This window comes from Loxodonta africana, chromosome 13 (assembly GCF_030014295.1).
Source record: "Loxodonta africana isolate mLoxAfr1 chromosome 13, mLoxAfr1.hap2, whole genome shotgun sequence".
Classification (NCBI taxonomy): domain Eukaryota; kingdom Metazoa; phylum Chordata; class Mammalia; order Proboscidea; family Elephantidae; genus Loxodonta; species Loxodonta africana.
This window is the reverse complement of record NC_087354.1, coordinates 95,352,271-95,424,359: the sequence shown is the minus strand read 5'-3', so window position 1 is coordinate 95,424,359 and position 72,089 is coordinate 95,352,271. Positions and strand designations below refer to the sequence as shown.

General features: G+C 35.9%; 2 protein-coding genes and 4 pseudogenes across 2 annotated transcripts; all 6 read right to left on the bottom strand.

The window, feature by feature from the left end:
- Positions 1 to 4,821: 4,821 nt before the first annotated feature.
- Positions 4,822 to 6,520, bottom strand: LOC135233045 (olfactory receptor 5D14-like). Its single transcript, XM_064296161.1, has one exon. The coding sequence runs from the start codon at positions 5,758 to 5,760 to the stop codon at positions 4,822 to 4,824; it is 939 nt and encodes a 312-aa protein (XP_064152231.1). The 5' UTR covers positions 5,761 to 6,520.
- A 6,380-nt stretch (positions 6,521 to 12,900) lies between these two features.
- Positions 12,901 to 16,070, bottom strand: LOC135227293 (olfactory receptor 5D13-like). Its single transcript, XM_064267650.1, has one exon. The coding sequence runs from the start codon at positions 14,178 to 14,180 to the stop codon at positions 13,224 to 13,226; it is 957 nt and encodes a 318-aa protein (XP_064123720.1). The 5' UTR covers positions 14,181 to 16,070; the 3' UTR covers positions 12,901 to 13,223.
- An 11,901-nt stretch (positions 16,071 to 27,971) lies between these two features.
- On the bottom strand, positions 27,972 to 29,663 carry LOC100676959 (olfactory receptor 1165-like; annotated as a pseudogene).
- A 6,861-nt stretch (positions 29,664 to 36,524) lies between these two features.
- On the bottom strand, positions 36,525 to 40,164 carry LOC100676678 (olfactory receptor 5D13-like; annotated as a pseudogene).
- An 8,270-nt stretch (positions 40,165 to 48,434) lies between these two features.
- LOC100676395 (olfactory receptor 1165-like) lies at positions 48,435 to 53,843 on the bottom strand (annotated as a pseudogene).
- Positions 53,844 to 64,498: 10,655 nt separating this feature from the next.
- Positions 64,499 to 65,709, bottom strand: LOC135233044 (olfactory receptor 5D13-like; annotated as a pseudogene).
- Positions 65,710 to 72,089: the final 6,380 nt, after the last annotated feature.

Sequence of the window (72,089 nt, the reverse complement as noted above, 5' to 3'; positions counted from 1 at the left end):
TCTTAGTAATGGTGTTACAATCCTACCCTTATCCTCTTCAACATAATCTAATCTTGCCTCATTAACCACAGGCAGAGATTAGGATTTACAACACACAGGAAAATTGCTAACACAAAATGGAGGACAACCACACAATACTGCGAATCATGGCCTAACTAAGTTGACATATATTTTGGGGGACAAAACTCAACCCACGACAATGTTGATGATGATAGTTTTTTTGTTGCTTATCATAATAACTTTTGTAATGACATTGAAAGTAGTGAATTAGACATGGGAAATTTATTGGCGATTCAATTGTTTCACTTAATCACTAGCTTCTAAATTACTCCGACAAAACAGGAAATAATTGTATTAAAAATCTATAATTTATAGAAAGAACTATTTAAAAAAATCATATTTACTGTTTTTGAGAAAGAGTATAGCCAATAACCTAAAGAAGCAAGCATGGCAGGATAGGATAATGATGGTACAATTATTTTTAAAAAGTCACATCATTGTTATTTATTAGGTCTCTGGGTGGCACAAGCAGTTTGCACTCTACTACTAAACATAAGGTTGGTGGTTCGAACCCACACGGAGGGGCTGCTGAAGAAAAGCTTAGCGGTCTGCTTCTATAAAGATTACAGCCAATAAATCCCTCTGGAGATGTTCTACTCTGTAACACAGCTTTCCCATGAGCCTGAAATGACTGGAAAGTAAGAGGTTTTGGGTTTTGTTGTTATTTATTAACCCAGATAATCTTGGAAAACTTTAAATATTTCTGAGCCTTGACTTCCTCATCAGTAAAAATGAGATGACTGATAATATAAAATTTAAATTAGTAGAATGGAAGTAATTTTTTTTATAGTGAGTGCAGAAAATATAGGACACAGTCTGACATATAATAGATATTCATCTTCATGATATTTTAGAATTATGGGCAAAGTATGTGATATCCTAAACCATAATTCTAAAAAATCATGAAGATGAATATCTATTATATATCAGACTGTGTCCTATAGCTTTTACACTCATTATAAAAAAAAATGTGTTAAGTATGTAATATCCTAAACCACTCCGTTTGCCATACTGTGGGGGCTTGTGCGTTGCTGTGATGCTGGAAGCTATGCTACCAGTATTCAGATACCAGCAGGGTTACCCGTGACAGACAGGTTTCAGCTGAGCTTCCGGACTAAGACAGACTAGGAAAAAGGAACTGGCAGTCTACTTCTGAAAAGAATTAGCCAGTGAAAGCCTTATGAATAGCAGTGGAACATTGTCTGATATAGTGCTGGAAGATGAGCCCTCCAGGTTTGCAAGTCACTGGAAAGGTGACTGGAGAAGAGCTACCTCCTCAAAGTAGAATCGATCTTAATGACCTGGATGGAATAAAGCTTTCAGGACCTTCATTTTCTGATGTGACATGACTCCAAATGAGAAGAAACAGCTGCAAACATCCATTAATAATCAGAACCTGAAATGTAGGAAGTATGAATCTAGGAAAATTGGAAATGGTCAAAAAAGAAAAGGAATGCATAAACATCAATATCCTAGGCATTAATGAGCTAAAATGGACTGGTATTGGCCATTTTGAATTGGACAATCATATAGGCTACTATGCCAGGAATGACAACATGAAGAAGAATGGTGTTGCATTCATTGTCAAAAAGAAATTTTCAAGATCTATCTTGAAGTATAACACTGTCAGTGATAGGATAATATCCATATGCCTACAAGGAAGACCAGTTAATATGATTATTATTCAAGTTTTACGCACCAACCACTAAGGCCAAAGATGAAGAAACTGAAGGTTTTTATCAGTTTCTGCAGTCTGAAATTGAGCATGCAATCAGGATGCATTGATATTTACTGGTGATTGGAATATGAAACAAAGAAGAAGGATCAGTAGTTGGAAAAATGGCCTTGGTGATAGAAACAATGCCGGAGGTCAAATGATAGAATTTTGCAACACCAACGACTTCTTCATTGCAAATACCTTTTATTACCAACATAAACAGGGACTATACACGCAGACCTCTTAAGATGGAACACACAGGAATCAAATCGACTATATCTGTGGAAAGAGACTATGGAAAGGGCTCAATATCATCAGTCAGAACAAGGCCAGGGGCCGACCGTGGAACAGAACATCAATGACTCATGTGCAAGTTTAAGCTGAAATAGTAGAGAATCAGAGCAAGTCCACAAGAGCCAAAATATGACCTTGAGTATATTCCACCTGAGTTCAGAGACCATCTAAAAAATAGAGTAAACGTGTTGAACACTAATGACCAAAAATCAGACGAGTTGTGGAAGGACATCATACATGAAAGAAGCAAGAGGTCATTGAAAAGACACAAAAGAAAGAAAAGACCAAGATGGATGTCAGAGGAGACTCTGAAACTTGCTCTCGAATGTCAAGCAGCTAAAGCAAAAGGAAAATGATGAATTAAAAGAATTGCATGGAAGATTTCAAAGGAAGGCTCAAGAAGACAAAGTATTATAACAACACGTGCATAGAACTAGAGATAGAAAACCAAAATGAGAGAACATGCTTGGCATTTCTCAAGCTGAAAGAACTGAAGAAAAAATTGAAGCCTGGAGTTGCAATAGTGAAGGATTCTATGGGGAGAATATTAGACAACACAGGAAGCATCAAAAAAAGATGGAAGGAATATAGAGTCACTATAACAAAGAGAATTGGTCAATGAAGTTCAACGAAAAAAAAAAAATTACAAGAGGTAGCATAAAATCAGGAACTGATGGTGCTGAAGGAAGAAGCCCAAGCTGCTCTGAAGGCATTGGTGACAAACAAGGCTCCAAAAATTGATGGAATATCAACTGAGATGTTTCAACAAATGGATGCAGCACTGGAAGTGCTCACTCGTCTATGCCAAGAAATATGGAAGACAATTTCCTGGCCAACTGACTGGAGGAGATCCATATTTATGCCTATTCCCAAGAAAGGTGACCCAACTGAATGCAGAAATTATAGAACAATACCATGAATATCACATGCAAGCAAAATTTTCCTGACAATCATTCAAAACTGGCTGCAGCAGTATATTGACAGGGAACCGCCAAAAATTCAGGACGGATTCAGAAGAGGACATGGAACCAGGGATATCATTGCTAATGTCAGAAGAATTTTGGCTGAAAGCAGAGAATACCAGAAGGATGTTTACCTGTGTTTTATTGATTATGCAAAGGCATTCGACTGTGTGGATCATGACAAATTATGGACAACATTGCAAATAATGGGAATTCCAGAACACTTAATTGTGCCCATGAGGAACCTGAACATAGATCAAGAGGCAGTTGTTCCGAAAGAACAAGGGGATACTGTGTGGTTTAAAGTCAGAAAAGGTGTGTGTCAGGGTTGTATCCTATCACCATACCTACTTAATCTGTATGCTGAGCAAATAATCTGAAAAAATTGGACTATAGGAAGAAGAACAAGGCATCAGGATTGGAGGAAGACTCATTAACGACCTGCCTTATGCAGATGACACAACCTTGTTTCCTGAAAGTGAAGAGGACTTGAAGCACTTACTGAGGAAGATCAAAGACCACAGCCTTCAGTATGGATTGCACCTCAACATAAAGAAAACAAAAATCCTCACAACTAAACCAAAAAACAACATCATGATAAATAGAGAAAAGATTGAAGTTGTCAAGGATTTCATTTTACTTGGATCCGCAATCAACACCCATGGAAGCAGCAGTCAAGAAATCAAAAGTTATATTGCACTGGGCGAATCTGCTGCAAAGGACCTCTTAAAAATGTTGAAAAGCAAAGACCTCCCCTCAAAGATTAAGGTGTGTCTGACCCAAGCCATGGTATTTTCATCATATGCATGTGAAAGCTGGATAATGAATAAGGAAGATGGGAGAAAAATTAAAGCCTTGGAATTGTGTTGTTGGGGGAGAATATTGAATATACCATGGACTGCCAAAAGAATGAACAAATCTGTCTTGAAAGTAGTAAAATCAGAATGCTCCTTAGAAGCAAGGATGGAGAGACTGGGTCTTACACACTTTGGACATGTTGCCAGGAGGGATCAGTCCCTGGAGAAGGACATCATGCTTGGTAAAGTACAGGGTCAGTGGAAAAGAGGAACACCGTCAACGAGGTGGATTGACACAGTGGGTGCAAGAGTGGGCTCAAGCATAACAAAGACTGTAAGGATGGTGCAGGACTGGGCAGTGCTTTGTTCTGTTGTGCACAGCTTTGCTATGAGTTGGAACCCACTCGACGGCACCTAACAACAACATCTTAAACCACCTTGGATTTTGAAAATCAGACTCAATATTGACAGCCATGGGCATTGGGCACATCTTGAGAATTCAATGTAAGAAACACTGATATTGAAAGCGGCAGAACACTTTTAATTTATGTCAGACATGCATGGCAAGATGATTTGATGGATGACTTTTTGTGTTGTTTAAATTTAACTTCACACTCAAGTTGCTTAAATATTTTTACGGAATTAGAAACCTACATTGTTGGTCAATATAAATTAATCTGGAAAACCTGTAAAGGAATCACAAGTGAAGGAAGAGCATACGGAATTGGAAAACATAGCACAGTCATTAAATAACTGTTAAAATCTACTAATAATGATGCTATGTGGAACCATTGTTTTAAGCATCAAGGAGCTTTGGGATCCAGAGAAATTCTACAGAAACTCATGGGTGTGTTAAAACATGCAGTAAAATTGTTAATTTTATAAAAAGTAGCTCGCCGAGTAGCCTACTTCTTGAAACACTTTGTTCAGAGATTGGAACTAGTCATACCCACTTACTGTATCATACCAAAGTTCATGTTTTGTGATTGGGTCAGTGAAAGAGGACTTTTGTGTTCATTAATTTCCAGAAGGCAACTTTCACATCTTTGTTCCTCAGGCTATAGATGAGGGGGTTCAGCATGGGGTTAACCACTGTGTAGAATACAGAGGCCACTTTGACTCTCTGCCAAGAGTTTTTGGAGTTAGGCACACAGTAGAGGGAAAGGATGGTCCCGTGGAAGATGGTGATGGCAGTCAGGTGGGAGACACAGGTGGAGAAGGCTTTGCGACGTCCACTGGCAGATTGGATTTTTAGTACAGTCACAAAAATAAAAGCATACGAAGTGAGAATGATTAGTAGTGTACTCACCTCATTGAAGGTGGCAAACCCAAAAAGCAGACGTTGGGGAATGCGTATATCAGAGCTAGAGACAGCTATGAGAGTAGTATACTCACAGAAAAAGTGGTAGATTACATTGTGACCAGAAAAGTCTAGAAGGAGAGCATAGCAAAGGAGTACCAAGGAGCCAAACATCCCCCACAGATATGAGCCAGCCACCAGCAGGGCACAGAGTCTTTGTGACATGGCCACTGTATAGAGCAGAGGATTGCAGATGGCCACAAAGTGGTCATAGGCCATCACTGCCAGCAGAAAGGACTCAGTCACCACTGCACTGCAGGACAAGAAGAACTGGAGCATGCACCTAAAGTAGAAGATGCTTTTGTCTGCCATGACCAAGTTTTCAAGCAGCTTTGGAGTAACGATAGAGGAGTAACAAAAATCAACAAAAGAAAGGTGACTAAGGAAAAAGTACATGGGGGTTTGAAATTTGGGGTTAATCTTGATGATCACTATCATCCCAAGATTCCCTACCACGGTGACACTGTACATGATCAGAAACACAAGGAAAAGAGGAATCTGAAGCTCTGGGTAATCTGTGAATCCCAAGAGGGCAAAGGTTGTCCCCACACTCAGGTTTCTTTCAGCCATTGTCACACTTCCTTTCAATGGAAAGAGATGGGAAGAGAGAGTTGTTCCTGCCAAAAGAGAAGATGTGTGGAGTGAATGACAAATGTGTTATGATTTGTTCTGTAGAGAAAAGATAACATGAAGAAACAGTTATTGGAACCAGTTCTCTCCATGTAGAAAATGCCTCACCGAAATAACTGCAATGTGTATACCAAACCAAGCTGATGTCTAAAATGTCAAAGCATTTCTATTGTCTTTTGGGATATTGGAATATGGGTTTCCTATAAGTACTTATGATATTGAGTGTATAGGAGTTATATTTACACACAAGTTAACTTTATCCTTGGATGCGCACATTAGATAGTAGCATCAAACACACATAACTGGTACTGAGCAAACTTTTTCACATACCTACAGCACATAAGCTAGTGAGATTCTGTGAAAAAAATGTAAAATTTTTGCCTCGAGAAACAAAATATGCTGCTGCGTTTTTTTGCCTATATACTCAAATTAAATAATATATTTGAAGGAATATACTTCTAAGTTTAAAATAAGATACCAGACAACCTAAGAAGAAAGCAGAGTGATCTCATTCCAAAACCAAAACCCACTGCCGTCGGGATCTCATTAGCACTTTTTAATCTATGAAGGCTACTACTTCTGTTGAATTGCTTAGTTGCCCAGTGGTTGAGGCTAAAGAGGGCAATGACTTCCTTTTGACCTGAGAGGTATACCCACTCTATCAGGGTTTATGGCTTAATTTATCAGTTAAAGCTTAGCTTCTATCATAGCCCAGGCATTATACATACATGAGGAGCCTTGGTGGAGTAGTGGTTAGGAGTTTGGCTGCTAACCAAAAAGATCAGCAGTACAAACCCAGCAGCTACTCCTTAGAAACCTATGGGACAGTTGTGCTCTGTCCTATTGGGTCAATATTAGTCCAAACCAACTTGATGCGAACGGGTTTAGTTTTGGTTTGGGTGGAGTAGTGGTTAAAGCTGAAAGGCTGGCAGTTCAAACCCCCAGCTTCTGGAGGGAGAAAGGTGTTGTAGTCAGCTTCCATAAGGATTTACAACCTTGGAAACCGTATGGGGAGTTCTGCTCTCTACCATAGGGTCGCTAAGAGTTGCAATCGACTTGATGACAACAGATACATATATGTGTAAGTATGCATATGCATTCATAATACACACATGCATACATGCACATATGCACACATGTGTACACGTGTCTATGTATATATTTTAGAGGTTCCGAGATTTGTCAAATTAGAGTTACAACAGGACTAACCAGAAAGTTATGTTTGCATATGAATTGCAGCTTGCTTAGTCAATTCTTTCTTATAAAAAGTTTATATACCAATTTAAGGTGCATATAAAGAGGATATTGGAAAATATCCATTTTCAAGTAAAAAATTTATTCTATTCTTTGTGAAATGCCTGTCAATGGATAATAAAGCCAAATATGCCCATGATTATTAAGTTCTTTCCTTAATATGATTGGGCATAGACTTAACAGTTCTAGTGACTTAACATTGGAAACAAAATCAAAGAACGTCCTATTATCACATCAGGGAAATAATATTTTCACTATTTCATTAAAAAAAAAAAAAACCTGAGGCAACTCACCTGCTGCAGAGAAACAGGCCACCACTGTAAGCTGAGTATTTCGGGAGCACCGCAGCGATTACATCTACCTCTACAGCCCTTGGGACTCCAACTCTTCAGAATCACTAGCAACTATGCCTCAAGCCAATTTAACTAAGACAAGAGCCAGGTTCTTTGTACCATCGTCAAAGACTGGCATTTCCTTGTAATCACATAGAAAAGTTGTAGCACAAAGTCGACTACCAGCCTTTATTTGCACATTACTAAATGTCCTATGGAATTAAGACTCGACGGCACTGGGTTTTGGTTGTTTTTTAAGGTAAAGCAGGATTTTTCACATCAAAGGTTCTTACCACATCTGTAATAAAATTGCCTAGGATTCTAGTCTTCTAGGCCCCGAAAACTTCTGAGATCAGAATTCCTAGGGATGGGACTCAACAGTATCCACATTTAAGAAGGAACTTGGGTGACACATAGGAACATTAAAGTGTAAAAACCACTGCTAAGTGCTAAAATCATGTTGGTAAGATGGTAAGATCCAGTATTTTTTTTTTTTTTCCCCTGCCTTCTGTATACTTAACAGGATGCTAGAAACGAGAATAGAATAGTAGATTGAACTCATTCATCCATTAATTCAACACATTTTTTAGCATCTATCATGCTGATCATTTTATGTTTGCTTCTACCTGTCCGTTTTCTGCTCTTCTGTCTCTTTCTATGTGCTCCTTGGTATGATACATGGAGGATTGATATCAGTGTAAGATCCCTTGTCGTTTAGCCGCAGATCATATTCTCTAAAATGTTGTTACTAAGAGGCTATTGGCATGAGGAAGGAGACTGTTTGACATATCAGGCTGAGATTTGTGAGATTCTTAACTATGACTTTTTTTTCACTTTTGTTCCCTTGGTTACCCATCAGGACCTTCACATAGAAATCAACACTTTTTCTTCACACTCGGTGGTATCATGTTTACCATCACTTCCTGTACAATAACAAACATATATGAGGCCTTAGGAAGAAAGAAATAAAGAACTTGGTTGGAGTTTAGAGATAGTGCCTCCAGGCTCTTAGTGGTAATTCTCCTACATGCATACTCCTCCATAAACCAAACCAAACCCTTGGTGTCAAGTTGATTCTGACTCAGCAGCCCCATAGGACAGAGTAAAACTGCCCCATAGGGTCTCCAAGGAGCGGTTGGTGGATGCAAACTGCTGACCTTTAGGTTAGCAGCTGTAGCTCTTAAGCACTGTGTCACCAGGGCTCCAAAATCCTAGTCAGCTATAATTTTTCAGAATTTTCTGTAACTTTAACATGCACATTGTTTAAAGAGGATTGAAGAATTTTGCTGCTGTTGTTGTTTCTGTTTGTTTTTTAATCATGTACCATGCTAATATGTGTGTCAAACAATTTGAGTTTTATGATTCAATGTTTACTTGCTAAATATTAGATTCTTAGGGCTACCACAAGAAATTACCACAAACTTGGTGGCTTAAAAGAACAGAAATTTATTTGCTTACAGTTCTGGGGGCCAAATGTTTGAAATGAAGGTAATGGCAGGGACATGCTCCCTCTAAAGACCCTAGAAGGAAATCCTTCCTTGACTCTTCCAGCTTCCCATGGGTCCTTGTATTCCTGGGCTTGTAGTAGCGTAACCCCAAGTCCTGCCTTCATCTCTACATGGCTTTCTTCCCTGTGTGACTCTGTGTCCTTGTTTGGTTCTCATAATGAGACTCTTACTGGATTTATAGCCTGTCCTAAGAGATTATGTAGGAGTCCTGCTGGTTCAGTGGTTAAGAATTTGGCTGCTGACCTAAAGGTGGCAGTTCAAACCCACCAGCTGCTCCACAGGAAAAAGATGTGGCAGTCAGCTTCCATAAAGATTAAAAAAAACAGCCTTGGAATTCCTATGGGGTAGCTCTACTCTGTCCTATAAGGTCTCTTTGAGTGGAAATTAATTCTGAGGCAATGGGTTTTAGTGTTAAGAAAATATGAATTTATGTTAATCCTTAACTACGTCTGCAAAGAATCTATCTCCAAAAAGGTTGTATTCTGAAGTTCTAGGTGGGTATGAGTATTTTGGGGGGAGACGCTATTCAGTCCACTATGCTTGATTCACTTCACGTATGATTCAAAGCTATTTTACTAAAGATTGAAATGACTAAAAATCAAATTATCGGATAACTGGTATGCTGCAATAGATTTAAAAATCAGATGGGTAAATTGACTAAATAATTTGAATTACCATCTCTTCTAGAAACACTGAATAATTTTTAACATCATAAAGCAAACTCTTTCCAGAAAAATAAATACGTCTTCGAGATTGTGTTAGGTGGCTCATGAACTTTCTGACAGTCTCCTTCACATCTTTGTTTGTAGATCAGGGGGTTCGGCATGGGGATGACCACTGTATAAAACACAGATTCTACTTTGAGTATGAGCCATGAGGTTTTGGAGTGGGGTACACAATAGAGGAACAGGACAGTCTCATGGAAAATGGCGATGGCGGTCAAGTGGGAGGCATAGGTGGAGAAGATTTTTTGGTGCCCCCATTGGAAGGCATCTTTACGACAGTTACAGAAATGAAAGGTGTAGCGAGGATAATCACCAGGTTGCTGACCTCATTGAATATGGCAAAGAGAAAACAAAGCACCTGGATGATATAGGGATCAGAGCAGGAGACAGAAACAATAACTGAGTGCTCACAAAGTTATTTATGATGGTAGAGCCACAAAAGGATAATGTCAGGAGAAAATAAGTGAGTGTCAGGGAAGCAACTGTATCCCATGCATAGGGCCCACCGACTAATGATGCCCAGAGTTTTTGGGACATGACGACGGTGTAAAGCAGGGGGTTACAAACTGCCACAAAACGGTCATAGGCCATCACTGCCAACATGAATGTTTCTGCAACTGCAAATACACAAGCCAAGAAGACCTGCATGATGCACCCCGTGAAGGAGATGGTTCTGTCTCCCACAACCAAGTTTTCTAATAGTTTAGGTGTAACTATAGTGGAGTAGCAGAAATCAACAAAAGACAAGTGACTGAGGAAAAAGTACATGGGGGTGTGGCATTTGGGGTTGATCCTGATGATCACAATCATGCCCAGGTTCCCCACTACAGTGACCATATAGGCAAACTGAGTTTTGAAAAAAAGACTTTTGAACCTCCCCTCAAAAAACCATCCATTTGACTCTAACTCATGGCAGCTCCATGTCTTACAGAGTAAAACTACTCCATATGGTTTTGTTGACTGTGATGTTTATGGAAGCAGTTTGCCAGGCCTTTCTTCCATGAGCTGCTAGGTAGGTTTAAACTGCCATCCCTTAGTTTAGCAGTCAATGACAAGTCCAGATCTTTCCTTATATGCCTCTTCATTTTGATCCTTTTTTGCTGTAATGAAATTGGAATTGATTCCTGTGTGTCATTTTAGCAAATTCTCGAACCTCAGGGAGCTGTGGGAGTTAACAGGTTAGATGTGAGGGGCCTGCAGACCCCCTAACTTGCAGCTGATATCTGAGGTCTTGAGGAGACATGGACTCTGGAGGACTGTGCTCTTTATTTTTGAGACCTGACCTAACTCTGAGTGGTTAGGGTCAGAAGAAAAAGTGGGTCATAAGAAACTAGTATCACCACAAAAATGAACTGATCTGATTTTTTTTTTCTCTCTTCTTTTCAGGCATCTTTTTTACTCCAGTGGACCTTGTAATACTTTTATGAGAAATTGCAGTTCTAAATTCTGTCTGTTTAAAAGCAAGAATTGTTTTTCTTGTCCTGATCCAAACATTGAGTTATATAGGTGTTCTGTCCTATATCAGAAGTAATTGCAATTGAAAAGCCATCCCTTTTTAGACAAACCACAACTCCACCTTTGATCTCAACAAGACACTTACATCAGAGGGGAATTATACCTCATCAGTACCGTTCCCAAAACTTCTTAACTTAGATGAATTTGAATTATGAGGAGATTAAGGTCAGCAAAGGCACAACCCAGGTGCAGATTTACCTATTATAGACATATAGTTTATTTATGTGTGTGAAAACCCTGGTGCAATAGTGATTAAGTACTACGGCTACTTACCAAGAGGTCAGTAGTTTGAATCCACCAGGTGCTCCTTGGAAACGCTATGGGGCAGTTCTACTCTGTCCCACAGGGTCGCTATGAGTTGGAATTGACTCGACGGCAGTGGGTTTGGTTTTGGAGGCATTGTTGTTGTGTGCCGTCCAGTCACTTTATTTCGTTTTCCCTGGATTAAAATGACTAGAGGTTGTCCTATCCTTCCTGCCTTCTCCTGTTTATGCTTGATAACTCATCATGAAAGAAAAAGTACCTCTTGTTGAAATATCACTTAAGAAAAGAGCAAAAAATATTCATAAAAGGAAAACACACACACACCCCCACAAACACACACCACTGTATTTTTTTTCCTCCACTATATAGTTGCATACGTTAACAAGAACCATTTTCTCCTAAGTTAAAATATTTGATTTCATTTCTCTTGGGTAAATAAGCACCTAGGGAATAAACTGCTCAATTTTATATAAAGTTCCTGTGTAAGTTCATAAGATACCGCTAAACTGTTTTTCAAATACATTTTACCTGCTACATTTCCATCTGAAGTACATGAATATTCCACCTCATCCCTGTTCACAGGATTATTTAACATTTCAATCTTTTTAAATTTAGCCATCCTATTGGGCAAGTAGGGGTGTCTCATTTTAGATTTAATGTGCATTGCACTGATGACTAATGATGCCGAGTAGCTTTTCAAGTGCTCGTTGGCTGGTTGGATAACTTCTGTATATGTTCTACATATACATCAATTGTCAGGCGTATATATTGCAAGTATTTTCTCACAGTTTGTGGCTGACCTTTCCCTTTTCTTAATGGTGTCTTTGAAGAGCAGTCATTTTTCATGTTGATAAAATTCATTTTATCAATTTTTAATTCATTCTTTTTGTTCTATGTAAAAAAAGTCCTTACGCCAAGTGTTCAAAATTTTTCCTATGTTTCTGCCATTTTTTAATTTCTGTTAAGTTTTAGCTTTTATCTTTGTGTCTATGATCTATAACTTTTAATTCAAATTAATATTTGTGTATGGTGTGAGGTAAGGCTTAAGGTTAATTTTTCAATAGGAGTATCTCATTGTTCCCAAATTATTTTGTTGAAAAAGTATCCTTTCTCCGTTGAAATTTAAATGAGAAAAAAATGTATGAGTATATTTGGACACTATTCTATTCCATTGATCTATAGGTATCTCCTTACTCCATTAGCCTATTCTTTTAATTATTCAAATACTTTCTTTAGAAAAAAAATGATAAAATGAATATTAGGCTGGTAAAACAATACTTTAATTAAATAGGGTTTCCTAGTGAGCAGTCCATATTTTTTATTTAATAAAGATGAATTCTGCTATTCAGTGTAATAACTATCAAAAGGTTGCCTTGTGTACAAGACACCATAAGCTGAAGCACTTGTTAAAGCCACCTCTAGAGGACAGAATTTCTGTTTAGAATTCTAGGGGAATATCCTGGATTTGTGCATATTTGGTAAACTAGGAATTTGATTTACTTCGGGAACACACATAAAAAATTACACCATATATGGTAAAGTATTTTAAAATAATTCACGTATATTGCAACAAGTTGAGAATTTTATTTTTTTAATTTTTGGTTTACACGTGCTTTAGAGCTATTTCACTAAACATTGATGTATGGAAACATCAGTCATCATAAAATCGTACATATGCTACTACTGTAGATGTATTAACTCACAGGCTACTGGGTAAAATAATCTGAATAATAAATTATACTATGCGAGTTGAACAATCTTTAGCATAATGAATCAAATTATTTTTGGAATATAAAATACTGAACCTAACAATATCGTGGTGATTGAAAAAGGAGTTTTGTTTTAACTAATTTTCTGAATGTGTCCGTCACATCCTTGTTCCTAAGGCTGCAGATTAAGGGATTCAATGTGGGAATCATCACAGCATAAAACACAGAAGCCACTTTAACTATGAGCCAGGAAGTTTTGGGGTTAGGGATACAGTAGAGGAAAAGGATGGTCCCATGGAAGATGGTGACAGCAGTCAGGTGGGAGGCACAGGTAGAGAAGGTTTTATGGAGTCCACTTGTAGAAGGCATCTTCATGACAGTGATAAAAATGAATACATAGGAAGTAAAGATGATCATCAGGCTGCTCACCTCATTGAATATGGCAACAATAAAACACAGCATCTGATTGATGTAGGGGTCTGAGTAGGAGATGGAAAAAATTACAGAGTGGTCACAGATAAAATTGTTTATAATGCTAGACTCACGATAAGTTATTGTGAGAAGAAAGTATTTGAGTGTCAGAGAGCACACTACACCCCATGTGTAGGACCCAGCAACCAGCAGAACACAAAGCTTCTGAGACATAGTAGTGGTATACAGCAAGGGGTTACAAACTGCCACAAAACGGTCATAAGCCATCGCCATTAACATGAATGTTTCTGTCACTCCAAATATGCAAGCAAGACAAAACTGCATGATGCAACTAGAGAAAGAGATAGTTCTGTCTTCCACAATCAAGTTCTCCAGCAGTTTGGGTGTAACTACGGTGGAATAACAGAAATCCACAAAAGACAAGTGACTGAGGAAAAAGTACATAATCGTGTGGAGTTTTGGATTGATCCTGATAATTATTATCATGCCTAGATTCCCCACCACGGTGACTGTGTAGGTGGACAAGAAAGTCAGGAAGAGTGGAACCTGGAGGTCTGGGTATTCTGAAAAACCCAACAGTATAAACGTGGGCATGATACTTTGATTTCCTTCAGATAACATGATTCCTGTTGGAGAAAAAACACAAGTTGACTAGGAAGAAGCAGAGAGAGGAAAGACGTTTCATGTGGTTCTGTGGGGAGTGATATGAAACAGTGAGTCTCAAAGTGTGGCCCCCAAATCAGCAACATCAGAATCATTTGGGAACTTATTAGGAATGCAAATTCTTCAGCCCTACTGCCAACCTCCTAAATAAAAACTCTGAGATGGGACTTATAATTTGGGGTGAAATCAGGCCTCCAGGTGATTTTGTTGCATGCTTAAGTGTGAAAAACACTGGTGTGAAAAATATATAAATGAAAAAAACCTGTTGCCATTAAGTTGATTCAGATTCATAGTGACAATATAAGACAGAGTAGAACTGCCCCTTAGGGTTTAGCAGCCGATCTCTCAACCACGACACCAACGAAATCCAAAACCAAACCCTTTGCCACTGAATAGATTCCAACTCATAGCGACCCTACAGGACAGAGTAGAACTGCCACATAGAATTTCCAAGGAGAGTTTCTAAGGTCGACCATTAGACCACCAAAGTTTCCACTACAACAACAGGGCTCTCTCTCTCTATATATAACTTTGGAAGCACTGGTGGTGTAGTGGTTAAGTGCTACAGCTGCTAACCAAGAGGTAGGCAGTTCGAATCCACCATGCGCTCCTTGGAAGCTCTATGGGGAAGTTCTACTCTGTCCTATAGGGTCACTATGAGTTGGAATTGACTCGACGGCAGTGGGTTTTTAATATATTACTCTTTATTATATGCTACTACATATATTACATATACATAGAACTATTTAAAAGCTAGTATTTGTTAGTATTATTAATACGAAACTAACATATACATACAGGGCATATAAGAAAATTAAAGAAATCAGAATCAAGGGTGGTATAACAAAAGCACAAAGAACCTTTATAAATTTTAGAATTATTTACTTTTAAATTTTCCACCTTGTCTAGGCATAGCATGGAATTAAATACTTATAGAATTTTTGAGTTGAAATATGCCTTAAAATGTATCTAGCCCAACTTTTCACTTAATAGTTCAGATTTCTACACATAATCTCATCCCTGAGATGCTCATGTAGTCTCTGTCATCAAAACCTCCATCAGTGGTACACTGACTCCTGAATATTTTATGGGGTTTCTATTGATTGTTGTGCTTAACTTTTATTATTAATTAAATTTAATTAATTAAAATTTTATGAGTAGTAAAAATTAATTAAAGTAATTTCTTTCTTATGCATATGCATATGTGTGTATACACACACATATATACATATATAGTTTCAAGAAAGCATATTTATCTTATATTCACCAACAATAATTCCATCAAAAAAAAACATTCTACACTGCAAATTATATATTTTCTTAACCAATAAGAAGCAAGCCCTCTTTTATGATGAGATAAACTTGGCAATGAGAACAGTAACATCACAAAATGACTGTCCCCAGGATATAGACATGAGGCTGCAGCAAAAACGCATCAGTGAGCTGTCTCAACTTTATAGCTTTGCCTGGACTCAGCCCCAGGAGTGCCTACTTTACATGCACTACAAGTAGCCCCGACACAGGGTATTTGTCGTGAGCATATTCTTCCCAATAACAAAAGGGACTGGGTAGATACATTTTAAACATCCATTATTGTTCATGCTGTTTTAATAATTACGCTCTCCCTCAACATTTGAACATATACCCTATTTTAACTAGGCAAAACCCTGGCAAGTTAGGGAGATGGCTACCATCTCTGCTACTACTTAAAACACTTATTAGGTCCATAACAAAAAGATACACAGAGAATACTTTGACATTGTGCCCTAGCAATGTCAAATAAACTTGTTGAAAACCCATGGATTAGAATTAGGATTTTATTCAAATTGAAACTAGGATGAGGGGAGTTCAAAATCAGCAAACATCTCCAAAGTCTTCTGCCACTTTTCTCTATTAATTCTCAGTAGTGTCACCACTGCCAGTTTCTGCAACACACAGTATAATTCTCAGGATCATTTCATGCCCTATTGTGAAAATTCAATCAGGTCCAACCATAAAAAGGGATCTATTACATTTTTTAATCCGTGTGAGCTGGAGTTCCATGTTTTCTACCTTAACAGAAAAATACCAGAAGAGAACTGAACTGACCTGAAACCAGGAGCTTTTGATTAATTATGTTAATGAGGATTTCCTTTTAAGATTAATGAATTTCAGGCGTTTTTCTTCTTAGTAATCGAACATTCTTTAAAAAACTAACAGACCTGAGGTTTGTAATACAAGTGACAGTACATTTAAATGAGTGTGCCAGGAAAACGGCATTTTATTTCCCAGATATAAGAAATATCAGAGATTAAAAAGAACAAAAAAAAACTGAACCCAAATCCACAGTTCAAAACTTCCCAGTCTCTGGGATTTATATCTGCTGCCATGACCGTGGGTCACTATGAGTTGGAATTGACTCGATGGCACGGGGGGTTTGGGTTGCCATGACCATGGAGATATAGACCCTAGAGAATCATAACTAAAACATTACTCAGTGAGCCACAAACCAAGCAATTAGTTGAAATTCTCTCTTGTGTCATTGTGGTGGATGTATTTTCTTTAAAATAATTAAGGATAATTACTGAATCTATTCCATTAGTCTTCTTTTAGAAATTAAATTATTAAAAGAATTCATATTTCCTTAAGAAAACATGAACTACAGAGTTTGAAAAAAGAACATATAAAAAATAAATAGCTGCTATTAACTGTATTGCATTTGAAATTCTACATTTAAGTTTATAGTGGAGAAATGTGGCAAAACAACCTTAACCAAATGATGAAGGTTACCATCATGAGTGATGCCATGAGCATATCATTCACTCCCTGATATGATGTGATGATAAAGGCACTTAACCTCTGTGAAAGTCTTCCTCAAAACTCAAAATCCCAACTTAATCACAGAAAGCCATCAGACAAACTTAGATTTGGGGACATTCTATAAGATATCTAGCCAGTGCTCTTTAGGATTTTCAAAGTCAAGAAAAATGAGAAAAAAGTTAGAAACTGTCACAGACTAGATGACACTGGAGAGACTATAGCTAAATGCCATGTGATACACTGAACTGGATCATGAAACAGAGAGAGGACATTGATGGAAAAACTTGTGAGATTTAAACAGTCTGGAGTTTAGTAATACTAACACACCAACAATCAATACCCATGGAAGCAGCACTCAAGAAATGAAATGACGTTGCATTGGGAAAATCTGTGGCAAACTATCTCTTTAAAGTTTAAAAAGCAAACACATCACTTTGATGACTAAGGTACAATTGAATCAAGCCATTCTATTTTCAATCTATTCATATGCATATATTCCATGTGTCTGTCGTTTGTCATACTGTGGGGGTTGCCTGTTGCTCTGTTGCTGGAAGCTATGCCACCGGTATTCGAATACCAGCAGGGTCACTCATGGCTGACAGGTTTCAGCTGAGCTTCCAGACTAAGACAGACTAGGAACAAGGACAAAGCGGTCTACTTCTGAAAAGATTTAGCCAGTGAAAACCTTATGAATAGCAGTGAAACATTTTCTGATATAGTGCCTGTAGATGAGCCCCCCAGGTTGGAAGGTACTCAAAATACGACTGGGAAACAACTGCTTGCTCAAAGTAGAGTCAACCATAATGATGTAGATGGAGTCAAACCTTTGGGACCTTCATTTACTGATGTGGCCTGACTCAAAATGAGAAAAACAGGTGCAAACATCCATTAATAATTGGAGTATGGGATGCATGAAGTATGAATCTAGGAAAATTGGAAATTGTCAAAAATGAAATGGAAAACATAAACATCAATATCATAAGCATGAGTGAGCTGAAATGGACAAATATGGGACATTTTGAAGCAAACAATCATATGGTCTACTATGCCAGGAAGGACAACTTGAAGAGGAATGGCTTTGCATTCATCATCAAAAAGAACATTTCAAGATCTATCCTGAAGTGTTGTCAGTGATAGGATAATACCCATAAACCTACAATGAAGGCCAGTTTATACAACTGTTATTCAAATTTATGCACCAACCACTAAGGCCAAAGATGAGGAAATTGAAAAATTTTGCTAGCTTCTGCAGTCTGAAATTGATCTCATATGGAATCAGGATGCATTGATAATTTACTGGTAATTGGAATGAAAAGTTGGAAACAAAGAAGGATCGGTGGTTGGAAAATATGACCTTGGTGAGAGAAATGATCCTGGAGATCGCATGGTAGAATTTTGCAAGACAAATGACTTTTTTGTTGCAAATACCTTTTTTCACCAACATAAACAGCTACTGTACACATGGACCTTGCTAGATGGTGTACGCAGGAATCAAGTTGACTACATCTATGGAAAGAGATGAAGGAAAAGCTCAATATGAGTGTGAGCTTTATTTATGTGTAGATTGAGCATTGTTTTAGGTGATGCCTCCTGGATGTGTGAATTTTCTAAACTTTTGACAGGTATGCATTTATTTCCTTGAGATAAGCCTCTTCACCATGTTTCCCATTTACTATGTTCTTGTGAGAATGTACTTATCACAAGAATAAGCTATTGACAAACTTCAGTCATAGTGGTCATGTTCTCCTTTATGCCATTCATTGTTTCCAAGTACTACTGGCTCCTTTCTTTTCTACATTATGAACAGTAAATAATGACTTTCCAAGAAATAATAATGCGTTGCAGTGGTACTTTTCAAGAGATTGGAATGCCTATAAGTTATTCTTACCCTACATTCAATCCTAAGGCCCAATCATTGCTTCCACATGTAACAGATGGAGTAGATTTTAGTATTCCAGGACAGTTGTTTCTGCTGCTTATCTGTTAGTAATGCTTTTGCTATGGGGAAGAATACATAGTAGTGGTAATTTTCCTGAAATTCAAATTCCTACAGCATTATTTATTTTGCCTCTAAGTACTACTTTTGTATTAATGAAGAATGCATTGTAGTGGTAGTTTTCCTGAGATAAAAAAAGAAAAAAAAAAAACCCTTGGTTTTATGTATTTGGGCTGTAAGTACTGCCTTTGCAGTAAGAAATGCATTGTACCATGTTTTGAAAATTTTCATGAAAAATAATAAAAAGGCTGAGAAGGAGACTAGAATAAAATGTATATGCAGTCACTGCCAGGTATCTTCATGTTTTACCTCTTGTTTTCCAAATTTTCAAGAAATAAAATTTAAAAAATGATTTTATCATTGACTCATATCAGCAAGATTTATGTCATCCAGAAGCCACTGGGACATATGTGATTCAAGATAATGGACATCAAAATCTGTAACTCATAAAAAACATTCTGAATTGGTCCTTTAACCAACATCCCCTTGTTAGTGAAAACACATAATATCAACAAAAAATTTAAAGGAGAAAATAATTAGACCTTAAATAGGTTAAACATGGATAATTCCCTTTACCCTTACACCTTAGTTCCCTCATTTATTAAACAAAGCATGTAGTTGTTATCTTATGTCTTGAAAATTAAATATTTGTACATATATATGCATACACACATACATATGCATACAAAATGCTTATATTTTCTCCCACTTATTAACGATCAATAATTATAAGATATGACTATACTGACGTAGATTACATTTTTAAAGTCAATTACATTGAAAAGAAGAGTAAGAGGAAAATATACCTTAGTTCAAGGCAATAGAACAGCTTTTAACAGAAATCACTCAACAAAGCTTGCCATGGTGACTATTAACAGTGTGTTTCCATCCTGGAGTTTCTTATTTTTAAAATAATGAAGAGAAAATAGCAGCAGTAAATTTCCTCAGAGAAAAGAGACTCTGCGAAGTCATTCCCAATTCTGTATGACTATTTTTAAAGTGTTAACTTTTCTGAGAATACCTGTAGTCAAAAATTTATGAAATGCTTGACTTGGACAGATCAATGTTCAAATTGTCTAGTCTGTGCCCCTTCAATGTCCCCCTATGACAATCTTTAAAGATTCCAAAAGTTCAACTAACAGCCTCCTGAGGAAGTATGGTTGGGATTTTCTTAATTTTTTTTTTTTCCTGTGTGTGTATTAGTCTGGTATTAGTCTATCTACCTATCTATTTCTATCTACCATCTATCTATATCTACATCTGTATCTATGATAAAAATAAATATCATCTGCTTATTTTATCTACTTTTCTATATTTAAGAAGGAAAAACAATATTATACTTATCAGAAATTATGAACTGTAAAATATGCAATATTAAGAAAACGGAAATAAAGAATACAACAACAAAAAGCTACCTTTCCTCAGAGGATAAATACAAAATAAAATGACATAAACATAATCTCAAAGTAGTGAACATTGGAAATCAGCCTGGAGTCACAATAGAAATGACCCTGCCACCTTGAGCATATTGGAAAAACTGGCACAGTTTTAGCCTTGCCTTTTCTGTATACTCTTAATATTTATGTTTACACTGGCCTGTCGGAGCATGAATGTAGCACTGAGAACAAAACATACTCTTCCCTGTAAAATTACAACTTGTAAGCAAATATTAGAAGCAGATAGAGTTTAGTTACCTGACACCTCTAAGTCTTTTTGCTGTGTTGCTGGTAAGCTACAACCCCAGTGTTTATACATTTAGGTTTTTTGACAAAGGTTTTCATTTTATGTTTATTCCTATTACATTCAAAGTCCTATTTGAATCGTCTCATCTGTTCAAGTTTATATCTCACTTCTTTTGGCACAAATTCTTCTTTTAATTGGTTCTGTGGAATTGGACTGTTGACTGAACATGTAAATCCTTGTGTTTGCTCAGGTCAGTGGAACAGAATTGAGCACCCAGATATAAATTTATCCACCTACAGTCTGCCGATCTTTGACAAATGACCAAAGTCCATTAAATTGGGAAAATAGTCTTTTTATCAAATGGTGCAGGCAAAACTGGATGTCCATCTGTAAAAAAAATAAAACAGGACACATACCTCACATCATACACAAAAACTAACTCAAAATGGATCAAAGACCTAAATATAAGACCTAAAACAATAAAGATCATGGAAGAAAAAACAGAGACAAAGCTAGGGACCCTTATACACGGCATAAATACAATACAAACCATAACCAACATTGTACAATGCACCAGAAGATAAACTAGATAACTGGGAGCTCCTAAAAATTAAACAATTATGCTCTCTAAAATACTTTACCAAAACAGTAAAAAGAGAACCTACAAACTGGGGGGGAAAAAAAAGTATAAAATACTTCAACACCTCAACACCAAAAAGGCAAATAGTCCAATTAAAAAAATGGACAAAGGATATAAACAGACACTTCACCAAAGAAAAAACTTCAGGCAGCTAACAGACACATAAGGATATGCTCGTAATTATTAGCCATTAGAGAAATGCAAATCAAAACTACCCCTAGCATTACTGGCACTAATCAAAGATAAAAAAAAATGTTGGAGAGCTCTCAAAGAGATTGGAACTCTTATGCATTGTTGGTGGGAATATAAAATGGTACAACCACTATGGAAGAAAAAAAAACACACACACACACACACAATACGGCACCTCCTTGAAAAGAGAGAAACAGAAATACCATACCATCCAGCAATCCCATTCTTAGGAATATAACCTAGAGAAGTAAGAGCCATCACACAAATAGACACATGCAAATAGACCCATGTTATTGCAGCGTTATTCACGATATCAAAAAGATGGAAATGACCTAAATGTCCACGACAGATGAATGGATATACAAATTATGGTATGTACACACAAACGAAATACTATGAAATGATAAATGAAACATCTCACATTATGGATGAATCTGGAGGCATTATGTGGAGTGAAATGAGTCAATCATGAAAGGACAAATATTCTACGAGACCATGTTATAAAAACTTAAAACAGGTTTACACACAGGACAAAAAAAAATCTTTGATGGTTATGAATGGGGAAGGGGTGGGGATGGGAAATCACTAACTAAATAGTAGGCCGGTTAACTTTGGGGAAGAGAAAGGCAGCACAGTATACAAGGGAAGTCTGCACAACTTGACCTAAGCAAAGTCATAGAAACTTCCTAGACACATCTAAACACCAAGCTACTGGGGCTGAGGGCTGGGGACCATGATCACAGGGGACATCTAACTCAATTGGCATAACATAGTTCATAAAATGTTCTACATCCTACTTTGGTGAAGTAGCATCTGAGATCTTAAAAGCTGGCCACTTGTCATCTAAGATATATCTATTGGCCTAAACAGTATGAAGAAAGCCAAAGACACAAGGACAATATTAGATGAAAGGACTAATGAACCAAGCATGAACCACAGCCTCCACCAGTCTAGCCCTGAAAAACTAGATGATGCCTGGCTACCACAACTTACTGCTCTCACAGGGATCACAATAGAGGGTCTCTGAGAGCAGGAGAAAAATGCAGAACACAACTCAAACCCATCCACCCACCCCCCCCCCCACACACAAAGACCAGACTTACTGGTCTGACAGAGTGGGGGAACCTCCAAGACTGTAGCCTGCAGACACCCTGCTAACTCAGAACTGAAACCACTCCCGAAATCTACCTTTCAGTCAAAGATAGTTGTTGTTGTTAGGTGCTGTCTAGTCAGTTCCAACTCATAGTGACCCTGTGTACAACAGAAGGAAACATTGCAGGGTCCTATGCTATCCTTACAATCATTGTTATGCTTGAGTCTATCGTTGCAGCCAAAGATTAAAACTCATAGTCATCAAGTGGATTACTACTCAAAGCATAGGCATAAATATGGATCTCTTCCAGTCAGTTGGCCAGGAAGCTCTCTTCCATATTTCTTGGCATAGATGAGTGAACACTTCCAGTGCTGCATCTGTTTGTTGAAACATCTCAATTGATATTCCATCAGATCCTGGAGCCTTGTTTTTCGCCAATGCCTTCAGAGCAGCTTGGACTTCTTCCTTCCTTCAGTACCATCAGTTCCTGATCATATGGTGCCTCTTGGAATGGTTGAACATCAACTAATTCTTTTTGGTTTAACGACTCTGTATATTCCTTCCACCTTCTTTGGAGGCTTCCTGCATAATTTAATATTTTCCTCAGAGAATTCTTCACTATTGCAACTCAAGGCTTGAATTTTTTCTTCAGTTCTTTCAGCTTGAGAAAAGCTGAGCATGTTCTTCCCTTTTGGTTTTCTATCTCCATCTCTTCACACATGTCATTGAAATACTTTACTTTGTCTTCTTGAGATGCCCGTTGAAATCTTCTGTTCAGTTCTTTTACTTCATCATTTATTTCTTTTGCTTTAGCTGCTTGACTTTCATGAGTAAGTTTCAGAGTCTCTTCTGACATCCATCTTGGTCTTTCCTTTCTTTCCTGTCTTTTCAGTGACCTCTTGCTTTCTTCGTGGATGATGTCCTTGATGTTACTTCACAGCTCATCTGGTCTTCGATCACTAGTGTTCAATGGGGAAATCTGTTCTTGAGATGGTCTCTAAATTCATGTGGGATATACTCAAGGTCATATTTTGGCTCTCGTGGACTTGCTCTGATTTTCTTCAGTTTCAGCTTGAACTTGCATATGAGCAATTGATGGTCTGTTCCACAGTTGGCCCCTGGCCCTGTTCTGACTGATGATATTGAGCTTTTCCATCATCTCTTTCCACAGATGTAGTCAGTTTGATTCCTGTGTGTTCTATTTGGCAAGGTCCATGTGTATAGTTGCTGTTTATGTTGGTAAAAGAAGTTATTTGCAGTAAAGAAGTTACTGGTCTTGCAAAATTCTACCATTCGACCTCCAGCATTGTTTCTATCACTATGGTCATATTTTCTAACTACTGATCCTTCTTTGTTTCCAACTTTTGCATCCCAATCACCAGTAATTATCAATGCATCCTGATTCCATGTTAGATCAGTTTCTGACTGGAGCAGCTGATAAAAATCTTCTATTTCTTCATCTTTGGCTTTAGTTGTTGGTGTGTTAATTTGAATAATAGTTGTATTAACTGGTCTTCCTTGTAGGTGTATGGATATTATCCTATCACTGACAGGGTTGTGCTTCAGGAGAGATCTTCAAATGTTCTTTTTGACAATGATGCAACACCATTCCTCTTCAAGTTCCCACCGTAGTCATTCCCAGCATAGTAGACTATATGATTGTCCAATTCAGAATGACCAATACCAGTCCATTTTAGCTCACTAATGCCTAGGATATTGATGTTTATGCATTCCATTTCATTTTTGATGATTTCCAATTTTCCTAGATTCATACTTCCTACATTTCAGGTTCTGATTATTAATGGATGTTTGCAGCTGTTTCTTCTCCTTTTGAGTCGTGCCACATCAGCAAATGAAGGTCCCAAAAGCTTTACTCCAACCAGATCATTAAGGTCGACTCTACTTTGAGAAGGTAGCTCTTCTCCAGTCGTCTTTTGAGTGCCTTCTAACCCGGGGGGCTCATCTTCTGGCTCTATATCAGACAATGTTTTGCTGCTATTCATAAGGTTTTCACTGGCTAATGCTTTTCAGAAGTAGACTGCCAAGTCCTTCTTCTTAGTCTGTCTTAGTCTGGAAGCTCAGCTGAAATCTGTCCTCCATGGGTGACCCTGCTGGTAAAGCTTCCAGAATCACAGCAACACACAGCCCCCAGAGTACGACAAACTGACAGACACTGGGGGAGACTAAATTGACAGTTTTGCAAAATTACCAAAGTAAATATAAAAAATCACTCATGTCTTTGTACAAGTAGCAAACAAAAATGGCAATTTTAATAAGTAAGCCATTTTAGTAAATACAATTTCCTATCCTTAATCAAATTTCAAGCTTTGCCAAGAACATGAGTTTGAGATATGTCTCAAACAGGACACTATAACATTCCTTTATGCCAATACAAGAACATCAGACACAGTGTCCAATTTTCAGTATTCAGAGCTATTTCAGTGCCTGGAATTATTTTGTAGTTCCTGTTTTTTGCAAACCTTGCTGAATAGTTTTCTCTTTAGATGGGGTCAAATTTTTACTCACATAAAGTTGGACAACATCTAAGTCTACTTGGATTATTAGGAACTCCTGCAGGTTACAACCAGGCTGAATTCAAGTGAGTGTCTACTACTCAGAGAAGACCCCTAACCCTAAACTCCAGGATAGGGACAGACAGGGGAACGCCAGTATCTTTCTAAATCTGACAACACAGCCCTGAAACTCATCCTCCCCTCAGTATTCACAGATTGTTCTCAATAATATTGGGTTCTTAAAAATTAACCTCATTATACCCTTTATATCTATGAGGCTGGTTGTTCACTGAAGCTAAGAAATGCTTGGGACATCCCTTATCACCCATTTGCTAATCTCTGTATAATTCTGTTGCTCATGGTTTCTGACATATCTCTTACCTCTTTCCGTCCACTGATATAATTCCACCATGCTCTCTGGGATTGAAAATATCAGTGACCCAGTAAAGACCATTTTATTATAATATAAATGCTTTCCTTCCCTATTTATACTTTTAATAGTTTGAAGAGAGTGTATATATATATATATATATATATATAAAGTTATCATCTATTTAATGTACGTAAAAAAGAACTAAAATAAAATTTTAAAAAACATGATGTTGATGACAATACTTATTTTGTTGTTTTTGGTAATAATTTTTGTAATGCGGTTAAAAGTAGTGAATTAGACGCAGAAGAATTTATTGGTAATTTTATTCTTTCTCTAATCACTAGCTTCTAAGTTATTCCCTCAGAAAAGGAAATAATTGCCTTAGAATCTACAATTTATAGCAAGAAATAGTTTTTTTTTTTTTTTTTAAGTTGTATTCACTGTTTTTGGGAAAGGGCATAGCCAATCACCTAAATAAGCTAGCATGATAGGATAGGATAATGATAGTACATTTATTTTTAAAAAGTCACATCATTTTTATTTATTAGATCCCTGGGTGGAACAAAAAGTTTGCACTCAACGACTAAACATAAGGTTGGTAGTTGGTACCCACACAAAGGGGCTGATGAAGAAAAGCCAAGTGATCTGCTTCTATAAAGGTTACAGCCAAGAAAACCCTCTGGAGATGTTCTACTCTGTAAAACATAGCTTTGTCATAAGTCAGAATTGACTGGAATGTAATAGGTTTCGATTTTTCTTGTTGTTGCTATTTATTAACTCAGATAATCCTGGAGAATTTTTAATTATTCTGTGCCTTGATCTCCTCATCAGTAAAATGAGATGGCTAATAATATAAAACTAAAATTGGCAGAATGGAAGTAACTTTTTTGTAATGAGTACAAAAAAATATGACACGGTCTGACACCTAATAGATGTTCATCTTCTTTAGTTTTTAGAACTATGGGTAAATTATGTGATATCTAAAACCTTATATGGATTTTGAAAATCCGACTCAATCTTTACAGCCACTGACATTGGGCATATAGTGGAAATTCAGTGTAGAAAACATCTGCTCTCTAAACCTGCGCAATAGAAATACCAATGGGTTTCTCAGAGGTACTTTTAGTCTCAGGTACATAGATAATTTTCTCCATTCTCCTTTATGCTTTCCCACAACTGACCCTGGCCCTGATTATTATTACAAGTTTGTGCCTGTAGGAAAAATATTTTCCAGAGTTGAATTTCTCAGCAATTCCTCTACTACTATACTATATAAGTCCTTAGTATTACTCAGCTAGATTATGGCCACATGTTCAAGCCAAACACCTCACCTTTAAAGTATTCTATGCAACACTGGCAGAACAAATTCCTATCATCTCTTTATACAGTTAATAACTCTTAAGCTTAGGCTTTTATTATTGAATACATGAAACCTACATTTTTCTGCAGATCCTCCTAAACTGTCCCAGGTCTATATATTCAGCTGCGTTATGTTGTCCAACCAAAACCAAGCCCATAGTCATCTAGTCGATTCTGACTCATAGCAACCCTATAGAACAGTGTAGAGCTGCTCCATAGAGTTTCCAAGGAGTGGCTATTGGATTCAAACTGCCAACTTTTGGTTAGCAGCCAAAGGCTTAGCCACTTTCCAGTCACGGTCAATTTATCCAACTCCACTGAATAGCACATGGTCTTTTGACATGGTTTATTTTTCCATTTGTCTCTATCTTGTAATGCTTTATTTTTCCACCTATTATAAAGGCTAGAATTGTTCCTTTGTCTACATACAAATATTAATGTTTAAAAATATAATTATCATGCTGTATCCAACGATTTTCAAATGTGCTTGTTCTTGTCAGCTTGTTCTTCAGAGATGTACTTGGAAAGAAAGGAAGAATTATGAAAAACAACTTGAGGTCTCAGCCTAAATAAGGGTATTTAATGACAGACGTCCAATGTACGTAGCTCCTAGGAACATTATTAAAACTCAATATTATCTTCATTCTCATTTTCTAAAATAAAATAAAGCTATTAAGAGGAATCAGAAAATTATGTTTATATGATTATGTGAGTCAAAAGAGTTGGTTTTGAGGATCAGAGTACAGGTCCAAAAAGTTGTTGTGATCTAGGTTTTCAGCTCTTTTTAATAAGTCTGATCTTTTTTTAAGCACGACTTCAAACAGTATGAGTAGTGAGTCTATATATATAGACCTCTTCCCCCACACACTGTAGGGTCCAATGGTCTTTTGACACCACTCGACAACAACTGAATCAAGATGTATTATTTCAATATTAACTCAGAGAAACTTGTGAGGCCTGCTGAGGATTGTAAACTGTGGATTATGTAATATTAAATCAATTGAGAACATAATTATATATTTATTTAAGACACAATTGAATTAGCATCATATTTATATATACAAAAATTTTTTTTTTTAAGTTAAGACGTATATACATGAACTATATTGAATGAGAAAGTTGTTTGGTGATGATTAACTTCCTGACTGTCTCCTTCATGTCTTTGTTTCTAAGACTGTAGATTAAGGGGTTCAGCATGGGGATCAAGACTGTGAAAAACACAGTGGCCACTTTGACCAGGAGCCAGGAGCTTCTGGAGTTGAGCACACAGTAGAGCAGAAGGATGGTTCCATGGAAGATGGTGATGGCAGTCAGGTGGGAGGCACAGGTGGAGAAGGCTTTATGGAGTCCACCAGAAGAAGGCATCCTAATGATAGTGACAACAATGAAAATGTAGGAAGTGAGGATAATCATGAGGTTACTAGTCTCATTGGACGTAGAAATGATTAAACACGCCATCTGGCTGAAGTGAGTGTCAGAGCAGGAGAGAGATAGGATGGCAGAGCACTCACAGCCAAAGTGATTTATGATGTTTGAGCCACAGAAGGATAGTTCCACAAGAGAATATGTGAGTGTCAGGGGACAGATCCCACCCCATGTGTAGGACCCAGCTACCAGGAGAGCACAGAGCTTAGGAGACATAGCAACTGTGTAGAGCAAGGGGTTATGAACAGCCACAAATCAGTCATAAGCCATCACCGCTAACATGAACATTTCTGTAATCACAAATGTGCAAACAAAGAAAAATTGTACCATGCAGCCTCTGAAAGTGATACTTCTGGCTTCAACAACCAAGATTTCTAGCAGTTTGGGTGTAAACACACTGGACTAACAAATATCCAAAAAGGATAGATGGCTGAGGAAAAAGTAGATAGGTGCGTGGACTTTAGGATTGATCCTTATGACCACTATTATGCCCAGGTTTCCCACCAGAGTGACTGTGTAGATGGTCAAGAATGCCAGAAAGAGTGGTACCTGGAGTTGTGGGTATTCTGAGAAACCCAAAAGGATGAATATGGTCACATAGCTCTTGTTTTCCCCATCCAGTACCATGGTTCTTGGGGTAATAAACAAACCAACAAAAGACAGAAATTTGATTCTGAGTGGCGAACTTGAGAAGTCAGGCATAGGAACAACTCTGGAGAGGATAGATATAAACTACTGCAGACAAAGTTAAACTTTTCTGGTCCACTTTGGATTTTTACTTACCTACCTGTTGATTTTTATTATTATTATTTTGGGAAATTAGCTTTATCTTTCAATACTTTAGTGTCTTCATCTGTAAAACAAACAAAATAGTACTTAACATAATTATTTGATGTAATTATCTATACATGTATATGATGTTTAGAAGGTTTTATACCTGTGGTAAAATACAATTATATGAGGAAAAAGTAAAGACATAACAAAATCAGGGAAATCTCTTAGCAGGTACATTAGTCATATGATCGTATCAAAGGTGGCCATGGGAAGATTAAACTGTTTCAATATGAGAAGAAAATCACATAAGTAAGTAGTAAATTTTTTTCAGTGAAAATATCATTTTGGCCATCCACAATTCTGTATTGATATACTGAACTTTTGACTTCGATAGGTATGTACGATTATTAAGGAGTCATAAAACATCTACTTCAAAGAATCTTTCTTTAAGTGGTCTGGTCAAAACCATCTACTGTTAACTGTGTTCACTCAGTTTTATCCTCATTATATGGGCTCAAAATGGTCAATGATTTAAAGCTAACTATTTCCTGAGGAAGTGTTTTGGAGATATTCTTAAATGATTCACTTCGATTATCTTCCTCTGGTTATGTAGTCTGTTTACAGTGTATATCATATTTAAGAATAAAAAAAATTTGAATAAAAAACACTTTTTATCATCAATCATAAAGCACAAATATGTACAATTAAAAAAAAATCCATTTGTCAGTTATCAATGAAAACTAAAATAAATCCTTTCCTGATGTGGCAAAAGAAGTGAAAGAGTATGTAAGATTAAGAAATGTGAACTTCTTCATTTCAGAAGGAAAAGAAGGTTAAACATTGGAAATTTTATATGATTAAAGCTAAAACTAAAGACTTAATCTAGAAATGGAGACACAGAAGGTAAGATGTTGCCACTTTGAACCCATCAGGGAGCTGGCAAAAGTTTTAGCCTTGCCTGTAAATCAACACCTGCCATCAATTCTACAGACATGGAAAACCCGGTGGTGTAGTGGTTAAGTGCTACGGCTGCAAACCAAAGGGTCGGCAGTTTGAATACGCCAGGTGCTCCTTGGAAACTGTATGAGGCAGTTCTACTCTGTCCTATAGGGTCACTATGAGTAGGAATTGACTTGATGGCACTGAGTTTGGTTTGGCTTTTTGAATCCCAGGAACAGCATCAGCTATAGAAATGTACTTTCTATTACATAGAAGATTGGTATGACTTTTTTTGAACTCTATGTATTTCGTCTCATATGTTGACAAAAACAAAAGTCACTCTTTAAATTCAGGATCTTTGATGGCTTTATTGGGTCACATCCACACAGGTTAAGAATTTGAAGGTGCAATCTGCTATGACTTCATGGCACGTATGTCAAAGCACTAAACCAGTAATAGAGCTTGGACTGGAGTAAGAAACCTCAGGGATGTTAGAACATACTTCGCTGAACAGGAATAAAGTGACATTTATTAAAGATTTTATGCCAAGATTAAAGTCAAGGAAGATTAAAAATGGAAAAGTCCTGGATATTTTTACATACATTGTTTCCTGTCTTCATCAATACTTCTACTGCCCTTCCGTACATTAAAGCACCTGTCCTCACAATTAATGATCCCTTTTCAGACTCTGTCAGTGACACTTACCAAGAATTAACCATAATGGTCAAATATATATTTAAATATTTCTCTTAAGTAGTCTTTTTTTTTTTTTTTTTTGTAATTTCTGGTATGTTCTAAATCCTAATGGATCTAACTCTATCTCTGGGCTCACAGAAATTAAGACTAATTCCTCTTTCACATCATATATCTTCAAATATTTGAAGACAACTTCTGTAGGCCCTTTATGCTCTTCACTTTTCTAGGTAAACATCCTTAGGGTTGTTTGTTTTTCCATTTACTCCCTCATACTGGTTATTAAATGTTTCAGAGGATCTGTTCAATATTCTTGATATAGCGTTAATCCTCCTGATTTGGTATCGGCACTAAGAACTAAGCGTAAACTTCCTGGGAAATTTTGCCAGGTCAGGACAGAATACACTCGGTAACCTGCTTTTATTAGCTATACATCTAATTATAACACCTAACTGAGCACTTGTAGTCAAATATTTGGCTGCAAATCTTTGTCCATGGTTTATTGGTAAGCCACAAATCCTGTACTTACTAAGTATTTGGAATTTTTGGACAACGTTGAGGATGGTGAGTTCATTATTACATCTCACGCACTGCTTGACTCTTATCCTCGTTATCCATTGCTGTCTCCACGACTCTTCATTGTAACCACGACTCTTCATTGTAATTGTGTCAACCCCTGACCATGCTGAGCCCTGCCTTTATTCAGGCCACTTAGTCTTGCTTGGAATGCCTTCACTGTAACTTCAGTTTCCATTAATATTAGCAATCGTCAGTGCCCATTCCATTTTTATATGATTGGGGCAATTTGTTAAACCTTTGAGAAATATTCTCTCATCTCGACTCCTGGGGAATACACGTCTTAGTCAACATATGCTTTAAATTAAATAAATGCAGGGAGTCATAGCAACCTAGAAGAGTTCAGAAGGATTTAAAATAAATGTGATGCTTCCTCACTCATTTCACAATCATCTTGAGGGCGAGGTCCACATTGTATATTTACTAGTTTACAAGTTACAGAAGAATGCATAAAAAATACAACAATTGTTACAATAATATTACAAGGATAATTTTGTGAAAGTAATCATTGTGTTACCTTAAATTAATTTAAGTATCTGGGAGGATTAATGGGGTCGATTGGATCAACTACATCTTTGCTTATGGCATTAAAAATAAGAGTAAGAAATTACAGTCCAGGAAAGTGTCTTATTAGAAACTCTACTCTCAACAGTTTAATCTTCTTATTCAGGAAAGGGGTTGTTTTGGTTGGATGGAGAACAGGCAGCCATTTGTAGAAAACATGGGCTTAGGAAGCATATTTAACTAGTTCAAATTCAATCATAGTAACTTATATACATAACTTTATCAAATCCTTTCACTTATATGAGTCTCAATTTCATCATATATGAAACATGGATAACAATATTACACAAGTTCCTTTAATACTCAGCATAAGATTCTTAAATAAGGTGATGACTTTAAATATCTAACAAATCCTACTTCTTCCCCTGCCAATATTATCTCCCTTCCATCTTAAATTTCTAATGCTATTTGCCTCCAAGAATATATCAACAGTTCTCTGATGTAAAAATGGCATAGCAGTGCAAATTTGGAAAAACTTTTTAAAAGTTTTGTCTACTGGACTCCCTTTAACAAAAGGATTTTAGATTTTTCACTCAGTCTTATATTCAAACGTCCATCCACTCTTCAACCCATCAATATATAATCTTCATTTTTTACATTGCTTTCCAGTCACTGTCTGGTCCTTGATTATCCTTTTGTTGTCTCAGGATTGTGGATGTTGAAAAGGCAGACAGGGAAAAAATGAACAAAGAGAAAGCTTCAACATGTCCCTCCTTCTTTATTCCCACTATCGACGTCTACTCATCTAGATACAAGATTCCCCAGGCTAGCCTATCTAAGTGCAGTTCAAGAACTCTCAGCCTAGGATTAAATAGAGCGTTTTAGGTATATGCTTTATTATGAAAATGCATCAAAATTAAAACTATTTGGACTAAATTTCTGTAACGCCTCCACAAACCACTTAACCAAATGCTTTTGTTACTGTATTCATACAAATATTTTAGAACTTTATTGTTCAAAAACAAGTTATTAATACCTTCTAAGCTTCCACTGTCTTTTCCTTTGAAATGGCTCTTTTCCTTCTTTAATATTTATACGTCGTCATCTTTCAATGATGAGCTCCCTACATTACTCTTGCAACAACAATTTACTGATTAAACCAGATCTCTCTCTCTCTTTTTTTTTTTTTTTCTCTTGCTGGGTTTTCTTTCCACCAATACCTTTAAACTATATGTGATACTTGGCATATTTTGTTATTTGTGTGTGTGTGTGTGTGTGTGTTTTCCTTATTTTTTCCCTGAAGTCTTTACATTTCTTAAGGACAAGAGTTACACTTAACATTTCTTCTATAATCCCTAGTGTATTTAAGGTGGAAATTAGGGACATTGTTTCAAATTCAGTACAATGGTCCTAGGGATGGTGAAAGTAGAATTCTGCACCTTGAATACATCCCATCAACTGAACTAAGTTGAAATGACTCTAACTCGACTCACATAGGTTTTCCCTGACTGATATTTGTTATATTTCAGTATTCTTCACATGACACAGGAGAGATAACGCAATGTTGAATCAGCTCACCAAAAGATAGATTTTCGTGATGTATCTTTTATTGAAGGCTTCCTTGCAATTATTAACAAGCTGCACACTCATTCTTTCTCAAACTGAAAATTTCCTATATATTTTCATCCCTTTACAGGCAGTGAATGCCTCCTTAAAACATCCAATTAATGACTTTTTTTTTCCAATTGTAAAGACAATTTGAAGGGAATATAGAGACGTTTTTGGAGCAAGAAAGAGATCTGGAAACTAAATGCCAGGATCATGTTGTTTGTTTTACACTGAACTTCTCAACCTCAGGGATACAGACCCAAGAGGATCATGACAGGGCTTATTTTCATGAGAAACCAAATAATTAGAAGAAATTTTCTCTTCCATAAATGAAGTTATAATTTCTTCTAAATAGTCAATACTGATTTTCATGTCTTAAAAAATAGTAGTTGATCTGGGTACAGAGGCTATACTTCTGAAAATTCCCAAAAGAAAACCACAGTAATGTCTATCTCAATAACCCCAATATAATTATAGTTTTATACTTAATTTTTCATTCTTTATACATTGAGTTTATATTTTTGTACAGTATTTATGCAGAGACACACTTCACATTACAAGATAAATAGTTTTACATTCTACTCGGCAGTATTATATCCTGAATATGCTTTCATAGGATTTAGGACAGCGGAGATCTGTTACGTATCTTGATTGTGGATATAGATCTAGCTGCATTTTTCAGTACAGTCATAAATTTCACAGTGATGATAGTTTAAATCCATCTAAGTGATTTCTTATTTACCCCTCAAAGGGGAAAAAAAAAGCAGGGAATAAAGAAAGCGGTATTAAATATTGACCCAATAAAATGTCACTATATTCCTTGATCAGAAAATCTTAATATATGGGCATATGCAGTGGCATTTGAAAACATATATCAAAATTATTCAAAGGCATTGGAGATTCTAGTGCAGCTAATATTGGTGGATGTAGCCAAATTAGTGGTCTAAATATAAATAGCTAATTCAGGCTCATGTTTACAAGTGTTGTTGGCTGCCACCCAGTAGGCCCCAATTCATGGTGACCCATGTACAATTGAACAAAATGCTTCTTGGTTTGGGACCTTCTGCATGATCAGCTGCAGAGCAGACAATGTGCTGTTTTCACTAGCTGAATATGAGAAGCATATTTCCAAGTCTTTCTTCATAGATCATTTTAATCTGGGAGCTCAACTGAAACTTGGTCAACATCAGAGTAACACATAAGCCACAACTGAAAAACAGATAGTGAGTGTGCATTTGTAAGTTATTTTTAATAAAGAATGACCAGCAAAAAATTTCCCACTGGTCTTAAGTGTGCAAGTTATATCAATTTTGACGAATGACCCACATTAGCTCAGTTACCCTAGAGTATCTGTTGAAGTCAAGCCAGGAATTAAATCACTGAAAACAGACATTTAAAATCTAAGCAAAGGACTACCTTAAAACAGACCACTGAGAGGCAAAACCTTTTTTGCTCCCTTTTTTCAGGTTTCTCAGTTTGGTTCATAAGCCAAAATTTAAAGGATATATATAGCTCAGGTTCATATGAGTCCAATAGCTTTGTATAACAAGTTCTATTTTTTTAAAATTATTCCTTAAAGACATTACTATGTTGCAGTTTTAAATTCTAGTCTTCCAATTTGTTTGGGGTTCTGTACAGGTTTTGGTCAAGGAAAGGGGCTAACTTGTTTTCATCCTCCAATTTGTGGTTTCCTTATAATTTTAAATTGTTGATTTCATAAGCTCTAAACATGGATTTAGATCAGAATCCCAGACTGAGGGCTCTCCAACAGAAGGGTACAGGATTTCAGTAGATAGACATATACACACATAAGCAAAGGTATAAAGGAAATGGGGATAGTTATTAAGGGTGACATGCCATCATCTTGGGTTAAAGTACCGAAGTATTTCAACAAGTATTACAAGTTCAAAGGTTTAAACTGTATTTAAAAAGTAGATGCTAAACACTCTGAATCAAATAATCCATAAGAATTCCTTACCTTTTAACTTTGAATTTAACCCTTTTTCCATTGAGTTGAATGCAACTCATGGTGACCCCTTTTGTTACAGAGTAGAACTGCTCCATTGGGTTTTCATGGCTGTAATCTTATAGGAGCAAATCACCAGGCTTTTCTTCCTTAGGGCTCTTGGAGTTCAATCTGCCAACCTTTAGGTTAGTAGTCAAGTGCAAACAGTTTGCAGCACCCAAGGCCCCTACTTTGGATTTAGTCATGCAATTTTCTTTCAGTGATAGAAGGTTCACTGTTAAGACTCAAACAGGGACTTGAAATACGCTTTTGTTGGTGAGCATACTTTATTGTGGCACTGTTTTCAACATAGACCATTAACCTACTGGACCAAGGAAGTAACATATATACAGGTTTATAAAGTGAAGGTTAGCTAATCGAGAAGCCCACTTTTGACACATAAGTGGCCTAGCTGGTATCAGCAAAGCTACTTCAATCAAGCCACTGATATAGAATAAATTATGCATATTGTTGCTTACCACTGAGAGTTTATGATTGTTTGTTTTACATTAATAAAGGGCTGAAGCCCAAATACATCTGTGGATTTCATCAATACTAATATCCTCAATGTTATATTTTTCTATTTTGGGGTAAACGAGATAAAAGATATATGGTATATCTTTATATTATTTCCTACAACTGAAAAATAACATAAATGTAGTAATATTTTCAAGTAAAATATAATAAGTAAATAAATCACAGCCCTCTTAACATAAGTGACAAAAATAGAGTCATGACCATATATTTCTAAATTGTGTATTGTTTTCTGGTGATCTAGTACATTGAGAAAAATACAATTTATATTACCAGATATAATTTAAATGCACCAGACTGTGATTACTGTAGGGAAAAGAGACTTCTTTCTTTTTGTTACCCTAGGAATCTTCCAACGCAAAGATAGTCCATTCTGAATTAAATTAACATTTTTAATAAACACTTAGAGACCTAAGCCAAACAGCTCTCACTGTACTAGCTTATAACATGGACAAAATGTCCTCATTGTTAGCTATAATTTTAGATCTCCTAAAAAAAATTCCATATGTCATATAACTTAAAACTAGTTGAAGATTGGCTTGGGCACGTTCATGGTCATGTATAATAACAAAGAAACTTTTCATAGCAGTTTCTGAATAAAAGACTTAGTTTAATTGGTCTGAATTTTACTTTCTAATAGTATGTGTAGTATTAATGTTATTTTACAAAACAGTAAGGTGAACAGATACTGAAATGTGAGCTGAAAAGTTGTCGTAGATTCAGGTTCTGGTTTGCTATTGATTAATTCTCACCAGTATTCTCATTAAGAAAAAAACTAAATATGTACAGATTTAGATTTTAAAACAGAAGAATTTGGTATTGATTAACTTCCTGACTGTCTCCTTCACATCTTTATTCCTAAGGCTGTAAATCAGGGGGTTCAGCATGGGGATAACCACTGTGTAAAACACAGAGGCCACCTTGACCATGAGCCATGAGCTCTTGGAATTAGGTACACAGTAGAGAAAAAGGATGGTTCCATGGAAAATGGTAATAGCGGTTAGGTGGGAGGCACAGGTGGAGAAGGCTTTGTGGTGTCTTCCAGTTGAAGACACCTTCATTACAGTGAGGACTATAGAAGCATAGGAAGTAAGAATGATCACCAGGCTGCTTATTTCATTGAATGTGGCCGACACTAAAATGATCTTCTGACTAATGTAGGGGTCAGAGCAGGACACAGCAACAATGGCAGCATCCTCACAGACAAAGTTGTTTATGAAATTGGTCCCACAGAAAGACAGTGTCAACAGAAAGTAGGTGACTGTCAAGGAACATACTATACTCCAAGAGTAGGAGACAGCCACCAAAAAGTAACAAAGCTTCGGGGACATTGCAACCGTATAGAGCAAGGGGTTACAACTGCCACAAACCGATCATAAGCCATCACTGCCAACATGAATGTTTCTGACACCACAAATATACAAGCCAAGAAGAATTGCATGATGCACCCTGTGAAGGAGATGGTTCTGTCTTCCACAACCAGGTTTTCTAACAGTTTGGGTGTAACTACTGAAGAGTAACAGAAATCAACAAATGACAAGTGGCTGAGGAAAAAGTACATGGGGGTGTGGAGTTTGGGGTTGATCCTGATGATTAAGATCATGCCCAGATTCCCAACAACAGTGACCATGTAGATGGTCAGGAAGACGATGAAGAAGGGCACCTGGAGGTCTGGGTATTCTGAGAAGCCCAAGAGGATGAATATGGCTCCAGCACTCTGATTTTCTTGTTTCCTAATGAGAAAATAAGAAATCTGACTATTTTGAGAAACAAAACTTGAATTAGGCAGTAGAAAATGGAAAAAATATGTCAGGCTTATTAAGTGTTTATAAAGATTTTGTGAAAAATACCTGTTTGCCCTGTTACTTTATTTGAATAATTAGAAATTACTAATATCACATTTACACAGTGAGTATTAATTTTCTGCAAGTGGAATATTAAAGAACAAAATTGGAAGAATAATAACCAAAAGAGAACAGACCCTGATATATTTCAAAGAATCAAAATCATTATACTTAGAGGAAACTGACTTTATGGGAAAGGCCACTTTGTCTCTTAGCATGAATCTGAATTTCCTGAAAATACTTGTTTTATAGCAAATACATATAAAGAATTTCTGTAGTTTCTTCCAGAAATGCCTTTTTTGATTTCTTGACTGCTGCTTTTATGGCTGTTGATTGTGGGTCCAAGAAAAATGAAATCCTTAGCAACTTCAATCTTTTCTCCATTTATCATGATGTTGGTTATTGGTCCAGTTGTGAGGATTTTTGTTTTCTTTATGTTTCCTTCATCCATGAGCAATTAACAAGAAATTTTGAATTTTTTTTAACATTAACAACACAGGATAATGGACAAGATAAAATTTTCTTGACTGGGCTCTTTTCCTTTTCAGAAAATTCATTAACCTACTAACCCAACACTCTCAACATATTCTATAGTTCTGCAGTAGAAGACTACTGGATATTTTTTTACTTATCACAAAATAATTTTACTTTTTAGTATTATTCTTCAATTCATATCGTATCATTCTTCATCAGGTGCTCACCACAAAATATGGACTATGTAATCTTTGATAAAAATAGCTGAAGCAATAGGTTATATAAATCTCTTCCCTGACAATGTGGCAGACTTGGGGAAGATAGGTAAGTGATAAATAGTAAAAACTGTGAAAGTACCAGACGCTGATATTAAATGTTATCTTACCACAAAAATAAGTACTTTCATTCTGAATCAAATTTTAAGCAATCAAAGGACAAATGTCAGGCTAGAGACCCACCTCAAACAGCATACCATGATATGCTTGATGTCGCTGGTACAGAACCTTAAACATGAAAAACTGGTATTCAGTATCAAGTACAGTTGGTTGGGTTCATTTTTATCCCTGGTTGCTCATGATGCCACTCTGTAGTTTTCTTTTTAAATGGTGTCAAAAGTCAACATAAGGAGTTGGGCTGTACCTAAATAGACTTAGAGTATGAGAAATTCTTGCAGGCCACTCTAGAGCAGAAGTCAAGTGAGTCCCTGTATTCTCAGAGAAGCCCTGTACTCCTAGGCTCCATGAAAAGAACAGAAGGAAAACTTGAACTCTTTCTGAACCTGGCAGCATAGCCCTCAAAGCTATTTTCTGCACAGGAAAAATAAGAATTAATCCTTTTATATACTTAATACCTATAAGCTTAGTTATTTACTGATGACCACAGATACAGAGGACGTCTCTCATCCCTCTTTCATAATCTCCATATGAACCCACTTGTCATGGTTTCTGACACATGTCCTATTCTTCCCCATCCACTGATATCATTCTGTCGTGCTCTCTGGAAATAAATGATGTATCAGTTACCAAGCAAGGACTTGAAGCACTTACTGATGAAGGTCAAAGAGCACAACCTTCAGTATGGATTACACCGAAACATAAAGAAAACAAAAATCCTCACAACTGGACCAATAACCAACATCATGATAAATGGAGAAAAGATTGAAGTTGCTAAGGATTTCATTTTTCTTGGACCCACAATCAACAGCCATAGAAGCAGCAGTCAAGAAATCAAAAAAAGGCATTGAGTTGGGCAAATCTGATACAAAAGAACTCTTTAAATTGTTAAAAAGCAAAGATGTCAGATTGAAGACTAAGGTACACCTCACCCAAGCATGGTGTTTTCAATTGTCTCATATGCATACAAAAGCTCTGATGATGAATAAGGAAGACTGAAGAAGAATTGATGCCTTTCAATTATGGTGTTGGTGAAAGATATTGAATATACCATGGGCTGCCAAAAGGATAAACAAATCTGTCTTGGAAGACATACAAACAGCATGTTTCTTAGAAGCAAGGATGGAGAGACTATGTCTTACATACTTTGGACATGATATCAGGAGGGATCAGTCCCTGCAGAAGGACATCATGTTTGGTAGAGCATCAGCGAAAAAGAGAAAAAACTCTCACCAAGATGGATTGACAAAGTGGCTGTAACAATGGGTCCAAGCATAATAAAGATTGTGACGATGGATCAGGACTGGGCAGTGTTTCATTCTGTTATACCTAGGGTCATTATGAATAGGAACCGAGTAAACGTACCTAACAACAACAAAGTAAGGGGTATCATAGATGCTTCCTTATTTATACCTTTCACAGGTTGAAAATTGGTTATTTGTTAAGTTATCACCAGGTCTAATGTTGTCCATGAAGCCCAGGAGTTGAATAAACCTGATGACTACTATCATTTTTTTGCTGTTCATTATCGTCCTGGTAATAGTGTTGAAAGTGGTGATTAGGATGTGGAAGCATTCACTGGCAATTTGATTATTTTCACTTAGGCATTGGTTTCTCCACTGTCTGAACATGACTGACAGAAATACGGCTGGATTTTATTTAATCACTCCTAGTCTAAGATGTAACGACGATTATAAGGATGGCACAGGACTGGGCAATCGCTATGAGTCGGGACCGATTCGACGGCATCTAACAACAAGTCTAAGATGTGGAACACTTAATAGTGTAGTAGTTAAGAGCTACAGCTGCTAACCAAAAGATTGGGAGTTCAAATCCACCAGTTGCTCCTTGGAAACTGTATGGGGCAGTTCCACTCTGTCCTATAGGGTCAGTATGAGTTGGAATCAACACGATGGCAACTGGTTTTGATTTTTTTTTTTTTTAAGTCTAGAATGTATAACTACATTTTCTCCATTATGAATTGCCATCACTTTATATCTCTCTAGTATTATCAGGTTTGGGCATGTAGGAAAAACATCTCTCAAAGACTAATTCCTCAACCATTCCTTTGCTACCCTTCTATATAAGGTTACTACCATTCTATGTAAAACGCTAATCGGCTAGATTATGGTCACATATTTTCATACAAACATCTCAATTTTATTTTAAGGATTTTTCTCAATAATTCTGTGCCATGTGCCAAAATAATTTTCCATGATCACCGTAGCCTAACAGTCAATGTCTTTTAAGATCTAAGTGAATACATGTTGTCAGGGTGCCTTTTCCAAAACTCTCCAAGGTCTGTGTATTCAGCCTTAACTTCATTACCACTGTCACCTGCTTCTCTTACAGTGAATTTATCCAACTCTGTTAAGCAGCACGTGTTCATTTGCATGAAGTATATTTTTCCCATTTTATTTTCTCTCTCATAAAGGCTTATTTTTCCCTCTACTATTGTAGATATTATATATTTTTCTTATCCTCTGTATACATGCAGACTTTAAGATTTATAGCTTACACTTACCATATGCTTTATTCTATATTTTATAAATATATTGGTTGCTGTCACCTTCTTTCTCAGACATTACAGAAATTTTGAGGTAAATGCTCACATTTGATTATCTATTAACCGAACATCTATTACAGTCGTGAGTACCTGATGAGAAAGCCAAGAAAATTATTGAAAGGAAGCATGTATAATGGCATAATACCTGGAGGCCTCTCCAAGCCAACTGACTAGATTTTAATGGACACATGTGTTTGTCCATTCAATGGACACATGTGTTTGTTTCCTGCAAAGATTATCATAACTCAATATTTTATCTGATTTCTATTTTATAATAAAATTATATTTTATTCGTAAAGTGAAATAAAACAAGTATTGAATAAACTCACCTAAGCACAGAAGCACTTGAATGATTCATTGATCGGAGATTCCTTTGCTAAGTTTGATGAACCCGAGAATTCTCCTGACTTATTCTATTAGAGTAGATATCGACCTAAAATAGTAGCAGGGGTCCATAATATATGAACATACTTTTGAATATTTCATATAAATAATATTTATTATTTCATATAAACTACTTTTCTTCAAACTTTATGAACATCCAGTGTAAGCAGACAGAGGCAGGTCAAACAGCTAATTTCTGGCACCAAATTGTGTTAAATATATATCATTATGACCAAGGAAATGTAGCCAAAGAGAATATCATGAAAGCATTGACTTGGAGTCCACGATTTGAACAATTAGATAACACTGTCCCACTTGATATCTTGTTGTGGGTTATTTTTTTAAAGCTCTAGGGACATCATTAGCTTTACCCCATTCATCTTATAGGAAAAAAAAAAAAAAAGAACCAGACTGAATACATCTTGATTTTATACACATATAAATTACAGAAATGTGCAAGGTAAAAATTCTGCTATAAAACAACGATAAAGTTATCTGTTTATTTGCTTTATTGGTAGTTTTCTCATAACATAAAATTTATATTTTTAATTCTATAACTCATTGTGTTACAAGAATATGGATAAATACAATTGAATTTAAACTTATAAATTATAGTATTTTTGTAGATAGCTTTAGATTTTATGCAAGTTATCACGATGCCTGTGAGTAGAAACAGTTTTAATGTTTTCCTTCATATCATCATGGCTATATTTTTCTTGTTTAATTGCAGTTGCCAATATATGTGTGGAGTAGAAATTATAGGAGTAGGCCTCTTTGCCTTACTCTCAATTTTAAGGGAGAAGCATTCAATATTTCACCTTATAGTACTATGTCAGGTATAAGCACTTTTGTAGAAACTCTTTTTCAGCTTTAAGAAGACTCTATTTACTAGTTTTAGCACAATAGTAGTACACCAAAGAAGAAAACGCATACAATCATTTCGATAGGTGCAGAAAAAAAATATCACAAAATGTAACATCCATTTTTCATGAAAAGAACCTGCAAACTAGGAACAAAACGAAGCCTCCTTAGTCTGAGGAATCTGTCAAAAATCATATTTATTGCAGAAGACTGTTTTTCTTCCTAAGATCAGGAAAATGTGTCGACTTTCACCAGTTCCACTTAGCATTGTATCTGAGGTTTTAAACGATGCAAAACTACAAGTAAATAAGGTCCTCCATGAGAAGTGATCATTTATGAGTAAAATCCAATGTCATTTTATACAAAAAAGTTAGAGCTCATAATTAACTTAATAATGAACCTAAATAAACAAAATTCAGTTTTATTTTTATATATTAGTAAAAATGAATAAGAACTTATATTAAAATATAGTTTCAATAAAACCTCATAAATATTCAACATTTACAGACGAATCTGACAAAAACGTGCAGGATCTGTGCAGACAAAACAACAAAACATCAAAGAAGGTCAAAATCAATGAAGAAATACATTACATCCATGATGTGGAAAACTCAATACTGTTAAGATGTCAGTTCTTCCCTGATTAATATATAAATATAAATTTTATGAAATCAAAATAACGATTCCAACAGGCCTTTTGTATCCATTGCCAGTCTAACTCTAAAATTCCTGGGCTATAACCTAGAAAATATATATTCCAAAAGTACATAGCAAAATGATGTTAGACAACTATACAAATGCAATTCAATGGAGAAAGAATGGTAATTTTAAAATACGGTACTGAAACAACTGGGTATCCAGATGCAAAAAAAAAAAAAAAAAAATTCAATCAATAACTTATGCCACTAAAAAAAAGGACCATATAGAAAGATGTGTAGCCGAAAATTATAAAATGTCTAGAGTAAAATCTTTGTCATCCTGACAAATGCAAAGAATTTTTATATCCCCTACGAAAAATGCAATTCATAAATTTTCTAAAAAATTAATAAATTGGAGTTCATCCATATTGGGAATTTCTGTTTAGTGTAAGACACTGTAAGAAAATAAAAGACAAGCCACAGAATAGTAGAAAAGATTTGCAAATAACACATTTACAAACATATGTATGTACACATATGTAGTATCTAAAATACAAAAGTAACTCCTAAAAATCCAATAATAATAAAATAAATGCAATAGAAATTGAGAAAGGATATAAATAGACACTTCACCAAAAATAAATAAACAAGTAAACAGGCTTCAAAAGATCACATAAAATGATATTCAAGTTAGTTGTTAATTTGTTGTTGTTATTAAGCCGGCTCCAACTCAGGGCAACTTTAGGAATACTAGGACAAAACACTGCCCAGTCCTTCACCATCTTCATGATTCTTGGTATGTTTGAGTCCATTGTGGCAAAAATTGTGTCAATAAAACTCACAGAGGGCTTCCTTAGTTTCCACTGACCCTCTACTTTACCGAACATGATGTCCTTTTCTAACAATTGCTCTTTCCTGATGACATGTCTAAGTAAGAAAGTTGGTCTCACCATCCTCCCTTCCATGGAGCACTCTAGTTGCATTTCTTCTAAGATATTCCATTCTTTTGGCCTTGTTTCCCAACACCACAGTTCAGATGCATCCCTTCTTCTGTCTTCCTTTTCCATTATTCAACTTTCACGTGCATATAAAACAATTGAAAAAAATGACTTGTGTCAGAGGCAACTTAGACATTAAAGTGACATCTTTGCTTTTTAAAACTTTAAAGAGGCCTTTAGTAACAGATTTACTTAATACAATAAGCCATTTGCTTTCTCAACTGCTGCCTTCACAGACATTGATTGTTGACTCAAGAGAATAAAGTTGTTGACAACTTCAGTTTTTTCTCCACTTACCATGATGCTGTTTACGGTTCAGCCATGAGGAGTTTAGTTTCCTCAGGTTCAGGTGCAATCCATTTTGAAGACTGAAGTCTTTGACCTTCTTCAGTAAGTGCTGCGAGTCATCTTCATTTTTGGCAAGTACGGTAGTGTCATCAGTATACTGCAGGTTGTGGACTCTTCCTTCAATCCTGATGATTAATTCTTCTCCATACCGTCCAATGTCTCAGATTATTAGATTGTAAAGATTGAAAACGTGAGGTAAAAGGATACAGCCACGCAAACTTCTTTTTTCCACATTTGAACCATGTGCTACCTCTTGTTCTATTTGAACAACCGCATCTTTATCCATGTACAGTTTCCACATAAGCATAATTAAATATTCTAAAATACCCATTCCTTTGAATGTTATCCACTATTTGTTATAATCCACACTGACAAGTGCCTTTCTGCAACTGATAAGACAGTGGTTAACATCTGTTTTGTATTCTCTGCTTTCAGCCAAGATCCATCTGACAACAGTAATAATGGTCCTTGTTGCCCGTCATTCTCTTCTGAATTCTGCTTGAAGTTCCAGCAGTTCCCTTTCAATGTATGGCTGCAGTTAATTATGAATTATCTTCAGCAAAATTTTGGCAGTAATTGATATTAATAATGTTATTTTATATTCATATTTTTTGATATTAATAATATTAATTGATGTTAATAATATTTGCTTGCATGTGGTATCAGGTAATATTGTTTGATAACTTCTGCATTTGGTTGGATGACCTTTCTTGGGAAAAGGCATAAATATGGATCTCTTCCACTTGGTTGTCCAGGTAGCTGTCTTCCAAATTTCTTGGCATAGACGAGTAAGCACTTCCAGTGCTGCATTGCTTTACTGAAACTTCTCAGTTGGTATTCCATCAAGTCTTGAAGTCTTGTTTTTTACCAATGCCATCAGTGCAGCTTGGACCTCTTCCTTCAGTATCACCTGTTCCTGATCATATGCTTCCTCCTGAAATGGTTCAACAATGACCAATTTTTTTTTTGTGTGTGTGTGTGTGTGTTCTGACTCTGCATATTCCTTCCATTTTCTTTTGATGCATCCTTTAATATTTCATCAGCAAAATCCTTCAATATTGTAACTCGAGGCTTGAATTTTTATTTCAGTTCTTTCAGCTTGAGAAATGCTGAGCACATTTTTCCCTTTTACTTTTCTAACTCCAAGTCTTTGCACATGTCATTATAATAATTTACTTTCTCTTCTCCAGCTGCCCTTTGAAATATTCTGTACAGCTTCTTTTACTTCATCATTTCTTCTATTTGTTTTAGCTACTCATTGTTCAAGAGCAAGTTTCAGAGTCTCTTCTGACACCCATTTTGGTTATTTCTTTCTTTCCTATCTTTTTAATGGCCTTTTGCTTTCTTCATGTATAATGTCCTTGATGTCATTCCACAACTAGCTTGGCCTTTGGTCATTAGTGTTCAATGCATCAAATCTATTCTGTGATGGTCTCTAAATTTAGGTGTGATATACTGAAGGTTGTATTTTGGCTCTCATGGACTTGTTTTAATTTTCTTCAATTTAATCTTGAACTTTCATGTGATCAATTGATGATCTGTTCTGCATTCAGCCCCTGGCCTCATTCTGACTGATGATATTGAGGTTTTCTATTCTCTCTTTCCACAAAAGTAGTCGACTTGATTCTTGTGTATTCTATCTGGAGAGGTCCATATATATAGTCACCACTTATATTAGCAAAAAAAGGTATTTGCAATAAAGAACTGGTTGATCTTGCAAAAATTCTATCATGTGATCTCCAGCACCTTTTCTACCACCAAGGCCATATTTTCCGCCTACCAATCCTTCTTTTTTGCTTCCAACTTTCGGATTCCAATCACCAGTAATTATCAGTGCATCCTGATCACAGCATGTTGGATCAATTTCAGACTGCAGATGTTGGTAAAAATCTTCCATTTCTTCATCTTTGGTCTTAGTGGTTGGTGCATAAATTTGAATAATAGTCATATTAACTGGTGTTCCTTGTAAGCATATGGATATTCTCTTAGCACTAACAGTGTTGTACTTTAGGATAGATCTTGAAATGTTCTTTTTGACCATGAATGCAAGACCATTCCTCTTCAAGTTGTCATTCCTGGCATAGTAAATCATATGATTGTCCAATTCTATACGTCCAATACCAGTCCATTTCAGCTCACTAATACATAGGATATTGTTGTTGATGTGTTCCATTTCATTTTTCATGATTTCCAATTTTCCTGGATTCATATACTTATATTCCACTTTCTGATTAATAGATGTTTACAGCTGTTTCTTCCCAATTTTAGTCATGCCACATCAGCAAATGAAGGTCCCCAAAGCTTTACTTTATCCACATTATTAAGGTCAACTCTACTTTGAGGAGGCAATTCATCCCCAATTTTAGTTAGTCATATTTATCTGCAAAGTCAAGAAAGAATATTTTCCATAAGGTAATATTAATTTTACAATAATAACAAATTTTATTTGATAGAACAGATATAAAGATTTTATAATGATTGCAAAATATATGGGACAAACTCTGACATATAATAGATATTCATCTTCATTATTTTTTAGAATTATGGGTAAATTATGTGATATCCAAAACATTATATGGATTTTGAAAATCAGACTCAATCTTGACAGCCATGGACATTGGGCACATCTTAGGAATTCAGTGCAGAAAACATCTGCTCTCTGAAGTTGGACGGTAAGTTTCATCGAGTTTGAATTGAATTCATAGGGGATACATTTAAACTCAAAAGCACAAATGTATTTTCTCTCTGTTTTCCCACCACTTTATAGCTGCCCTTGGTTATTATCACAGCCTTGTGCCTATAGGAAAGATATAGTTCAAAGATCAATCCTCAGCAATTCCTCTTTTATCATAATACATATGGCCTTACCACTACTCGGCTAGATTATAGTCACATGCTCAAGCCAAATGCCTCACCTTTAAAGTATTCTATGTAACATTGCCAGAGTAATTTTCCATGATCTCTTTACATTAGCTGTCAACATAACAGTCCTTATGTTTTCATGAATGAATGCATAAATTCTACATTTTTCTGCAGAACTTTCTGTATTGTCCCAGGTCTATGTATTCAGCCTAATTAGGACTAATTCACAGTTTTCTAATCCTGGTTAATTTATCCAGCTATCTTAAACAGCAAATGGTCATTCCATATGGTTTATTTTTCCACGTGTTCTCTATCTTGTAAGGCTTTATTTTTCCGTCAACTATTAACAAACATTAGAATTGTTGCTTTGCCTGTATACACACAATAATGTTTAAACATCACAATTATCATACGTTGTGTCCTATAATTTTTAAATATAATTGTTCTTGTTAGCTAATTCTTCAGGGATGTCTTTTGAAAAAAAGGAGAATTGTAAAAAACATCTTGAGGTCTCAGCCTAAGTAAGTGTATTTAATGATAGACTTCCACATGTGTTTAGCTCCTAGGAAGATTATTAAAACTCAATATTATCTTCATCATCATTATCTAAAATAAAATCAAGTTATTAAGAGGAATCAGAAAGCAATATGATCATCTGAATCTAAGGAGCAGGTTTTGAGGATCAGAGTATGGATTTATTAAAAATTTTTCTGATCTATGTTTTCAGCTCTTTTGTATACATCTGACCTTTTCTTAAGCATGCCTCCAACCATAGTACAAGCAGTGAATCCATAATACAGACCTCTTCCACTGACCATTGTGGTGTCCAATGGGGAGATTGTAAAATATACTTTTTTTAACCGTTAATTGAAAACAAGTGAATCATGATGCATTATTTCAGTATTAACCCAGAGAAACTGTAAGCCATGTTAAGAATTATAAACCATGGGACATGTAATAATAAATTGACTTAGAGCATAATTGGATATTTAACAAAATCGAAATAGCATAAGCTATACATAAAAAAAATTGTTTTTTAACCTTTTATACATATAAAAGTTTTTGGAAATAGTTAAGACATGAATAAGTATATATATACACTTATTTATGCCTTAACTGTATATACACACACTCAAGAATTATATTGAGTGAGAAAGGAGTTTGGTGACGATTAACTTACTGACTGTCCCCTTCACATCTTTGTTTCTAAGACTGTAGATTAAGGGGTTCAGCATGGGGATCATGACTGTGAAAAACACAGTGGCCACTTTGACCAGGAGCCAGGAGCTTTTGGAGTTGAGCACACAGTAGAGCAGAAGGATGGTCCCATGGAAGATGGTGATGGCAGTCAGGTGGGAGGCACAGGTGGAGAAGGCTTTATGAAGTCCACCAGAAGAAGTCATCTTGATGATAGTGAAAACGATGAACAGGTAGGAAGTGAGGATAATCAGGAGGCTACTAGTCTCAATGAACGTAGAAATGATTAAGCACGCCATCTGGCTAAAATAAGGGCCAGAGCAGGAGAGAGATAGGATAGCAGAATACTCACAGCCAAAGCGATTTATCATGTTTGAGCCACAGAAGGATAGTTCCACAAGAGAATATGTGAGTGTCAGGGAACAGATCCCACCCCATGTGTAGGACCCAGCTACCAGGAGAGCACAGAGCTTAGGAGACATAGAAACTGTGTAGAGCAAGGGGTTACGAACAGCCACAAATCAGTCATAAGCCATCACCGCCAACATGAACATTTCTGTAATCACAAATGTGCAGCCAAAGAAAAATAGTACCATGCAGCCTCTGAAAGTGATACTTCTGGCTTCAACAACCAAGATTTCTAGCAGTTTGGGTGTAAACACACTGGACTAACAAATATCCAAAAAGGATAGATGGCTGAGGAAAAAGTACATGGGTGTGTGGAGTTTGGGATTGCTCCTTGTGATCACAATTATACTCAGGTTCCCCACTAGAGTGACTGTGTAGATGGTCAAGAATGCCAGAAAGAGCAGTTCCCAGAAGTGTGGGTATTCTGTGGGTAATCTTTGTCTTCACTGGTCTACATCTATCCTCTCCTGAGTTGTTCCTGTGCCTGATTGGTCAAGTTTGCTGCTCAGAGTCAATTTTCTGGGTTTTGTTTGTTTGTTTGTTTCCACAAGAGCCATGGTACTGGATGGGAAAAACCGGAGCTCTGTGACCACATTCATCCTTCTGGGTTTTGTTTGTTTGTTTCCACAAGAGCCATGGTACTGGATGGGAAAAACCGGAGCACTTAACCACTATGTCACCAGGTTTTCCATATATCCCATAGTAACATACAATTATATGAGATAAAAAGAACAAAGCAGAATCAAGAAAACCACTTAACGCGTCACAGTAGTCATATGATCATAGCAAAAGTGGCCTTGGGAAGATTAAACAGTTTCAGCAGGAAAAGCAAATCATATAAGTAAGTAGTAAATTTTTTAAGTGAAAAATATATTTGTGGACACACACAATTTTGTGTTGATATATTGAACTTTTTACTTTGGTAGGTATATACATCCAATTATCAAGGAGTCAAAAAAAACCTACTTCAAAGAATCTTTAAGTGGTCTGGTCAAAACAATCCACTGTTAAGTATGTTCACTCCATTTTATCCCCTCTGTATGGGTCCAAAATGCTCAATTATTTAAAGCTATTTTCTGACAAAATGTTTTGGAGATATTCTTAGAAGATTTATTTTGATTATCTCCCTCTGGTTATCCAGTCTGCTTGTAGTGCATAACATATTCAAAACCCACTGCTGTCGAGTCGATTCCGACTCATAGCAACCCTTTAGGACAGAGTAGAACTGCCCCATAGAGTTTCCAAGGAGCACCTGGCGGATTTGAACCGCCAACCTGTTGGTTAACAGCTGTAGCACTTAACCACTACATCATCAGGATTTCCACATATCATATAAAAAGAAAAAATATATATCATCAATTATAAAGCACAAAAAAGGTACAGTATAAAAATTATCACTGTCAATTATTAATGACAATCAAAAAGAAAATCCTCTTCTGATGTGGCAAAAGATGAAATAACATGTAAGATTAATAAATGTGAATTTCTTGGTTTTGGAAGGAAAAGAAGGTTAAATATTGGAAATTTCACATGACTGAACCTACAACTAAAGATTTTATCTAGAAATGGACTTGGAGACACAGAAGATAAGATGATGTCAATTTGAACCTATCTGGGAGCTGGCAAAAGTTTTAGCCTTGCCTGTAAAAATCAACACCTGCCATCTCATTTAGGAACACTAATCCCAGGAACGGAAACCCTGGTGGCATAGTGGTTAAGTGCTATGGCTGCAAAGCAAAGGGTCAGCAGTTCGAATCTGCCAGGTGCTCCTTGGAAACTCTATGGGGCAGTTCTACTCTGTCCTATAGGGTCGCTATGAGTCGGAATCGACTCGACGGCACTGGGTGGGAATCCCACGAACATAGCGTCGGCTATAAAATTGCACTTTCTATTTCATAGAAGATCGAGCTGACTTTTTTTAGCTTCATGTATTTCATCTCATGTTGACAAAAAAAAAAAATAGCCTTCAAATTCAGGATCTTTGATTGCTGTTATTGGGTTATGTCCAGGAAGGTTAAGAATTTGGAGGTGCAATCTGCTATTACTTCATTGTAGGTATATCAAGGCACTGAATCAATTAAAGGCTCTAGAGCTTGGACTGGAGTAAGAAATCTTAGGGATGTTTGAGCAAACTTGGCTAAACAGAAACGAAGTGATATTTATTAAAGATTCTAGGACAAGTTTAAGAGTCGTGGAAGTTTAAAAATGGAAAAGTCCTGGCTATTTGTACCTGCATTGTTTTCTGTCTTCATCAACAATATTTCTACTGCCCTTCCTTACATTAAAGCACCTGTCCTCACAATAAATGATCCCTTTTCAGGGTTAGTGACACTTACCAGGGATTAACAATAATAGTCAAATATATATTTGAATATTTCTCTTAAGTAGTCTTTTTTTTTTTTTCCTTGTAATTTCTGGCATGTTGCAAGTCCTGATGTATCTCTTTCTCTGGGGGTCACAGAAATTGACTAATTCCTCTTTCACATCATATATCTTCAAATATTTGAAGACAATTTCTGTAGGCCCTTTATGCTCTTCTCTTTCTAGGTAAATTTCCTTAGTGTTGTTTGTTTCTGTTTCCATTTACTTCCTTATGTTGGTTATTAAGTGTTTCAGAAGAGCTTCTCAATATTGTTGATATAGCATTAACCCTCCTGGGTTGAAATTGGCACTAAGAACTAAACCTAAGCTTCCCAGGGGCATCTTGCCAAGCCAAGAGAGAATCCACTCAGTAACCTGCTTTTCTTTGCTATACTTTTAATGAGGACACCTGACTGAGAACTCACAGTCAAATATTTGAACTGCAAAGTTTAGCTCATGGCTTACCAATAAGCCACAAACCCTGTACTTATGTGTTTGGAATTTTTGGACAAAGTTGAGGATTTTGAGCTCATTTTTACATTTCATGCACCTAGATTCCTATTGCTGTCTGCATGATTCTTCATTCTAATTGTATTGACCCCTGATCATGCTGCATCTTGCCTTTATGGAAAGCTTTCACTGTAACTTCAGTTTCCATTAATATTACCAATCATCAGTGCCCATTCCATTCTTATATGATTTGGGAAATTTGTTTAACCTTTCAGAAAGTCTTCCATCTCAACCCCTGGAAAATATGTGCTGTACTCAACATGTAATTTAAGTTAAATAAATACAGGAAGTCGTAGCAACCTGGAAGAGTTCTGAAAGATTTAAAGTAAATGTGATACTCCCTCACTCATCTCACAATCATTTTGAGGGCATCTTTATTAGTTTACAAGTTACTGAAGAATGCATAAAAGACACAGAACATGTAATAACAATGTTGTTGGGAAAGTTTTGTTAAAGTACTTTTGGGTTATTTTAAATTCAATTAAGTATCCGGGAGGACAAGTGGGGTTGAATGGATCGACTACATCCTTGTCTATGGCATTAAAAATAAAATTAAGAAATGACAGTCCAGGGAACTGTCTTATCAGAAACTCTACTCTCAACAGTTTTATCTTCTTATTCAGAGAAGGGGCTGATTTGAACGGATGGAGAGAAGACAGCGTCACATCACACCATTTGTAGAAACCATGAGCTGAGGAATCACATTTACCTAGTTCCGAATCAGTCTCAGCAACTTATTCCGTATGTAACTTTATCAGATTCTTTCATTTATGTGAGCCTTAATTTCATCTTGTATTAAATATGGGTAACAATACTAGGCAAGGTCCCTTAATGGTCAGCATAAGAGTCTTAAATAAGGCTATGATTTTAAAATATTTAAGAAATCCTACATTTACACTTAGTTAAACATCTCCTTCCAATATTAGCTCATTCAACCTTAAATTTCTAAAGCTTTTAGTTCCAAGAAAATATCACCAATTCTATGATTTAAAAATGACCAAACATAAAAAAAAAAAAAAAACCTGTTACCATCAAGTCAATTCTGACTCATAATAACAGTGTGAATATTGAAAATCATTTAAAAAGGAGTTATGTATACTGGGCTCTGTTTATACTAAAGGATATAACCAAATACTTTTGTCACCCCATTGATACAAATATTTTAAACCTTTGTTGTTCAAAAACAAATTATTAATACCTTCTAACCTTCCACTGTCTTTTCTTCTGAAGTGGCTCTCTTCCTTCTTTAATATTTATCCCTCATCACTTTTCAGTGATAAGACCCCTACGTAACTCTTGCAAGAACAATTTGCTGATTAATTCAGATCTTTTTTTTTTCTCTCTCTCTTGCTCTATTTTCTTTCTACCAATTTCTTCCATCTATGTGCAATGACTGGCATATTTTGTTGTTTTTTATGCATGTATGTATGTCTCTGTATATTTTACTCTTTTTTTTTCCTTGAAGGTTTCACATGTTTTAAGGACAAGAATTACATGTAACATCTCTTCCATAATCCCTAATGTATATAAGATGGAAATTAGGGATATAGTTTCAAATTCAGTACAATGGTCCTAGGGATGGTGGAAGTAGAATTCTGCACCTTGAATACATGCCATCAGCTGAACTAAGTTGAAATGACTCTAACACAACTCACTTAGGTTTTCCCTGCCAGGTATTTGCTGGATTTCAGTATTCCTCACATGAGATGGACAAGAAAATCCAACGTTGAATCAACTCACCAAAAGATAGATTTTCCTGATGTATTTTTTTTATTGATTTCTTCTTTGCTATCATTAACAAACTGCACACTCCTTTCTAAAATTGAAATTTTCTTATAAATTTTCATTCCTTTATAGGCAATGAGTGCCTCTTTCAAAATGCAACTCAATAAAACAGCCAATTAATGACTTTTTTCCAACTGTAAAGAAATTTCAGAATGAGTGTAGAGATATTCTGGGGAGAAAAGCAGACCTGGAAACTAAATCTCATGGTCAGGTTGTTCGTTTTTCACTGAACCGTTTTACCTTACGGACCCAGATCCCTGAGAATCATGACTGGGGCTTTTTGTCATGAGCTACAAACCAAATAATTAGAAGGAATTTTCTCTTCCATAATTTAAGTTATACTTTCTTCTAAATAATTAACATTGATATTCTTATCTTAAAAAAAAAACAAAAGTTTATCTGGGTACAGAGGCTATACTTCTGAAAATCCTCAAAAGAAAACCAATCATATCTGTTTCAATAACCACAATATAATTATTTTTTTTTATCGTGAATTTTTCAGTATTTTCACATTGCATTTATATTTTTGCACATATATTATGTAGAAACACTTTACATGGTAAATAGTTTTACCTTCTACTCAGCAGTACTGTGTTCTGAATATGCTTTCATCTGGGGTCCAGGGCAGTGGAGATCTGTTAGGTATCTTGACTGTGGCTGTAATTCTGGCTGTATTTCTCAGTACAGTCATAAAGGTCACAATGATGATAGTTTAAATCCATTTATGTGATTCTTGTATCTACCTCTCAAATGGACAAAAATCAGGAAAGAAAAAAAAGCGGTGTTAAATACTGACCCAATAAAAGGCCATTAAATTTGTTCCTTGACTAGGGAATCTTAAGACATGGGCATATTGCTGTGGCATTTGAAAACAAAAATTACCAAAATTATTCAAAGGGATTGAAGATTCTGGTGCAACTAATATTGATGGATTTAGCCAAATTAATGGTCTACATATAAGCAGCTAATTCAGGTTCGTGTCTACAAGTTTCATTGTTGACTGCCACTCAGTCACTCCGATTCGTTGTGACTCATGTACAGCTGAACAAAATGCTGGCCTGTTTGGCACGGGCCACATGATCAGTTGCAGATCAGGCAATGTCCTATTGTGATCTATAGGGTTTTCATTGGCTGAATTTCAGAGGTATATTTCCAGGTCTTTCTTCCTAGTTCATTTTTAATCTGGGAGCTCCACTGAAATTTGGTCAGCATCACAGCAACATGTAAGCCACAACTGACAAATGAGTGGTGGCTGTGCATGTATAAGCTATTTGTTAAAAGTGGATGGTTACCAAAATTTGCCTACTGGTTTTAAGGGAGCAAGCTATGTGAGTTTCTTTGAGTGACCACATTAGCACAGTTAGCTTGGTGTTTCTATTGAAATTAAGTCAGGAATTAAGTCATCAAAATTAGACTTTTAAAATCTAAGCAAAGAACCACTTTAAAACAGACTAAAGAAAGGCAAAACCTATTTTTCTCCCATTTTTCAAATTTCTGACTTTGGTTCCTAAACCAAAATTTAAAGGCTAAATATAGCTCAAGTTCATATGGGTCCAACAGCATTTGTGTAACAAGTTCTACTTTTTAAAGTATTGATGAAATGTATCACTACATTGCAATTTTAAATTCCAGTGTTCCTTATTTTGTTTGGGATTGTATATAGGTTTTGTTCAAAGAAAGGAGCTGTCTTAATTATCTAGTGATGTTATAACAGAAATACCACAAGTGGATGGCTTTAACAAAGGAAAATTTATTCTCTCACAGTCTAGGAGACTAGAAGTTTGAATTCTGGGTGCCAACTCCAGAAAAATCTTTCTCTTTCTGGGAGCTCGGGGGAAGGTCCTTGTCATCAATCTTCCCCAGTCTCAGAGATTAGCAGCAGAGACCCAGGTCCAAAGGATGCACTCCCCTCCTGGTTCTTCACTCTTTGTGGTAGGAGGTCCCTCTGTCACTCTGCTCACTTCTCTCTTTTATATCTCAAAAGAGATTGACTCAAGATACAACCTAATCTTATAGATTGAGTCCTGACACATTAACATAACTGCTTCTAATTCTGCCTCATTAATATCATACAAGTAGGATTTACAACACATAGGAAAATCCCATCAGATGACAAAATGGTGGACAATCACACACTACTGGGAATCATGGCCTAGCCAAATTGATATACATTTTGGGGTGACACAATTCAATCCAAAAGAAGAGCTAACTGGTTTTCATGCCCTATCTTCATATGTGTTTTCCTCATAATTTTAAGTTGTTGATTTTAGAAGCTCTGAACATAGATTTAGATCAGAAACCCAGATTGTGACTACTCCAACAGAGCAGTGGAGGATTTCATTACATGCAGAAATACATAAAGAAATAAAAGAAATGGGGATACTTATTATGGGTAATACACCAACATCTTGAATTATAGAGTATTTCAACAAGTATTGCAAGTTCAAAGGTTAAAAACGTATTTAAAATGTAGATGTTAGTCACTCAAATATATGTCATCATGGCCAATGTGATGTGGGCCACAGAGAATATCATGGAAATATTGCCTTGGAGGCTACAATTTGAACAATTAGATGAAACATTGTCCCCTGTGATATCTTGTTGTGAATTATTTTTTTTAAAGCCCTGGGCACATTTGTATCATTAACTTTACCCCATTCATCTTTAAAAAGAGAAAAAAGTTAACCAGACTGAATACATCTTGATTTTATACACATATAAATTACAGAAACGTGCAAGGGAAAAGTTCATTTGTAAAACATCAGTCAAGCTGTTTATTTTCTTTATTACTAATCATTTTATTTTATTTTTATTTGCTTAAAGTGTATATTCTTAATTCCATAACTGATTGTATTGCAAGATTACACATAAATGTAATTGATTTTCAACTTACAAATTCTAGCACTTTCATAGAAACCTTCAGATTTTGTGCAAGTTATCATGATGTCTATGAATAGAAATAGGTTTAATGTTTTCCTTCCTAGCATCATGGTTATATTTTTCTTGTTTAACTGCGGTGGCTAAGACTGCCAGTAAAATGTACAAAAGAAATTGTGAGCATGGACACCTTTACCTTACTCTCAATATTAAGGGAAAAGCATTCAATATTTCACCTAACAGCACTGTGTCAGATACAGGCATTTTTATAGAAACTCTTCATGAGTTTTAAGAAGCCTCTACTGCTAGTGTTAGCAAAATGTTAGTACATTAAGAAGCAAAAAGCATGCAATCGTCTCATTAGGTGCAGGAAAAAAATCACAAAATGCAACATCTGCTTTTTATGAAAAGAATCTGAAAAACAAGGAATAAAAGGAAACTGCCTCAATCTGATAAATAGCATCTATAAAACACACTACAGCAACACATCGTATCTAGTGTAGAAAGCTGAATGTTATCTTCCTAGGATCAGAAAAAATGTGTCAGCTCTCACCACTTCCATTCAGCACTGTACTGAAGGTTTTAAACAATGAAATAATGCAAAAAAAAAAAGAATAATATCATCCACACAATATGATCGTTTATAAATGAAATCATATGGCATCTACATAAAAAGATATTATATTAGATCTCAAAACCAAAATAAACAAAATTCAATTTTATTCTTATATATTAGCAAAATTGAATAAGAATTTATACTAAAATATGGTTTTAATAAAATCGCATAAATATTCAAAACTTACAAATGAATCTAACAAAAATGTGCAGGGTTTGTACCTACAAAACAACAAAACATTAAAGAAGACCAAAATCATAATTAGGAAATCTCAATACTGTAAAAATATTATTTCTCTTCTAATTAAAACACAAATTTCATGAAATCACAATAATATTCCAACAGTCTATTGTATTCATTGTCAATCTCATTCTAAGATTCCTGGGCTATAACCTAGAAAAATTCCAAAAACACATATTGAAACTATGTTGGACAACCGGTACTTTTAAAAAGTGGTACTGAAACAATTGGATATCCAAATATTAAAAAAAAAAAAAAAACTCCAATTGATAAGTTAGACCATAAAAAAAGAACTCAATTATGAACAATAGACATAGAAAAATAACATACAATTATAAAATGTCTAGAAAAAAATAGAAAAAAATCTTTGTCACCTTGAGGAAGACCAATGATTTTTATATTCCTGTATCAAAAACCAATTTATATATATTTTCAAATCAATAAATTGAATTTCATCCATATTGATGAAAGACACTGTAAGAAAAAAATAAAGCAAGGGAATAGTACGAAAGATTTGCAAACAACACATTTTGCAATAAAGAATAGTAATTGTATCAAATTAAACACCTTAAAATCCAATAATAATAAAATAAATGCAATTGAAAATGAGAAAAGAATATACACAGGCACTTTAACAAAAAATAGGCTACAAAAGATTACATGAAATGATATTCAACTTAATTACTCATTTGTTGTTAATGTTGTTTATGCTAGGTGCCCTCAAGTCAATTCCCCCTCATATAGGGACCCTACGTACAACAGAACGAAACATTGGTCTGCAATCCTCACAATCTTTGTTATGTTTGACCATATCGTTGCAGCCACCGTGTCATTCCACCTTGTTAAAGGTCTTCCTCTTTTGTGGCAACCAACTACTTTAACAAGCATGATATCATTCTCCAAGGACTGGTCCCTCCTGATAATATATCCAAAGTACATGAGAGGAAGCCTCCCATCCTCACTTACAAGAAACATGCTGGCAGTATTTCTTCCAAAACTGATTTGTTCATTCTTCTGGAAATCCATGGTATATTCAATATGCTTTTCCAACACCATAATTGAAAGGCATCAATTTTTATTCTGTTTTCCTTATTTATGAGGCAATTGAAATTATCATGACTTGGGTTGGGTGTTTAGTCCTCAAATTAACATCTTTGTTTTTTAACACTTTAAAGAGCTCTTTTGCAGCAAATTTGCCCAATGCAATTCGTCCTTTGATTTCATAACTGTTGCTTCTATGTGTTTCGATTGTTGATCCAGTAAAATGAAATCCTTGACAGCCTCAATCTTTTCTCCATTTATTATGATGTTCCTTATTAGTCCAATCGTGAGGATTATTATTATTATTTTTTTTATGTTGAGGTAAAATGCATAATGAAGGCTGTAGTCTTTGATCTTCATCAGTGTTTCAAGTTCTCTTCACTTTCGGAAACCATACTGCAGGTTGTTAATGAGTATTCCTCCAACCCTGATGCCTTGTTCTTCTTCATATAGTCCAGCTTCTTGGATTATTTGCTCAGCAAACAGACTGAATAGGTATGGTGAAAGCATACAATCTTCACGCATACCGTTCCTGACCTTAACCCATGAAGTATCCTGTTGTTCTGTTCGAAGGACTGCCTCTTGATCTATGCATAGTTTCCTCATGAGCACAATTAAGTGTTCTGGAATTCCCATTCTCCCCAAAGTTATCCATAGTCTGTTATGATCCATGCAGTCAAATGCCTTTGCATAGTCAATAAAACACAGGTAAACATCTCTCTGGCATTCTCTGCTTTCAGCCATGATACCCCTGGTTTCACATCCTCCTGAATCCGGCTTGAATTTCTGGCAGTTCTGTATCAATATACTGCTGTAGCCAATTTTAAATGATCTTTAGCAAAATTTTACTTGCATGTGATATTAATCATATTGTTCAATAATTTCTGCATTCTTTTGACTCACCTGTCTTTGGAAAGGGCACAAATATGGATCTCTTACAGCCAGTTGACCAGGTAACTTTCTTCCAAATTTCTTGACATAGACAAGTGAGCACTCCAGTGCTGCATTCACTTTTTGAAACATCTCAATTGGAATTTACTCAAATCTTGAAGTCCCTTTTTTTTTGGCCAATGTCTCCATTGCAGCTTGGACTTCTTCCTTCAGTACCACTGGTTCTTGATCCTGTGTTACCTCCTGAAATGGTTGAAAGTCCACCAACTCTTCGGTACAACAAGTCTGTGTATTCTTTCCATCTGCTTTTTTATGCTTCTGGCATATTTTAATATTTTCCCCTTAGAATCCTTCAATATTGCAACTCAAGTCTTGAATTTTTTCTTCAGTTCTTTCAGCTTGAGAAATGCTGAGTGTGTTCATTCCTTTTAATTTTCTAATTACAGAGCCTCTTCTGACATCCATTTTGATGTTTTCTTTCTTTCCTGTGTTTTTTATGATCTTTTGCTTTCCTCTTGTATGATCTCCTTGATGTCTTCCCACAACATGTCTGGACTTCAGTCACCAGTGTTCAGTCTATCAAATATATCCTTGAGATTGTGTTCAAATTCAGTTGAGATATACCAAAGGTCATATTTTGACTCTCATGGACTTGTTCTAATTTTCTTTAAGTTCAACTTGAACTTGTATACAAACAATTGATGGTCTGTTCCTCAGTCATCCCCTAGCCTTGTTCTGACAGATGATATTGAGGTTTTCCATAGTCTCTTTCTAAAAATGTAGTCAAATTAATTCCTGTGATTTCCATCTGGTGAGGTCCATATGTGTAGTCACCGTTTATGTTCTTAGAAAGGGGTATTTACAATGAATAAGTCATTGGTCTTATAAAATTCTACCATGTAATCTCCGGCATCATTTCTATTACCAGGGCAGTATTTTCCAACTGCATATCCTATGTCTTTGCTTCCAAATTTCGTGCTCCAACCACTAAAATCTTGATTTGGTTTTTGATCAATTTCAGACTGCAGAAGTTGGTAAACATCTTCAAATTCCTCATCTTTGGTATCAGTGGTTGTTGTGAAAATTTGAATAATAGTCCTATGAATTGGTCTTCCTTGTAGGTTTATTGTATTATCCTATCACTGACAATGTTACACTACAGGATAGATCTTGAAATGGTCTTTTTGATAGTGAATGTTATGTCATTCCTCTTTAATTTGTCATTCCAGGCATAGCAGACCATATGATTTTCTGATTCAAAATGGTCAATTTGAGTCCATTTCAGCTCATTCGTGCCTAGGATATTGAACTTTATACGTTCCATTTCACTTTTGATGACTTCTAATTTTCCTAGATTCATGCCTTGTACACTTCATGTTCTGATTATTAATGGATATTTGAAGCTGTTTCTTCTCATTTTAAGTCATGCCACATCAGTAAATGAAGGTCCTGAAAGCTTGACGCCACTCAGGTCATTAACCTTAGTTGTATTTTGAGGACCTTTCAATCTGAAGTCCTCATCTTCCAGCACTATTTTATCAACGTTCCACTGCTATTCATAAGGTTTTCATTGGTCAATTTTTTTTTTTTCAGAATAGACTGCCAGGTTCTTCTTCCTAGTCTGTCTTAGTCTGGAAGCTCCGCTGAAACCTGTCCACCAATGGTGACCCGGATGGTATTTGAAATACCAGTGGCAAACCTTCCAGTATCACAGCAACACGCAAGCCACCACAATAAGACAAAATGACAGATGCATGATAGAAAATAAAAGTTACAAAGAACAAATTCAGCTGTGTATAATAAAGTACCTAAAAGAGAGATATGAAATAACATGAAGTCTGGAGGGGGAGATAATATTGGAAGAGGTGAGAGTTTTCCTTTAAAATGAAAAAATCTGCATTTTTTGTTATATATATATATATATATATATGACACAACCCTGCTTGCCGAAAGTGAAGAAGACTTGAAGCACTTCCTAATGAACATCAAACACCACAGCCTTCAGTATGAATTACACCTCAACATAACAGACACAAAAACATGAACTGCCAAAAGAATGAATAAATCTGACTTGGAAGAAGTAAAACCAGAACGCTCTTTAGAAGTAAAAATGGCAAGGCTACCTCTCATATTATTTGGACATATTATTGGGAGGGATCAGATCAGTCCCTAGAGAAAGACATCATGCTTGGTAAAGTACAGGGTCAGCGAAAAAGAGGAAGACTGTCAAAGAGATGGGCTGACACAGTGGCTGCAACACTGGGCTCTAGCATTACAGTGATTGTGAGGATGACATAGGACCTGGCAGTGTTTTGTTCTGTTGTACTTAGGGTCTCTATGAGCCAGAACCTATTAAAAAAAATTTAGAGGCACCTAAAAACAATGTGCATATATATATATTTGGCATTTCAACATGTTTTACATGTAAAATTCAGTGATATTAATTACATTCATCGTGTAGTACAACCATCACCACTATCCAATGCCAAAATTTTCCATCACCTTTAACTGAAGCTCAGTGCCACCAAAGCAATTTTAGCAATTCTCTTGAGGGCAAATGAAGTTTCATTTTCTTTTCCATTAAGACATATGATGTGGACACATTTTTGTGAGATAATTCTCTACCTAGAAACTCTACGGGGCAGTTCTACTCTGCCCTATAGGGTTTCTGTGAGTCGGAATCAACTTGACGGCACTGAGTTATATAGTTCTTATGGAATTACTGTACATTAGTCCATTTTAATTTGGCTGGTTGTCTTGTTATTAATAGTTTGAGAGGGTTCTTTATATACCGTGAGCAATTAACAGCCATATATATTGTGAATATTTACTCCCAGTATTTTCTACTTACTCCTAATCTGAGGACTGCCTATTCATGTTCTTAATGATATCTTTTGGTGATGGGATGTTTTGATTTTTCATGAAGTCATATTTACCACTTATCACATAGACATCTTGTTTGCCTTCTTCTAGTAGCTGGAGATGTTTGCTGAAGTATTTAAAGCATCTAAAATTATTTTTTATGGAGTGAAGTAAAGGATAATATTATTTTCTTCCATTCAGTTGCCCTATTTTTCATTGCACATTTTAAAAACCAGTTATATATTATTTTATATCTGAACTTTATTTTATTTACACTTTATCTGTTTTTTGCTAAGACTACACTGTCCTGTTTGTGTAAATCCTCCAGCCCTTCGACCATGTTCTTTTTTAAAATAGCTTTGGATCTTTTAGATATTTTTCTATTTCCATACATATTTAGTACCAGTATTTTAATTGTTTCAAATAAATTTTGATTTTGATTGGGGTTGTATTGAATCAGTAATTTGGGGGAACTTTACATCTTAATAGTGAATTTTGATCAGTGTATGTGTTATAGCTATCCATTTATTCCCTCTTAAATTTTTCTGAGGAATGTTTTAAAGTTTCCACTCTAAGGTCTTGACAAAGTTTGGTAATTTTATTCTGTAGATGTTGTTAGTTTCACAACTAGTTAATTTATTTTGTTTATATTTGATATTTCTATCTATATAAGTGATAGCTTAATGTTAAATTTTTATGCTCTTAAGACTAGATTAGCATCAATTTAAATTATATTACTGTAAATTTAGGATCTAAACTGTAATAGCCAAGGTAATCACTAATAAAATAATTTAAAAAATACAGAAAATAAAATTAAGATGAAATAAAATGAGAGAGTAGAAAAAATTAATAAACACAAAAAGAGAGAGATTAGAAGCTTGGGGAAAAAAATGATCCAACTATATACTACCTTCCAGAGACTTACTTTAGATCCAAAGATCCAAATAGGTTGAATTTAAAGGATGGAAAAAGATATTCCATGTAAATTGTAATCAGGAGAGAGCTGTGATGCCTATACTAATATTAGACAAAGTGTTGAAGTACTTCCTTGGACCATTTGGTTGTGCATGACATATGGTGACAATTAAAAGTTAAATAAAGAACATAATGATATATACCATAATATGTTGAAAACAGTATTATATATTACTAAGTAATCAGAATAGAATACAGAAATCACTAATGACTCTTTATAGTGAGGTAAAATGTAATTTTTTTACATAGACATAAAATGCTAATGCTTTAGACAAGACAAGTAATATTTCACAGTTGGCAGTTAGATTAGGATCATGACACCTGTAAACTTACCAAGATATCATCTATCGTCAATCATGACAAGCAGTGTCAGACAGATATTTCATTAAGTGAATCATATGATTCATTAATTTATAAAAACTTCTGTCAAACCAATTATAATTATGTTACATTTGTCTGAAATACCAGGGAAGGATATTTTCTATTAGGTAATATTTAGCATAAACTTATGTAGATTGAAATATTTGATCCAATTATTCATTCCTTTCTGTATCTATGCTCCTTGCCTTGTAACTCTTAAGTTCTACAAGAGACAGATATACTTCTTCAGCCCTTGACTTTGGTCTCAGCTCTGTGAATGACATTGCATTATAAAATGTAACAAAAACAGTTGCTTGGGAAGCTTTTGTTAATGCATGTTTCCTTTTGTGACTCAGTCACTGACATTGGAAGAACATACTCTAGCTACCCAGGTGGTCCAGGAAGTATCATAGATACATGAAACAGAGCTGTGCAATCAATGTACATACCTATTGCCCTGAGGTGAGTTCATCAGCCAAGTTCAGGCCAGATTGAATGACCCCAAATATTAGCCAGTGATATTTTTTATTGTCTTAGTATACAGAAATGAAATAAAATTTACATTACCAAATAAATTTATCCTATCCATATTCTGATAGAGGTATGTCCTATGCACACTTTAAAACGTAAAATAAAATTCATGCTTTTGAGTATATTTCATGCTGGAGTGTTGAGCAGATCTTTGCTTACTCTGTTGGCTATATTGCACTATGATGTATCCTCTCACCTGCTAAGCTATACATTTTCAGAACATCTCTACAAACCCATTCTCAGAATGACTTCATTTACATGGGCAACTACATGGTCATGTGTACAAACTCAGAAATCTTTAATTGTAAAACTTTAATTTAAGAGCCTTAATTTAAAAAAACTACACTCTAAATACTGTGCTACTTATCATTTTTCAACTAATTTACTAAGCTTTAAAGAACATTACTATTGGATGATTGATCAAATGGGGAGTTACATTAGACATTGCTTTGCTAATTTAATAACGAATCTGAAACAATACATCACCTAGAACACTTGAAAAATTCTTCACGATTATCTGGAAAAGGAATAAATAAATCTTTACCAACTTTACAGTTTGTGACAGGGTAACTTGGTATTCACTATCTTCCTAGCTGCCTCCTTCACATCTTTGTTCCTGAGGCTGTAGATCAGGAGGTTCAGCATAGGGATGACCACTGTGTAAAACACAGAGGCCACCTTGACCATGAGCCGTGAGCCCTTGGAGATAGACACACAGTAGAGAAAAAGGATGGTTCCGTGGAAGATAGAAATGGCAGTTAGGTGGGAGGCACAGGTGGAGAAGGCTTTGTGTCGCCTCCCAGTTGAAGGCATCTTCATGATAGTGATGAATATGAAAACATAGGAAGTAAGAATGATCATGAGGCTGCTTATTTCATTGAATGTGGCTGACACTAAAATGATCTTCTGACTAATGTAGGGGTCAGAACAGGACAGCAACAATGGCAGCATGCTCACAGACAAAGTTATTTATAAAATTAGTCCCACAAAAGGATAATGTCAACAAAAAATAGGTGAATGTCAAGAAACAGACTATGCTCCAAGAGTAGGAGGCAGCCGCCAACAAGAAACAAAGCTTTGGGGACATTGCAACTGTATAGACCAAGGGGTTACAAACTGCTACAAATCGGTCATAAGCCATCACTGCCAACATGAATGTCTCTGTCACCACAAATATGCAAGCCAAGAAGAACTGCGTGATGCACCCTGTGAAGGAGATGGTTCTGTCTTCCACAACCAGGTTTTCTAACAGTTTGGGTGTAACTACTGAAGAGTAATGGAAATCAACAAGGACAAGTGGCTGAGGAAAAAGTACATGGGGGTGTGGAGTTTGGGGTTGATCCTGATGATTAAGATCATGCCCAGATTCCCAACACCGGTGACCATGTAGATGGTCAGGAAGACCATGAAGAGGGGCACCTGGAGGTCTGGGTATTCTGAGAAGCCCAAGAGGATGAACATGGCTCCAGCACTCCGATCTTCTTGTTTCCTGTTGAGAAAATAAGAAATCTGATTATCTTGAGGAAGAAAATAATTGAATTAGGCAGTATAAATTAACAACAAGAAAAAAAGGCTTATTGAGTGTCTATGTAGATTTTGTGGGAAATTACATGTTTGCCACTGTTACTTTATGTGAATAGTTAGAACTTACTAATATCACATTAAAAAAATTTTTTTTATATCACATTACACAGTGAATATTAATTTTGTGCAAGAAGAATATTAAAGAACAAATTTGGAAGAGGAATAACAAAGAGAGTAGACTCGACTCATCAAGATCATTATCAAAGGCAGCTGGCTTCATAGGAAAAGCCACTTTGTCTTTTAGCATGAATCTGAACTTCTTGAAAAAAAACTGTTTTATAGAAAAATACAGCTTAAGAATTTCTATAGGCTCTTCTGGTCCCTCCTTTTTAGCTATCAGCAATTAACTTAGAACTGATTTTTTTTTTTTAAACAACACTGGAAAATGATCGAGGCAAAATTTTGTGGTTGGGCTATGTTACTTTCCTGAATCTTCATTATCCTACTAATCCAATAATCTCAACATATTCTATCACTCTGGAGTAGAAATCTACTGAAATTTTTCACTCATCACAAAATGCCCTTATAAATGTTATTTTTCAATGCACATCATATCATTCTTTGGCAGGTGCTCACCATCAAATACATGTTGTGTCATCTTTGATAAAAATAGTTGAAGCAGTAGTTCATATAAATCTCTTCCTTTCCAATGTGGCATTAGGGAAAGATGGGTAAGTGACAAAGAGTTAAAACTGTGAAAGTACTGGACACTGCTCTTAAATGCTATCCTGCAGCACAAATTTGTATTGTTACTCGAATCAAGTTTTAAGCTATGCAAAGAACAAATATCAGGCTAGAGACCAAACTCAAATACATACCATGGTATGTTTGATGCCATTGGGATAGAGGAAACCCTGGTGACATAGTGGTTAAGTGTTGCAGCTATTAACCAAAATGTTGGCAGTTCGAATCTAGCAGGCGCTCTGGAAACTCTACTCTGTCCTATAGGGTCGCGATGAGTCAGAATCGACTTGATGGAATAGGTATTGGGAAAGAACTTCAGAAAAGAGAAATTTGTTTTCAGTATCAAGTACGGTTGGCTGGGGTCATTTTATATTTCCTTTGTGCTTCACAATGCCTACTCCCTAGTTTTCTTTCTAAATGAGTGCCAAATGTCTACTCATATGGAGTTGGGACATACCTGAAGACACTTGGAGTATAAGAAAACCCTGCAGGACAATATAGAGCAGAAGGCAAGGGACTCCCTGTATTCTCAGAGAAGCCCTGCACTCCGTAAGCCCATGAGAAGAACAGAAGGGAAACTTGAACTCTTTCTGAACCTGGCAGCATAACCCTCAAGCCCATCATCCCCTTGGCACTCCCAGGCTCTTTCCTGTTGCATTGGAGTAATAAGAATTAAACCTATTATATCCTTATATCTATTGCTTAGTTATTTCCTGATGCCAAGAGATTTATAAGACTTCTCTCATCACTCTTTGCTAATCTTCGTATGAATCTGCCCCTCCTGGATTCTCACACATCTCCTATCTCTTCCCATCCACTGATACCATTCGATCATGTTCTCTGGAAAAAAATATCAGTTACCAAGTAAGGAGTATAATAGAAGTGCTTCCTTTATGTCTTTCATAGGTTGAAGATTGGTTATTCGCAAAATAATCACCAGATGTAACATTGTCCATGAAGGTGGAGTTATTTAAATAAACCCATGATATTGAGGACTACTGTCACTTTTTTCCTCATTGAAATCATTCTCATGATGGTGTTGATTGTGATGATTAGGATATGGAAGCATTTACTGGCAGTTTGATTATTTTCACTTAGGCACTGGCTTCTCTACGATCTGAACATGCCTGACAGAAATACAATTGGGTTTTATTTAGTAAAAAAAAAAAAAAATTTTTTTTTTTTAGCCTAAGATATATAATTTCATTTTCCCCATTCTCCTTTCTGAATTCCCATCACTTAATATCTCTCTCTAGTTTTATCAGGTTTGGGCATGTGGGAAAAATATCTCCGAAAGACTAATTCACCAACCATTCCTTTACTACCATTCTATATAAGGCACTACTCAGCTGGATTTTGGCCACATATTTTCAACCAAGGAAAACCTAGTGGCACAGTGGTTAAGTGCTATGGCTGCTAATCAAAAGGTTGGCAGTTCGAATCCACCAGGTGTTCCTTGGAAACTCTGTGGGGCAGTTCTACTCTGTCCTATTAGCGTCACTATGAGTCAGAATCAACTCGATGACCATAGGTTTTTTTTTTCTTTTTTTCAAAGAAGTCTCTCAATTTTATTTTTAGAATTATTTTTAATAATTTTACACAACATGCCAAAATAATTTTCCATGATCACTTTATCCTGACAGTCAATGTCTTTTAAGATCCAAATGCTTTTATATAGTTAATGCATGTTGTCAGGGTGGCTTTTCCAAAACTGCCTGAGGTCTGTGTATCATTACTACTAACTTCTGCTTCTCTTATCATGCTGAATTTATCGAACTCTGTTAAGCAGCACATGCTTATTTGCATAAAGTATATTTTCCCATTTTGTTCTCTCTCATAATGTTTTATTTTTCCCTCTACTATTATAGATATTAGGTATTTTGTCTTATCATCCCTATACTTACATATTTTAAGGCTTAGAGATCACAATTACTATATATTGTATCCTATAATTTATAAATTTGTTCATTATTGTTACCTTCTTTCTTTGTAGAAACTTTTAGAACAAAACTCACATTTGATTATTCTCCATTAACTAAATGCCTCTTTCATTGCTGCGTACCTGTTGAGAAAGCCAAGAAATCATTTGAAAGTAAGAATGTGTAATGGCATAACACCCTGAGGCTTCTCCAAGCCAAACTGACTAAATTTTAATAGACATATGTTTTCATTTCTTGCAATGATTATCATAACTAAATATTTTACTTCTTAAATGAAATAAAACAAGTATTAAATAAACTAACCTAAATATCAAAGCACTTAGGTGATTCATTGACTGAAGATGCCTTTGCTAAGATGGATGAACTCTGAGAATTCTCCTGATTAATATTCTATTTAAATAGAAACAAACCAAAAAAGACTGAAGGAGTCCATAGAATGTAAACATTTCATTTTAATATTTCATGAAAACAATCTTTCTCCAACCTATTAGGGAAATCCAGTGTTAGCAGAGAGTGAAAAGCATATCAAGCAGCTAATTTCTGGCACCAAACTGTGTCAGATATGTGTCATCATGGCCACTGGGATGTGGGCCAAAGGGAATATCATGGAAGCACTGCCTCAGAGGCCACAATTTGAACAATTAGATGAAACGCTGTCTCATGTGATTTCTTGCTGTGGATTATTTTTTTTAAGCTCTGGGGACATTTGTATCATTAGCTTTATTTAGCCCATTCATCTTTAAAATAAGTAAATAAATAAATGAACCAGACTGAACCCATACTGATTTTATACACATGTAAACTACACAAAAGTGCAATGAAAAAATTCATTTGTAAAACACCAGTCAGGTTGTTTATTTTCTTTATTACTAATCATTTCATTTTATTTTCTCTTATTATTGTAAAATTTATATTTTTTATTTCCATAACCAATTATATTGCAGGAATATACACAAATATAATGGATTTTAAACTTTAAAATTCTAGTATTTTTTAGATACCCTTAGATTTTATGCAAGTTATCATGATGCCTGTGAATAGAAACAGTTTTAATGCTTTCCCTCCTTGCATCATGGCTACATTTTTCTTGTTTAAATGCAGCAGCTGAGATTGACAGGAAAATGTGGAATAAAAATTATGAGAGTGGACATCTTTGCGTTACTCTCAGTATTAAGGGAAAAGCAATCAGTATTTAACATTGAAGTATGTCAAGTATAGGCTTTTGTATAGAAATTCTATCATTTTTAGGAAGGCTCTATTTCTGTTTTTAGCACAATATCATTGTTGTTCTTAGGTGCTGTCAAGTCTGTTCCGACTCATAGCGACCCTACGTACCACAGAACGAAGCACTGCCCAGTCCTGAGCCGTCCTTACAATATTCGTTGTTATGCTTGAGCCCATTGTTGCAGCCACTGTGTCAGTCCGTCTCATTAAGAGTCTTCCTCTTTCCCAATGACCCTGTACTTACCAAGCATGATGTCCTTCTCCAGGGGCTGATCTCTCCTGACAACGTGTCCTAAGTAAGTAAGACGCAGTCTCACCATCCTTGCTTCTAAGGAGCATTCTGGTTGTACTTCTTCCAAAATAAGCACAAAATCAGCACACTAAAAAGGAAAAGTTCATGATTTTCTCAACAGACACAGAAACAGCAATATCCCAAAATTCAGCATTCACTTTTTATAAAAAGACTGTGAAAACTGGGAACAAAAGGAAACTTCCTCAACCTGATAAATAGCATCTATGAAACATACCACAGCTAACATCGTATTTAGTGTAGAAGACTGAATGTTATCTTCCTAGGATTAGGAAAATGTGTCAATTCTCACTGCTTCCATTCAGCATTGTACTGGAGGTTTTAAACAATGAATAAAGCAAATACATAAATAAATAGAAGTCATCCATACAACATGATCTTTTATGAATAAAATCCTGTGAAATCTACATAAAAAGTCATTCAGAATCAAACTATGTTTAACAAGAAACCTGAATAGACAGAATTCAATTTTATTTTTATCAAAAATCAATATTTAATCAACTATTAAAATATAGTTCCAATAAAATCTCATAAATATTTGGCATTATAGATAAACCTGACAAATATGTGTAGGATCTCTGCACGTAAAACAACAAAACATTAAAGAAGACCAAAATCGATGAAGAGATACATGACATTCATGAATTGGAAAATTCAATACTGTTAAGATGTCATTTCTTTCTAATTAACATATAAATTTCATGCAATCACAATAATAATCCCAACAGGCTTTTTGTATACATAGTCAATGTAATTCTAAAATTTCTGGTCTATAACCTAGAAATAATACCAAGAACATATAGAAAAATGATGTTTGGCAACTGCACAAAAGCAATTCAGTGGAGAAGGAGTAGTACTTTTAACAAATAGTACGGAATCATTTGGATATCCACACGCAAGAAGCAAAACAAAAAACAGACTTCAATCCGTAACTTACACCATTGTCTTAGTTGGGTAATGTAAAAGGAAGACAGAAGAATTGATGCATTTGAACTGTGATGTTGGCAAAGACTGCCAAAAGAGGAAACGCTCTTAGAAGAAATGCAACCAGAATGCCCCTTGGAAGGCAGAATGGCAAGACCGAATTGCTAACTTAGATATGTCATCATGAAAGAAAAGGATATTAGTCATCTAGTGCTGCTGTAACAGAAATACAAGTGGATGGTTTTAACAAAGAGAAATTTATTTCCTCTCATAAAGTAGGCTAAAAGTTCAAATTCAGGACATCAGCTCCAGGGAAGGCTTTTTCTCTCTTTTTGCCTTCTCATCAATCTTTCCCTGAACTAGGAGCTTCTCCTCTCAGGGACCACAGGTCCAAAGGAAGCACTGTGCTCCCAGCACTGCTTTCTTGGTCATAGGAGGTCCCCCTTCTCTGTTTGCTTCCCTTTCCTTTTATGTCTTGTAAGATAAATGGTGGTGCAGTCTGCATCCCACGGAAACTCCATTCACATTGGATCAGGGGTATGACCTGAGCAAGGGTGTTACAATACAAACCTAATCCTCTTTAACATAAAATTACAATCACAAAATGGAGGACAACCACACAATACTGGGAATCATAGCCCAGACAAATTGATACACACATTTTCGGGGGGACATAACTGAATCCATGACAACCACAAAAAATTAACTCAGTATGAATCATAAACATAGATGTATAACCTAAAATTATTAAACATCTAGATGAAAATACTTGTCACCTTGAGGAAGAAAAATGATTTTTTTACTCCTGTACCAAAAACAATTCATAACTTTTTTTTAATTGATAAATTGGACTTCACCCATGTTGGGAATTTCTGTTTGTTGAAAAACACTGTAAGAAAATAAGAGACAAGCCACAGAATAGTAGAAAAGATTTTTTTTTAATAATTTTTATTGAGCTTTAAGTGAACGTTTACAAATCAAGTCAGTCTGTCACGTATAAGCTTATATACACCTTACTCAATACTCCCACTTACTCTCCCCCTAATGAGTCAGGCCTTCCAGTCTCTCCTTTCGTGACAATTTTGCCAGTTTCTAACCCTCTCTACCCTCCTATCTCCCCTCCAGACAGGAGATACCAACACAGTCTCAAGTGTCCACCTGATAAAAGTAGCTCACTCTTCATCAGTATCTCTCTCCTACCCATTGTCCAGTCCCTTCCATGTCTGATGAGTTGTCTTCAGGAATGATTCCTGTCCTGGGCCAACAGAAGGTTTGGGGACCATGACCACCGGGATTCCTCTAGTCTCAGTCAGACCGTTAAGTCTGGTCTTTTTATGAGAATTTGGGGTCTGCATCCCACTGCTCTCCTGCTCCCTCAGGGGTTCTCTCTTGTGCTCCCTGTCAGGGCAGTCATCGGTTGTGGCCGGGCACCAACTAGTTTTTCTGGTCTCAGGATGATGTAAGTCTCTGGTTC

What these genes read in the sequence shown, in the direction of transcription:
- LOC135233045 (XM_064296161.1), bottom strand. Translation starts at nt 5,760, where the DNA reads ATGGCTGAAAGAAACCTGAGTGTGGGGACAACCTTTGCCCTCTTGGGA.
- LOC135227293 (XM_064267650.1), bottom strand. Translation starts at nt 14,180, where the DNA reads ATGTTATCTGAAGGAAATCAAAGTATCATGCCCACGTTTATACTGTTG.